This window comes from Silene latifolia, chromosome X (assembly GCF_048544455.1).
Source record: "Silene latifolia isolate original U9 population chromosome X, ASM4854445v1, whole genome shotgun sequence".
Lineage (NCBI taxonomy): Eukaryota > Viridiplantae > Streptophyta > Magnoliopsida > Caryophyllales > Caryophyllaceae > Silene > Silene latifolia.
In genome coordinates, this window is record NC_133537.1 from 278,276,382 (window position 1) to 278,348,470 (window position 72,089).

General features: G+C 38.9%; 4 protein-coding genes across 4 annotated transcripts; 1 reads left to right on the plus strand and 3 right to left on the minus strand.

Moving 5' to 3' along the window:
* Positions 1–23,128: 23,128 nt before the first annotated feature.
* Positions 23,129–24,958, minus strand: LOC141620172 (uncharacterized). Its single transcript, XM_074437110.1, has 4 exons — positions 24,848–24,958; positions 24,429–24,547; positions 24,230–24,336; positions 23,129–24,177 (listed from the first exon to the last, which is right to left on the minus strand). The coding sequence occupies exons 1-4, from the start codon at positions 24,956–24,958 to the stop codon at positions 23,129–23,131; spliced, it is 1,386 nt and encodes a 461-aa protein (XP_074293211.1).
* A 159-nt stretch (positions 24,959–25,117) lies between these two features.
* LOC141620173 (uncharacterized) lies at positions 25,118–26,110 on the minus strand. The gene has a single exon (XM_074437111.1). It carries the CDS (start codon positions 26,108–26,110, stop codon positions 25,118–25,120), a length of 993 nt encoding a protein of 330 aa, XP_074293212.1.
* A 4,261-nt stretch (positions 26,111–30,371) lies between these two features.
* Positions 30,372–43,952, minus strand: LOC141616800 (protein NCA1-like). Its single transcript, XM_074433948.1, has 8 exons — positions 43,649–43,952; positions 40,280–40,550; positions 39,952–40,183; positions 39,673–39,818; positions 34,791–34,878; positions 34,553–34,699; positions 32,114–32,263; positions 30,372–30,851 (listed from the first exon to the last, which is right to left on the minus strand). The coding sequence occupies exons 2-8, from the start codon at positions 40,537–40,539 to the stop codon at positions 30,786–30,788; spliced, it is 1,089 nt and encodes a 362-aa protein (XP_074290049.1). The 5' UTR covers positions 40,540–40,550; positions 43,649–43,952; the 3' UTR covers positions 30,372–30,785.
* A 7,825-nt stretch (positions 43,953–51,777) lies between these two features.
* LOC141620174 (uncharacterized) lies at positions 51,778–52,773 on the plus strand. The gene has a single exon (XM_074437112.1). The coding sequence runs from the start codon at positions 51,778–51,780 to the stop codon at positions 52,771–52,773; it is 996 nt and encodes a 331-aa protein (XP_074293213.1).
* Positions 52,774–72,089: the final 19,316 nt, after the last annotated feature.

The window sequence follows — 72,089 nt, forward strand, 5'->3', positions numbered from 1 at the left end:
TCGGCTCCGGGACCCAAACTTTCCTAGGATTGTAAGATATAACCCAACTCAATCCATCACAACAATAATTGCTTGCTTATAATTTGAGAAAATATTTGTATGGTCAATTCCCATGATTCCCCTATGACCCCATGACACCCTAGTGCTTTTTAATCAATTGTTTACAACCCTTTAATTCATCTTGCTTGTTTATTTCCATTGATATTTTAATTTAGTGACCTTCTACATCAACCCAATTTGTGACACCCCTAAGACACCACTAGTTGCAATAGAAATCTCATTTCAATACCCGTCCCTTGGGATCCGACCTTTACTTGCCTCTTTACTAATTGTAGAGTTGTTTGTGAAGCTATAAATTGTGTTTTGATTAGGACGTGGCCCAACGACCACACCTTAAATTGTGAACACGAGACGGACCGATCAAAAATGGCGCCGTTGCCGGGGACGGTGTTTACTTGATTTAGATTTCCATTTATTGTTATTAGTTGTGCTTTTCTTTGCCTTGGGGAAGTAAAACTCCTCAAGGTTTGTTCTAATCGTTTTCAAGTTGTTCGATATTTTGCGAGATGGATCTTATAGATTGTTTTGTAGAGGACCACTTAAGTATACCTTTCTTCAAAGATCCCATGCAAGCATTGGAGGCCTTGGAAGCAAGTGAGGCTAAAAATATGTATTGGGAATTGGAGGTGGATCTTTTTGAGGCCGCTCTAGCTAACAAAGAACTTACTCATGCACAATCCGAATTAGTGCATAACATCCTTGTGGAAGCATGTCAACCCATAGAAGATGAGCAATCCATCCTAGAAGATATTTTACAAGCTCAAGAGCAAGAGGAACCCATCATGGAATTTGAATATGATGAGGTTGATGAAAATGAAGTTGAGTATGCTATGAGAATGGAATGTCTAATGGAGATGGAGCAAATTCTCAATGAAACTCCAAAGGAGGAAAGTGAGGTACAAACTCCTACTTTAAAACCCCTTCCCCCAAATTTGAAATATGCTTACCTTGATGAATCAAAGACCAAACCCGTGATTGTTAATGATAGACTTGATGATGACCAATTGGGAAAATTGCTTGATGTGTTGAAACAACATGAGAAGGCTATAGGTTATAGTCTAGATGACCTTAAGGGGATAAGTCCCAACTTTTGCATGCATAGAATTCATCTAGAGGAAGACCATAGACCTACCATTCAACCCCAAAGAAGATTGAACCCCACATGCAAGAAGTTGTCAAAGGAGAAGTCATGAAATTACTTGATGCGGGAATCATATATCCCATATCGGATTCTTTGTGGGTTAGCCCCGTCCAAGTGGTACCTAAGAAAGGAGGCACCACGGTAGTGACAAATGAAAAGAATGAACTAATACCCACAAGAATGATCACCGGTTGGCGTATGTGTATTGACTATCGAAAATTAAACTCCGCAACAAGAAAGGATCATTTTCCCCTACCATTCATTGACCAAATGCTTGAGAGGTTAGCCTCCAACAAATTCTTTTGTTACCTTGACGGGTATTCGGGATTCTTCCAAATCCCTGTACACCCGGATGACCAACATAAGACCACCTTCACATGCCCCTATGGTACTTTTGCATATAGGAGGATGCCTTTTGGTTTATGTAATGCCCCCGCCACTTTCCAAAGATGCATGATGAGTGTCTTTTCCGATTACTTAGAGACCATAATGGAAGTTTTTATGGATGATTTTAGTGTTTATGGAAAGGACTTTGACTCATGTTTGCATAATCTTTCTCTTGTATTGCAAAAATGTGAAGATATTAGTCTTGTTTTAAATTGGGAAAAGTGTCACTTCATGGTCAATGAAGGAATTGTTTTGGGTCATTTGATTTCGGAAAAAGGCATCGAGGTCGATAAAGCTAAAGTTGAGGTGATAGAGAAACTCCCACCTCCCATGAATGTTAGAGGGGTGAGAAGTTTTCTCGGTCACGCGGGTTTTTATCGTCGTTTCATAAAGGATTTTTCAAAAATAGCGAAACCCCTCACTCAACTTTTGCTTAAAGATGCCCAATTCCAATTCACTGATGAGTGTGTTAAAGCTTTTAATAGAATCAAGGAACCATTAATCTCGGCACCAATCATCCAACCCCCGAATTGGGAGTTACCTTTCAAGATTATGTGTGACGCTAGCAACTACGCCGTTGGAGCGGTTCTTGGCCAACGGGTAGGGAGAGCTCTTCACGCCATCTATTACATAAGCAAGACCCTCGACCCCTCCCAAGTGAATTATGACACAACCGAAAAGGAGCTTCTTGCCATTGTCTATGCTTTGGATAAATTCCGTTCCTACTTGCTTGGATCCAAGGTGATTGTATTTTCGGATCATCGTGCTCTCCGACATCTCTTGATAAAGAAGGAGGCAAAACCAAGATTGTTGAGATGGATTTTGCTCCTTCAAGAATTTGACTTGGAAATAAGAGACAAGAAAGGAGCCGAGAATGTAGTGGCGGATCACTTGTCAAGAATCCGGTTTCATGATGAGAATGGAGAAACCCCGATCAATGACTCATTCCCCGACGATATTTTGATGGCCATTCAAACACAACTTGAAAGGCACATCACCCTATGGTTTGCCGATTATGCCAATTATATTGTTGGAAAGGTACTCCCTCCAAATTTGAACCACAACCAAAGGAAGAGATTCCTATTTGAAGTGAAGAGGTACTTTTGGGATGACCCAAACCTCTACAAGGAGTGTAGTGATGGGCTCTACCGGAGATGCATCCCTCAATGGGAAATCAAGGAATCTTGGAAGGATGTCATTCATCACCCTACGGTGGGCACCATGGAGCAAGGAGAACCGTTGCAAAAATTCTTCAATCGGGCTTCTATTGGCCTACAATGTTTCAAGATACAAGGGAATTCATCATTCATTGCGATGCTTGTCAAAGAACGGGGAATATCTCTTGGAGGAACAAAATGCCACAAAGGGGCATTGTAGAGGTGGAGATCTTCGATGTTTGGGGAATCGACTACCAAGATCCCTTTGTGACATCAAATGGGAATAAGTACATCCTTGTGGCCGTAGACTACGTCTCAAAGTGGGTGGAGGCAATTGTCACCCCAAATGATGATGCAAAAAGGGTCACCAAGCTCTTCAAGAAGATAATCTTCCCAAGATTTGGAGTTCCTAGAGCAATCATTAGTGATGGAGGAACGCATTTCCATGAGAAGAAACTTGCATCCCTTTTGACCAAATATGGTGTTCAACATAGAACCGGCTTGGGATATCATCCTCAAACAAGCGGTCAAGTTGAGATTTCAAATAGAGAGATCAAGCAAATCCTTGAGAAAGTTGTGAACAAGACTCGGAAAGATTGGAGCACAAAGCTTGATGATGCTCTTTGGGCTTATAGGACGGCCTATAAGACTCCCATAGAAGCCTCCCCTTACAAGCTTGTCTATGGAAAAGCATGTCATTTGCCAATCGAATTGGAGTACAAAGCTTATTGGGCAATCCGAGCACTTAATCTTGATCTCAAATTGAGCGGTCAAAGGAGGATGATCCAAATCCAAGAGTTGGAAGAATTCCGACTACAATCCTATGAGAATGCAAAGATTGACAAAGAAAGGACGAAATTGCTTCATGATAAGAGAATTAGACAAAAGGCCTTGCACAAAGGAGACAAAGTCCTTCTATTCAATTCCCGCTACCGACTCTTTCCGGGAAAATTGAACTCTAGATGGATGGGTCCCTATGTGATCACCGAAGTTGGAAAATATGGAGATTTTGAACTCAAGGCGGAAGATGGAAGCAAGTTCAAGGTAAATGGTCAAAGGTTGAAGCCATACTATGAAGGAGCGTTTATTGGAGAGGTCGAGGTCACCTACCTCGGGCCTTCTAATCCTTGAAAGAACTATCGAAGGGAGAGTTTGGTGGAGTCCTCCCTAAACCACCACTTGTAAATATACTAACCCTCTAACTTGTATTTATTGTTTTATTGCATTTCTTTCAATAATTAACATGAACTCTTTTCGTGAGCGTAAGTGAGGGAGGGTTACTAATGAATTTTGAATGAAGGAAGGAACCAATTTTCAAGTGTGGGGACGCATCTAAGAGAGGACATAAAGTCAAAGGATGAATTCACACCCTGAACACGTGCGTGTTCCCCGGAATCCGAGCGTTCTGAGGACAATCCGTCCGTCCCGCTACGCTGAGAAATTGAAGATTTTTTGGACTGAGGTTGAATCCGAGCGTCCCAGAGGGAGAAACGCCCGTCTTGAAGAATCCGGCCGGATTTGAAGAAAGACGCCCGTCTTTCTACCTGTGCATTTCAAGGAAAATCACTGTAAAGGAATCCGTCCGTCTTCAGAAGAAGACGCCCGTCCCGTTGAAAAAGAATCCGAACGTCTTATGCTCGGGACGCCCGTCTTTGAGGCGTCAAATTTTGGAAATTTCGCTGTGACAGAATCCGGGCGTATTGCCCAGAATCCGCCCGTCCCGAGGTGCACCAATCCGAGCGTCTTCAGCTCGAATCCGCTCGTCCTCCCACGGTGTTTTGACCCGACTTTTCCCTAATTAAATTACACCCCACCACACATATAGTGACACATCACTACTCCTTCCACTTGCACTATAAAACCCACCTCCTTATGACTCCCATACATATCCAAATCACTCTCTTAACCCACAAGATCAAAAAGCCCCAATTTTCTAGGGTTTCCAAAGGCAACACTCAATCAACAAGGAACATCCTTACCCTTTCACAAATCAAAAGAATCCAACTTAAGAATCAAGAATGGCACCAAGGAGATCCTCTTTTTGGAGTGGGAGAAGACCAAGGATGAGGGGAAGTTCTTCCACCTCCCATGTCAACACTTTAAGAAGGGAGCATGAAGAGATTGTGGATCTCACAAGGCTTGATGACTTCTCAAATGTGGAATTTTTCAATGATGTGCAAAGATTAGTCTTCCACCGGCTTCTAAGTAAGAATATTCTTCCCACTAAGTTTTTATGTCATGCTACCTTGAGGAAACTTGGGATTTATCACCAAGTGGAAGCTCTCTTTGAGGTCTTTGGTCTTTCAACCCTTTTTCGCATGTATGAACCAACCTATCGGTCTCTTGTGCTTGAATTTTTGAGCTTTTTGAAGATTACAACCTTGAACAAAGTGATATACATAGAGTTTAGGTTGGAGAATGTTTCTAAGATGATGACCCTTGTAGAATTCGCGAATGTGTTTGGACTCGATGTTTCGCCTACCCGAACATCGAAACCCAAAAAGTATAGTGTTGAACCTTTGTGGAGGGCCATGACGGGCCGGGATTTCATTCATACCAAGGAATGTCTTGCTTTTCATATCCAAAACCCGATCTTGAGGCTTACTTATCGATTTCTTTCGGGCACTATACTTGCCCGCCGAGATCCGGCCATAGTGAACCAATTAGACCTTGTGTTTATGGAATCCTACCTCAACATTCAAGGGAGAAATGCGTATCACTTCAATGCACCTCTAGTATTTCTAGAGAAATAGGCAAAGTTTAGAAATGGGGACGATGATGGAATGAAGCACATAGTAAATGGAGGACTCATTACTAGGCTTGCAAAGCACTTCAACCCGAGGTTCAATGAGAATAATGAGTACACTCCACTTACGGGAAACACGAGGATTAATGAAGATCTCCTTCTCGTCCATCACCATTGGATAACCCTTGAGGGGGTTGATAAGCGGATAAAGTGGTTGACAAAAGGAAGCGATCCGATTTATCTTCCAATGCTCGACCTACCACGTATCTCCCCAAGAAGAGGAAACTTGTCTCCAATGCCATCCTACCTCATCCCAAGTCAAACAAGGCAAGCACCACCACCTCCAAATCCACCACAACAACAACGAGAACAACAAACTCAAGATGAGAAGATAAAAGTGCCTCCCTACCCCTTTCCCTACCAACCGTATAACCATCCAAACCCCTTCATCCTCCCCCGTGACGACTTTGTCACGGGAATCTTACAAGATCTACACTACCGTCAATACGAAACCTCCGTGGACACTTACTATGCACTCTATCCTCAATATCACGAGATGGTTCGAAGAGGACGGATTAGTGAGGAAGGAGCTTTCCCCTCATGGGCTCAAATGGATTTGCTCTTCCCCAACTCGGAGAGAGCTAATGAAGGGGCGAACGGTAGACAAGAGGAGGGGAGTGGCAATTCTTGTGGAGGTGACACGGTGGAGCTTGAGAGTGAGGAAGACGAATTTATGGACCAGAGTTTGAGTTATGCTTCAAAGGAGATTTGGGATAGCGATGTAGAGGGAGATGATGCCGATGTCTAGAAGACTACTTCATCACTAGGTGGAGCGGGCGAGAGGCACCCACCCAAGTTTAAGTGAAGTTTTCTCATCTCTCCTCTTTATTTTTCAAAGTTTCATGAAAAGAAGTTTGTGTCTTGTTACCTTGTATTATTATTAATTTTGATCATTGTTGGAGTAGTCCTAGCACCATAGAGGACTCACACCTCGGTACCATTGAGGTGTTCTCATTTTATTGTTCCCACTTTCAAAATCCAAAATGACAAATTAGTTTCATGCATTGCATAGTTTGTGCATGAACTACACCCATCCTTGGACATTAGCAATAGTGTCTAACTCGGTTTGGGGAAGTCAATGCATACACAACGGGAGGTAATCTAAATTATCCTCTCCGTCATAACAAAAACCATGCATCATGTAGTGTAGACTAATGTAGATTGCATTTAGTATAGAAATCATGCATCATCTTTGCATAATTTCCCATCATTTTGGCCATTGAGGACAATGCCCATATTAGTGTGGGGATGGGGAATTCCAACTTAACTTTATATTCCAAAATGATAAAAATTGAAAAATTTTGAAAATCATAAAAATTTGAAAATTAAAAAGCCAAAAACATGTTTATTTCCTTTTGTAGTGTAGTCTTGTTTATATTATTGTATATATTGTGTTTGTTCTATCCTTGTTCACATTGATTGACTACGCCACATCCGAGACATGAGGATCATGAAGACCGCATGGTATGATCTTTCCAATCTCCTTTTTCCTCTTTATGTTAATGACTATGTGGCTTTATTTTGTTTGATGCGGTATAACAATGTGAACTTAGGACTTGCATTTAGTTTATATGTCATATTAGTTGATAGAATCACTTGCATTAGGATGTTTGTATTAGTTGCATCATAGCATATAGTTGCATTTAGATAAAAGTTTTGAAAAATGCCTAATTAGGAACTTTGACAAGAGCAACTAAGCCATTACAAATACTTGTTCAACTTAAGACTTTGCCTACTAGAATGGTTGTAAAACACTCTAGATAGTGTCATACTAGTGTCTTTTGACCCATGACCCAAAGCCTAGTCAAGGGTTTGCATGTGAGTCACCTATCCAACTGATGTATCACTTTCATATATACTTTTATAGCTCCCTTTACGTCATATTTCATACCGTTTCGTGCCTATTATATCATTTATATGCTTTATTTCAATGAATTGTCGATACTGCCGCTATTTTGTGTTTTGATGCAGAAATGACTCAATATGAGTGTGATCAAGCTGAGATTAGCATAGCGGAGACGGCACGGTAGAGTACACGAAGCATGGCACGGGAAACGAGGAATCATGAAGGCTAGAAGTAAAAGAAGAGAAGAAAGAACCTGTGAAGCAAGTTCCTCGATCGAGTCACTGCTGACTCGATCGAGTCACTGTCCTCGATCGAGTAACTTGCGACTCGATCGAGGATCCCTCTCGACGGGCTTTTTTAGAATTTCCTAAAACACTTATCTTTTATTATAAATTAGAAACTCGTGTTTTATTGTGGGATTACGTTATATTTTGCTAAGTATTGCTGGAAAACTCTCTTAAGAACCCTAATCTTCCTTTTGTATGGTACTAATCTTTCCCCATTAATTTAATCATTGTTTTATGTTCTTCAATTATTGTTTTCATCTTGCAATTATGTTTTCATCTTTAATTATATTTGTTGTTGTTGTTATAATCATGAGTAGCTAATCCCCTCATCTAGGATGAAGGGGATCTAGGTTAATTAAAAGGGAAAGTCAATTAATTGCTATTGATATCATTAAAGTTGTTGTTTGATTGTTGTAATTCTTCTAGTTAATCACTTGAGGCCTGAGTTATTAATTAGTGTAGCGAATCGATCCTATCGCCGACCGGGTTAGAATTGATATAGGCTGCGACAATCAAATAGAGAGTATCTAATCATAGCGACCGCATATTAGAATCGATCTAAAGGGCATAATGGAGTCGACCGATCTTATGACCTTAAACAACTTGATAGATTTAGTAATTGATTGATAATCCCGATCGATTGACCTAGTGAACCTAATTCCTAGACTTTTAATATTATTGTTATTCATCATTTAATTACATTGCAATTAGTTTGTTAGAATCAACTCAAAACAAAACCCCCGAAATTGGTTACTTCTAGACAGTTTAAATACTCTTAGACTAGCTTTCACCGCCTCCCTGTGGATTCGATACCTGTCTTATCACTAGCTATTCTTGTTAGTCCTGAGATAGTTTTACTTTGATTTGGTAATACGACTTTAGCCACATCAAATTTGGCGCCGTTGCCGGGGAGGCAACAATTGTTTAGTCTTTTTGTGTTTATTTTGTCTTTTTGTCTCAGGGAACCCAGTTCCTTGAGACCGTTCTTACACTTTCTTGTTAGTTCGTTTATGCCTGTGTCTAATAGGTCCGAGATTATTCCTTTTGATCCCGAACCCGAGAAGACTTTTCGCTCTGACGGAAATTTAATCAAGAAGTGAGTCAAGTAGAAGACTTGAGTATACTTGACGTCGAAACGGCGAGCCCTACGAGACAGTACCGATCGGTCCTACGAAGAGGAAGAGGAAGAAATTCCTATCTCTGATATTCCTATTCCTGAAACTCCTGTTCTCGAAAATATCATCATGTCTACCCTAGCCGGTCACTCCGAGCCAACCTTAGATTCTATTCCGCAAAGTTTCAAGCGCCCACTTCTACCAATGGAACATTCGAGATTCGGCCATCTTACATTAATTTGGTCGAACGAAACATGTTTGGAGGGACAGTGCGAGGACCCCGCAACGCATATGGAAAAGTTTGTCACTTATCATTGTTCAATCCCATTAACACAGTGGAGTGACACAAGATCAAGTTAGCGGTGCTCTTTCCTTTCTCTCCGAAAGATGGAGCCGCCGAGTGGTTAAGAGATATGGATATGGATACGTATGAGTTCAGATGGAATTCCTTGGCTCTTGCTTTCTACAAGAGGTACTTCCCGCCTCAGAAGACTAATGCTTTGAGGAATCAAATTACTAGTTTCAAGCAAGCGCCATGAAGATTTGAATGAAGCTTGGACTCGCCAAGCGTTTAGTTCGATCGTTCCCATCATGGTTTCCCAAAGTGGTTTCTTTGCAACCAGTTTTATAACGGGTTGTTTGACGATCATCGTGCCCTTTTGGATTCATCTGCTAATGGGAGGTTTCAAGATAACACACTAGACGGTGACGCGTGGAAGTTGATTGATCAGATCGCTACCCATACCGCGAGGTATGGAAATCCTAGGGGAAGCACGCGAGGTACTGGGGTTGATAGTGCTCTGGCGGCACGGTGGAGGCTATTTACGCCCGATTGCTGAGATGAAGACTACCCAATCATTGGGTAGTAAAGAGAGAGTTCATGCTATGAGTCAGCAAGTAGAGGAGACTTGTGCTAGATGCGGTTTGGATGGTCATGGTGCAGCTGATTGTATGAGCACATTTGAGCAGGTTGCTGCCTTTCAGGCTTACAGACAAGGTGCACAAGGTACACCTTTCTCCAACTTCTACAATGAAAGAACGAAGGAACACCCTTTCCTTCAATGGTCTAGCCAGAATGTGCAAAATCCGCAGATCACAACCGCAAAAGAATACTTATATCCCTCCCAATAATCGCGGTAATCAACAACAAGGGGGATATCAAAGGCAAAATCAAGGAGGCCAGCAGTTCAACAATCAATATCGCAGACCTCCTCAAAGCAAACTCCTCAACAAATTCCTCAACAAGCTCCGAATAATGATATGGCAGAGTTGCGCAATCTTTTGCAACAAACTTTGTCAATGCAAAGCAGGCGCACGCTCAGATTTTCGAGTTGATTGCCCATAACAAGATGCTAGATAATCAAGTGGCTCAGATGGCACTTCAAAACCCATCAAAACAGGCCGGAGGTCTTCCTCCTCAAGGCAAGCAAGCTCATGAGCAAGCTAATGTTATTCAAATTTGAGGAGCGGTACTTCTTATACGAATCCCGACCTCGCAAAGTCTTGAGAATGAAGTGCCCATTATCGTTGATGAAGTCCTTACATGCATCCCAAAGGATTGGGTAATTTGGAGCTTAGTGATGATGAGAAAGAGCCTGACGAAGTTGAAACACGAGCTGACGATAAAAGTAAAAAAGACGAGAAAGTGAACTGCCAATGTCAAGGTTCTCGACCGAAAGTCACAAAGCGACTCGATCGAGGATCCACCCAGCTCGATCGAGTCACCCCTGACTCGATCGAGGATCCAGTGTTGCCAGCAGACGGTGTTTCAAAAGTCGTTTCTAAGGATAAGCAAGCCGAGCCCATAACTATTTCTCTACCTTTTCCTCACCGACAACAAAAATCCAAGTGGATAAGCGATTCGGTAAGTTTATGGAGGTCGTGAAGAATCTACAGGTAAGTGTCCCTTTTACTGAATTGATTACTCAAGTGCCGGCTTATGCAAAGTTCATGAAGGAGATTTTGACAAGGAAGAGATCCTTTGACGCGGTGGAAACTATTGCTTACACTCAGAAGTGCAGTGCCATGTTGCCAATTAACTCACCACCGAAATTAAAGGACCCAGGAAGTTTTTCTATCCCTTGTCAAATTGGTCATCTTTCTATTAGTAAAGCTCTTTGTGATTTGGGAGCTAGTGTCGGTGTTATGCCGTATTCTATCTGTAAAAAGTTAAATATGGGTCCGTTGTGATTACTAATATGACACCGCAGATGGCCGATAGAATCGTTAAACACCCTCCGGGGGTGTTAGAGGATGTTCCCGTTCGAATAGGGAAGTTTTTCATCCCCGTTGATTTTGTTGTCATGGACATGGTTGAAGACAACCAAATCCCTATCATCTTGGGGAGACCGTTCTTACATCATGCGGGGCGGTCATAGATGTTAGGCAAGGAGATTGACCTTAGTGTGGGGGATGATATGATTATTTTCAACTTAGAAAAAGCATTGAAAAACCCCATGATAGAAGAGACTTGTCATAGTATAGATGTTGTTGATTTTACTATTGATGAGTGTCTTCCTATGTGTTTTGACAGGATCCTCCGGAGATTGCCCTGGTTTCGATCCGGTGATCGACGGGTTCATGGAGTCCGAAGTTCATCGAATTGAGAAGCTTCTAATCGGAGAGGAATGCCCGCATCGAAGGTATACTGTTTGGGTGTCACACCTAAGGTAATCGAGGTAAAGAAACCGAATTGAAACCCCTTCCCTCTCATCTCAAATATGAATTTCTTGATGATCGTGAGATGAACCAGTGATTGTCAATGCTAACCTAATCAAGGTCAACTATCTCGCTTTGTTGATGTTTTGAGAACTCATAAAAAGGCAATTGGGTATAGTATTGACGATCTCAAAGGTATTAGTCCCGACTTTTGTATGCATAGAATTCACTTGGAAGAAGGCCACAAGCCTAGTGCACAAGGTCAGAGACGACTAAATCCTCCTATGCAGGAGGTGGTAAGAAAAGAGGTACATAAATTACTTGATCTTTGGTATTATTTTCTCTATTTCGATTCTAAATGGGTCGATCTGTCCAAGTTGTACCTAAGAAGGGAGGTACTACAAAGTAGTAAAGAATGATAAAAATGAACCGATTGCTACCGGACTTGTCACGGGATGGAGGATGTGCATTGACTATAGGAAGTTGAACACGGCCACTAAAAAGGACCATTTCCCACTTCCTTACATTGACCAAATGTTAGAGAGATTAGCATGTCATAGTTATTTCTGTTACCTAGATGGCTACTCCGGTTTCTTTCAGATACCCATTCATCCTGAGGATCAGGAAAAGACCACTTTCACTTGTCCATATGGTGTATTTGCTTATAGGAGGATGCCCTTTGGTTTATGTAATGCTCCTGCTACCTTTCAGCGTTGTATGATGGCCATATTTTCTGATTACATAGAGTCTATCATGGAAGTCTTTATGGATGATTTCAGTGTATATGGTACTGATTTTGATGTTTGCTTGAGAAACTTGACTAAGGTTTTGCATTTGTGAGGAGAGCAACCTTGTTCTCAATCGGGAGAAGTGCCACTTCATGGTTCTTTGAAGGGGTGGTACTCGGTCATTTGGTGTCGAGGTAAGGGCATTCAAGTGGATAAAGCTAAGGTTGAGGTAATTGAGCAACTCCTGCATCCGGTTAATGTTAAAAGTGTGCGTAGTTTTCTTGGTCATGCAGGGTTCTATCGCCGCTTTATAAAGGATTTTTCTAAAATTGCTCAACCTCTAACTCAGCTTCTTCATAAAGATGTTCCTTTTGTGTTTCGACAAGTGTGTTCAAGCCTTTGACAGGATCAAACAAGCACTTATCTCAGCTCCTATTATCCGATCTCCGGATTGGAGCCTTCCTTTTGAGATTATGTGCGATGCCGTGACTATGCGATTAGAGCTGTTTTGGGGCAGCGAAAGGATAAGGTGTTACATGCCATTTACTATGCAAGCAAGACTCTCGACGATGCCCAAATCAACTATGCTACTACAGAGAAGGAGCTTCTTGCGCTTGTCTATTCTTTAGACAAATTTAGAGCTTATCTTGTTGGTTCTAAAGTTATTGTACACACCGACCATGCACTTTAAAGTACCTTTTAACCAAACAAGAGGCTAAACCTAGACTTATTAGATGGATTTTATTATTGCAAGAATTTGATTTGGAAACCGTGATGATAAGTCCGGTTAAAAAATGTTGTTGCAGATCATTTGTCAGATTGAGATTCTCGGGAAGAGAGATTTTGCCCATCGATGATTCTTTTCCAGACGACCATCTTCTAGCCGTAGTGCAAATACTCCGTGGTTTGCAGATTATGCCAATTATTTGGTAGGAGGAACACTTCCTCTTGACTTATCCTATCGAGAAGAAGAGGTTCATGCATGATGTGAAGAGGTACTTCTGGGACGATCCCTATCTGCTCCGAGAATGTCCGATGGTATATACAGACGATGTATCCGAGAGGGTGAGGTACGTGCCATCCTTTCTCATTGTCACTCTTCTTCATATGGTGGTCATCATGGTCCTTCTAGGACATTTGCTAAGGTAATGCAATCGGGTTTTTATTGGCCTACTATCCTTAAGGATGCTACTAACTTTGTCCGTTCTTGTGATGCTTGTCAAAGAGCGGCAATATCTCGCAAAGGCATGAGATGCCTCAAACCTGGAATCTCCGAAGTAGAGATTTTTGATGTTTGGGGCATTGATTACCAAGGGCCGTTCCCTACATCTTTTGGGAACCAATACATATTAGTAGCAAGAGATTATGTTTCTAAATGGGTGGAGGCAATTGCCACCCCCACTTGTGATGCTAAATCTGTTGTTAAGTTGTTTCAGAAGACTATCTTTCCACGGTTTGGAGTGCCTCGCGCAGTGATTAGTGATGGAGGCACGCACTTCAATGAGCGTCATCTCAATTCCCTCATGAAGAAGTATGGCGTTACACACCGAAGAGGACTGGCTTATCATCCTCAAACCAGTGGACAAGTAGAAGTTTCCAAACAGAGTGAAACAGATCTTGGAAAAGGTAGTAAGCAAGAATAGAAAGGATTGAGCGGAAGCTCGATGATACTTTGTGGGCTTACCGTCATGCGCTTCAAAACGCCGATTGGCACCTCACCTTACCGACTTGTCTATGGCAAGTCCTGTCATTTACCTGTGGAGCTTGAGTATAGGGCTATGTGGGCCATTAAGGAGCTGAATATGGATCCCTCACTGGCGGGTGAGAAACGACTGATGCAGTTGAATGAGCTAGATGAATTTCGACTGCATGCCTATGATAGTGCTCAAGTTTACAAGGAGCGAACGAAGAAGTGGCATGACAAGCATATCTTGCAAAGAGAATTTCATGTTGGTGAGAAAGTTCTCTTGTTTAACTCTCGTTTGCGCTTGTTTCCAGGTAAATTGAAGAGTAGATGGTCCGGACCGTTCATCACATTCGATGTGAACAAATTTGGGTCGGTTACATGCGATTTCGACACGGGAAAGACCTTCAAAGTGAATGGGCAACGCTTGAAAACGTACTATGAAGGTGCTTTCGTGGGGATCATAGAGGCTCTTGACCTCTTCCCCATTGATTCTTCTCACTGATGAAGAATTACGGTCGTGCGGGACCGCAAAAACCAGCGCTACCGAGAGGCATCTCGGATTTTGTAAATCATTAGTTTGTAATTAGGATTTAAATTCATGTTGCTTTTGTTTTTTTATGTTTCTTTGAACTTGGAGAGACGAGGAGAGGGTACTTGATATGCTTTCAAGTGTCTTTCGCAGGAAATTTGACGGGATTTGAAGTTATGAGTAACAAATGACGAAGAAAGGAGCCTGGACCTACTTCCTCGATCGAGTCAATGGCGACTCGATCGAGGAACCTATTGACTCGATCGAGTCACTTGCGACTCGATCGAGGAACCTGTGCTGAATTTAGAAAAGTTTAAAACGAGAGTTGGGTAGTCTGAATTGGATCCTCGACCGAGTCACATGCGACTCGATCGAGGAACCAAAATAAACCCGGTTCCGCGTTTTGTTTTTCACGGTTTTGTGTTTAATTGCTCTTATTTCCTTCACTTTTCTTCTTCCTTTTTCGACATACTTCCTGCATTCCTTCCTCCTCTACTACTCATTCTCTCTTTATTCATCATAATCATCATCAAAACTCACTAAAACTTTGTGCTTTCTTGCTTATTAATTGATTAAATCACTCTCTTGTGCTTATTTTCTCAATTCCATTGCTTGAATTACTCCGGTAAGTCACGAAATTGCTCTTATTTGTCTCGAAAATTCTGATTTTTGTTGCTTAAATCTTGAGTTTATTGTGTCAAATATTCCCTTGCTAGTATACAATTGCTATTTCCTTGCTTTCTAGCCCCTTATTTGTTGAAATTTATGCCTAATTTGCTAATTTGGGAATTAGGGTTCTTCAAAATCCGGGTAGAAATTTTGCATTAAATTGGTTAGAATTGTATTCTATTGCTTGGAATCTTCAATATTTGATATATACTCATGTTCCCCTAAGTTTTTGGATGCTTTCATTGTCATTTGGAGTCTTAAAAATTGATTTTTCGGACCCATAAGTGCCAAAACCGGGACTGTTTTTGTGACATTGTTGGAGTTTAATTTTCTACTTGCTTTTATGTAGATAATGTCGACTTCTAGGCAAGGGAATAAGCGGACTAGAGAAAGGAGAGCACCGGTTCAACAACCCGAAGTAATTCCTGAGGAGGTTGTGTCTTCGGAGGATGATTTGTCTCCCTTAGACGATTATCCATTTATTGAATTTTGTGACAAAGTGCAAAAGGACAGGTTTGTGTATCTGTTATCCAAGTCTATGAGTGCCACTCGATGTGTTGATCGGAAAATTTTGCGCACTCTTAAGATAGACGACATTATGTTTGGGATGTTTAATGAAATCGGGTTGCAGGGTCTCTTCACGCTTCACGAGTTGTCTTACCCTGCCCTGACTCTTGAATTTCTGAGTTCTTTTACTTATTTCCCAAGTGATCACCTAATTAGATTTCGTTTGCTTAATGTTGAACGGTCGTTAACCTTTGGCCGTATTTCTGAAATCTTGGAGTTGGATAAGCATACTGAAGGGGACTTGTATGGTGTTGGTGGGATGTCTGCCACTCGTTATTTTCCATTGTTTCTTGGTTACATGGATGCGGATGTCGTGCCATGGCTTTGTTAGATGTCCAACATGTTTGCCTTCGTATGTTTTTGAGATATTTGAGTTATCTGTTGTATGGTCGGAGCGATAAGAGCAAGACCTCCACTATTGAGGTCTTAATACTTGCTAGTTACTTGAATCCTTATAGGGAGGAGACATTCCAATTCTCTCCCCCTGCTCTTGTCTGCTCAGCATTTGATAGGGCGATTGGGCGGTACGGGAACCTTGACTGTGGTGCTCTTATCACCAAGATTGCTAGGGCTGTTTGTGACTTTGAGGGTGATGACCCATATGAGCCCATGGCTGACTATGAGCCACTTGTTGATGATGACCACCTTCGCTATGACATTTCCTATATTGATATTAAGAATGGGAAGGACCATTCTCGGAGGGTCCGAGGTGAGTCGTACATGCTTCTTCCTTGCGCCCGTTTGCCTCTGTTGACCCCTCGAGGAGAGTACGGGTGTGGTGCGGCCACCACCCGTTACTTATCGATTCCCGAGGATCTTTTGATTACTTTTCCTGGGTCTAGTACTACTACTACCACCGGCGGGCGCCGGAGACGTCGTGCACCTACTACCCATTTGCCAGGTTCCTACCAGCCCGCTCCTCCTCCACCTCCTTCAGCCTATCCCACTTCAGGCTATGCTCCCGGTTACCATTTTGATCCCGTCGTTGAACGGGAAGTGAGGATGCATACTGGCATCAACACTGCTTTGACAGAGAGGAGGATGTGGGAAGGATGGAGGCTATGACTTTAGCACGGGGGGATGTATGGCGGTGTGTCACCTTCTTACTACACTACTCCCGGTGACGACACCGTGTGTTTCATCTTTACGGAGTGACTCCTACGGAGTTTGGACATTTTAGCACCGAGTTTGGTGCATTAGGCCGTCCCTTCTACACTCCAGTCCCTCCCCCTCGGCCCTATACATTTTGGGGGAGGACACCCGCATCCCTTTTTCCCGAGAGGCCCATTCGGCCGTTCTTTGTCGCTTCTACTTCCACCGCTGCTGCATCGGAGGCACTCGTGGTCGAGGCCGTGTTCGGAGACCCACTCGTGGTAGAGGCCGTGGCCGCAGCGCCGTTCCTGATCCTGAGCTTATGTCCTTATATGCTGATATTGATGGTTTTGATGATGGTTCTGGAGCCCAGTAGTGACAGCTGGTCACTACATCCCTCTCTTTCCAGCTGGTTTGGGGGAGGCTACTGCATTACAGCTGGTATTATCTTTCTTGTTTTGTTTTATTGCATTTCCTTTTTACCCTCTTTCCTTTATTAGTAGTGTCCTATAGGTTACTGGTTTTTGTGTGACTGCTATGTTGTAGGCGTCACAATGAGGACACTGTGACATTTAGGTTTGGGGGAGTGTGTTTATTTCTGTTGTGTGCTTTTATTTATTGTTGTGTGAAAAAAAAAAAATCAAAAAATCAAAAAAATCAAAATTCCAAAAAAAATTAAAAATATAATAAAAATATAATAAATTCCAAAAAAAATTGAAAAATTATAAAATCCAAAAACATGTCTTTTGTTTATTTTTGTTTATTTTGAGTCGAGTCTTGGTGAATTGTATAGCAATGATGATAACTTGCTTTGTCTTTGCATTTGAGTCTCATCTAGTTGTCCATGTACGTTGTTTTGACCTGTTAGCTACGATGAACAAAGCTCTTTACTCAAGTCTTGACCGTCACAATATGCCTTATTCCGAGTAGACTTGACTTTATTTTGTTGGTAAACCACTTAAATTTCTGAGGTCTTTAGAGCTTCCTAGGCCGGGAACATTAATAAACCGGTCTCATTGTTATTTAGGCTGATGAGTGTGGTCTCCTTGTGGTATATGTAATATCAAACTGCATAAGTGTGACATTAGTTTCTTAGCTTTCGCGCGTTCATTTGATTAAGTACATGTGGATAGGCGATTCTTATCGTTCAAATAAGCCTTACATTACCCAGTTTTGTTAGCCCGTTTGAAACATGTAGCCATTTTATATCCTATTTCTTAGCTACATTCCAGAATTTGCCTACCTTTTTCGGGACAGTCGCAGTTGTTTGAGTCCTTATTGTTATAGCTACTTTGGTTGGGTTGGGACTTTATTTGTCATGTGGGTAGTAGCTATCTTTTTGTAACAATTGTGTGACCTCTTATGTTGAAAAAGAGAAGTATTATGAAGCAGCTAGAAAAAAAATGAAAGTCTCGAAAGAAAGAAAAGAAAAAAAAAAGAAAAAGGAAAAAAAAAAGAAAAAAAAGAAGAAAAAGTTTCGAAAAAAAAGAAAAGATTCAAAAGAGAAAAGAAGAGAAAAATGTATGCTTCATTCAGTTTTGTTAGGAGGTCGTGTGTGGTAATTACTGGAGTCTAATGCACATTTGGAGAGCCTTTACATTTCTCTCATATGTTGTCAAAGTTGAGATTATTTCTCCAGTTGGATGTTTGTTTTATTTATTAGATTTGGCTATTGGTCTAGAGCTGCGACTACCGTCTGAGCCTCACATATCCATACGTGCTTTTGCACAAGCCACTTCTATACCCATGCCACTTTACCACCATTCTGTCCTTGATACATGTACTTGGTCTGTTTTGTGAATGCGTATTAGCTGGAGGATCTCTTATCACATTAGATTGCATGCATATCTCATAAGTTGAGTGAGTGTCTTATTTCTTTCTATCTTACATAAATCACCCATTATGAGTGCATGAGTGAAACCGCGAGAATCCGACAAGATGGTCTTGCAAGGTTGAAAAGTGTTTGGTTGAGTTTCGGTATCATGTCACATCTTGAGTAAGAGCTGCGTGAGTCTATTACCCGTGCTTTTGAATTTGTTTTATTAGCACAACTTCGGTCATTACTTTGTTATAGATATGGACAGCTGAGTCTTGTATGTGCCTAGACATTTGCTCTGAGTTATTCATTCACCATATGTTTGTTGTCCTTTGTTTTGGTCTGATTGCTTTGCTTGAGGACAAGCAAAGGTTTGGTTTGGGGGAGTTTGATGTATCACTTTCATATATACTTTTATAGCTCCCTTTACGTCATATTTCATACCGTTTCGTGCCTATTATATCATTTATATGCTTTATTTCAATGAATTGTCGATACTGCCGCTATTTTGTGTTTTGATGCAGAAATGACTCAATATGAGTGTGATCAAGCTGAGATTAGCATAGCGGAGACGGCACGGTAGAGTACACGAAGCATGGCACGGGAAACGAGGAATCATGAAGGCTAGAAGTAAAAGAAGAGAAGAAAGAACCTGTGAAGCAAGTTCCTCGATCGAGTCACTGCTGACTCGATCGAGTCACTGTCCTCGATCGAGTCACTTGCGACTCGATCGAGGATCCTCTCTGACGGGCTTTTTTCCGGAATTTCCTAAAACACTTATCTTTTATTATAAATTAGAAACTCGTGTTTTATTGTGGGATTACGTTATATTTTGCTAAGTATTGCTGGAAAACTCTCTTAAGAACCCTAATCTTCCTTTTGTATGGTACTAATCTTTCCCCATTAATTTAATCATTGTTTTATGTTCTTCAATTATTGTTTTCATCTTGCAATTATGTTTTCATCTTTAATTATATTTGTTGTTGTTGTTATAATCATGAGTAGCTAATCCCCTCATCTAGGATGAAGGGGATCTAGGTTAATTAAAAGGGAAAGTCAATTAATTGCTATTGATATCATTAAAGTTGTTGTTTGATTGTTGTAATTCTTCTAGTTAATCAATTGAGGCCTGAGTTATTAATTAGTGTAGCGAATCGATCCTATCGCCGACCGGGTTAGAATTGATATAGGCTGCGACAATCAAATAGAGAGTATCTAATCATAGCGACCGCATATTAGAATCGATCTAAAGGGCATAATGGAGTCGACCGATCTTATGACCTTAAACAACTTGATAGATTTAGTAATTGATTGATAATCCCCGACTGATTGACCTAGTGAACCTAATTCCTAGACTTTTAATATTATTGTTATTCATCATTTAATTACATTGCAATTAGTTTGTTAGAATCAACTCAAAACAAAACCCCCGAAATTGGTTACTTCTAGACAGTTTAAATACTCTTAGACTAGCTTTCACCGCCTCCCTGTGGATTCGATACCTGTCTTATCACTAGCTATTCTTGTTAGTCCTGAGATAGTTTTACTTTGATTTGGTAATACGACTTTAGCCACATCACCAACCCCGTGATGCGATGTGGACTTGGTTAACTTGTCTAGGTGACCTTGATTGACCTTGTGGTAAGGCAACCCAAAAATATTTTCTATCAATAAGTTTGAAGTGCTCATTTCAAAGAATTTTGTCATGTGGAAGTAATTTAATGCCAAGGAAACCTCAAATGTTATGAATTGTTGAATGTTGAGAAATTTAATTTGTTTTGATGGAGGCGTACCACTTCGATGTGCTTTGGTGCGGGATCCATTGAATTGGGCCCCCACACGGTTGTGAATTCGGCCGCCTGCAGAGACGTGAGTGACTATCACCCCGAAAAGCTATTGTCTAGAGGTTAACCGGTTGCCTAATAAGCGATTGGCGAAAGCAAAGGACACTAGCCCGGAAGGGACAAACCTCATCTAAAGTTTTTGAAATGTGAAAGTGAAATGAGGACAATTTTGAATACTAGTCATATCCACTCGTTGTGTATAATGATTTGAGCATTTCATTCCCACAAAGCCTTTTTGTCAAGCCACTTTGTCGAGCTTGGGACGATCCATGACCTTTACTTTTGTAGAGAATTCGAGACTTGTCATGTCATATGCTACTAGCATCATAGGGATCATCATTCCACCACCATCCGATCGCTCTTGACGAAAGCATTTGGAAATTGAGGACGAAAGTAGTCTAGTTTAACACCATTTGGAGGTGATTTAGTGCCATCCTCTTAGCCTTAGTAATTTGTTAAACTAGTAGTTGTGAAGGATTACATGCTCTTAAATTTGTTCCTCTTTAGTGCCTCCGCCGCTTGATGAGGAAGTGGCTATTCTTTTGTAGATGCATCCATTATGTGATTTTGTGTGCTTAATGTTTGGATGTGTCGCCATTTTGGCAAGACCCACCTTGCCTTGCAAGAAGGCATCCTACCTCATGGTTGTCTTGTTGTGAGTTGAAGGGGCGGAGTGAGACCCGCTAATTGTCTCATATCGGCTATGTTATTAGGTTAGTTTAAATAATGGTCCTAGTCTTTCTCACCTCTTTACTCGGGACGAGCAAAGGTTCGGTTTGGGGATATTTGATGTGACCATAATTAGCGCATATTTAGCCCCCGAATTAGCCTTGTTCCCATGCTTTTTAGTGCATATTTGGGTCATTTCTTATCTTTAGTTCTTTGTTTTGCATATTCTTTGAGATTTTGATCCCTTGGTAGGAAAGGAGTAAGAATCTTGCATTTTCATGGCAAAACGAGACTAACTTGATCGAATCCAATGACCAAGCATCAAGGAGAGACAAGACTAGAAGGCCTTTGTACATATTATAGTAGATGAGCAATGTTGAGAAAGGATCCTTGAGTCCCCAAGGAAATCCCCAAGGAATTTATGAAGAAAAGGGAAGAAAAGAAGAAGAAATCTTGCTGAAGAACAATCCGTGCGGATTGACTACAATCCGGCCGTCCTCCACCTGCACAATCCGTGCGGTTTCATCACAAGACGCTCGGGTTAGCCCTGCCACAATCCGCCCGGATTCTCCTGAATCCGCTCGTGTTCCACCGCCAGAATCCGCCCGTCTCGACTCTAATCCGCTCGGATTCCAGCACAGCGCAATTTCGTCTTCTCCAAGCTACAAAGAAAGAAGCCCTTCCTTCGAAAAATACCGGCTCCTCCCTGCTCAATCTAAAAAGTGTAATTACTAGTTTAGCCCTTAGTTAACCCTAATGCATCCCCCTAATCTCCACTATAAATACCCCATTAGTCTAATTAGAAGAGCATGTTCTTCTTATCAATTATTAGAGTAGTTAATACCAATCAAATCTCTCTTTAGTTTTGTAATCAACAATTAATCAAGTTCTAATACAAGTTTTATTTCCTTAATCTCTCTTTTGTTCATCCTTTATTTTGGGTAATTGAAGATTATTTGGGTTATTATTGGGAGATTGACAACCTCTCAATCAAGCATCAAGTACTTCTTTTATCTTTGCTTTATTATTGGAATCATTAGTAGGTATAATTCTCTTAATCCCTTTTTAATTATTGTTGATTACTTTCATTTATTCATCATGTTTCATTTTGTTGGTATGATTGACAACCTTGCTAGCATGATCAACATGATAATGAGTGAGTAGTCTCTTAGCTAGGGTTAATGGGTGATTAGGGGAAACCAACATGGGGAATGATTCATGCTTAAATTAATATGCTTTCATGTTTTATTTGCTTGCTTGTTTTGATCTCAACTCATGCACATGTTATATTTGATGAAATGCTAAGCCTATGAATCCTTGCATTTACCACCATCTCCTATCTTTTCAATGAGACTTGTAAGACATAACCCAACTCGAGTCTCATTAGACCATGCATGTTGTTGAGTAGGGAAGACTAAGTCGACTTGTAGGTGTTGTACAATCTAATCGATTCGGCTCCGGGACCCAAACTTTCCTAGGATTGTAAGATATAACCCAACTCAATCCATCACAACAATAATTGCTTGCTTATAATTTGAGAACATGTTTGTATGATCAATTCCCATGATTCCCCTATGACCCCATGACACCCTAGTGCTTTTTAATCAATTGTTTACAACCCTTTAATTCATCTTGCTTGTTTATTTCCATTGATATTTTAGTTTAGTGACCTTCTACATCAACCCAATTTGTGACACCCCTAAGACACCACTAGTTGCAATAGAAATCTCATTTCAATACCCGTCCCTTGGGATCCGACCTTTACTTGCCTCTTTACTAATTATAGAGTTGTTTGTGAAGCTATAAATTGTGTTTTGATTCGAACGTGACCCAACGACCACACCTTAAATTGTGAACACGAGACGGAGCAATCAACCTCGTTTTATTCTTTCATAGAGGGAAAAAAAGAGGTAAAAGACTTACAAGCATAACCCCTAAGGAGTAGGAAACCTACTCCTCAAAAAGAAACATCCATCCAAACTACCACTAAGATAAGAGTTGACTAGCTATGCCAAAAGAGCTGTGATGACGCAAAAAATGAAGCATACGAGTCCTTATGTCCGTCCTTAGCTAGTGGAGGACATGCTGCACAGTCCTTCTCCTTCCACTAAAAATTCGATAGTTCCTCTCTTGCCATATGTAGTAGACAGCTGCTATACAACATTTCGCCCAGCTACACTTCCAATGTTTTTTCCTTGATCTTCTGTTAAGCCAACAAAGCTCAGTCCAGTAATCAAAGCTGCGTCCAGAAAGTTTCATCCATTCTAAAAGATATTGCCAAACAATCCTGGAGAATTGACAATGAAAGAAAAGATGTTTATGGGATTCAGACTGTTCTTCACAGAGGCAGCAATGGTTAATGATGATGAGCCCTCGGCCTGAAATAGGGTCAATAGTAGCGAGCTTCTTTTGGATAGCAATCATAGCAATGACTTGATGTGCAGGGATAATTGCTCTATTGACCAAAGACTGAGAGGGAAGATGCATGGGATTCTTCATTCTAAACCATTCATATAGCTGAACTTGAAACTTCCCTTTTCGAATCCAGCTGTTCAGAGTTACAGCTCCTGGGGCTTGAGCTCCAGTGATTTGAAGTAGCTCATCCCGTACCTTCAGTATTCTACAAAAACTGTCAGAGTGATAGTCCTTGGGTTGAACAGTCCAGATTGATTCATTAGGGAAAAGGTAGCTCTTTGTCCAAACTGCCCAAAGGCCAGTTTGTTGATTATCCAAAACCCAAATCCATTTGGCTAACAGTGCCCTATTCCAGGAAATAAGCTCTTTTATGTTAAAGCCTCTCTCATGCCGAGGAGAACAAACGGCTTTCCAACTCTTGAACATCATTTTAATGACCCCTTGCTCAACATGCCAGAAATAATCCTTACAAAGTTTATTAATCAGTTTGATTATGGTCTTTGGAAGGAGAACACTTGCACACCAGAAGTTTGTAATACCAAAGATGATGGTATTGAGGATTTGGAGCCTGCCAGCATAGGTCAAAAAAATATTTTCTCTAACCTGAAGTGAATGCTGAATCTTAGAGATTAAAGTCCCATAAATTTTAGTACTATTCTTTAGGGTGTTAAGAGGAAGCCCCAAATATCTGAAAGGGAAAGATCCTTCATTGAAACCAGTCCCATTTAGAATTTAAGCTTTAACAGAAGCTGAAACTCCCCCATAGGTATATGTCAGTTTTGTTAATATTGGCATGTAATCCTGAGCATTTGTCAAACTCATGTAAGATATCCACAGCAGCCATGACAGAGGGAAGGTCTCCTCTGGTAAAAATCATTAAGTCATCAGTAAAGACCAAATGGGTTAATTTCATTTTGAGCATTTAGGGTGGAAAGAAACTAGAGGTTTTGAGCACATCTCTCTAAGATGTGTAGACAGTATTTCCATACTCAACACAAAAAGATAAGGTGACAGTGCGTCACCTTGTCTAAGCCCACTTTCCCCTTTGAAGAACCCATGAATAGATCCATTGATCTTTAAAGAAAACCATGACCCAGTTATACAACCCATAATCCACTTAGTAAAGATGTCAGGGAACTTAAGCACTTTGAACATTTCAGCTATGAAACCTCATTGCAGGGAATCAAAGGCTTTTTGAATGTCTATCTTTATTAAACATCTGGGAGTCAAATATTTTCGAGTGTAGTTCTTCACTAGAGCCTGGGAAAGCATTATGTTCTCAAATATGTTTCTATCTTGAACAAATGCTGCTTGCTCAGGTCCAATGAGGTGAGGCAACACTTTCTTTAATCTGTTTGCAAGGATCTTACTTACAGTTTTGTAGAAGATTGTACAGCATGAAATGGGCCTGAAATCAGTGACAGAAGAGCTAACCTTATTTTTAGGAATGAGAGTAAGCAGGGTAGTATTAGCAAGCTTGCTCATTTTCCCAGTTGTAAAAAAATTGAGAACAACACTGCAAAAATCCTTCTATATTAGAGGCCAGGATGTTTTGAAAAAAGCAGATGAAAAACCATCAATCCCAGGGCTTTTGTCATTCCCTATGCTCATGAGAGCATTTTTTATTTCATTAGATGACACAGACTAAGTTAAAGAACTATGATCCTCCTGCCTCACACAAGATCCTTTCTGAATGAACGTTGCATCCATAGGAGTAATATCCTGAGTTATCCCCAACAGTTTATGGTAGTATTGAATAAAACCTGCAGCAACATCTTGCATCCCTTTCCTTTCTCTTCCATTATGGTCTTTAATTTTCCCAATAATATTGTAATATTTTCTCTCCTTCATTTTAGCAAAGAAATACTTGGATGCACTGTCCCCATCAATAATATTCTCAGCTTTTGCTCTTTGTTTTAAAATGCTAAGCTCATGTTTTTTGAGACTGTAGTACTGATCAGACATCATCTTTTCCTTCTTAATTAAAGCCTCTGAAAGAGGATCTTGCTGCAACTCCAGTTGACAGGAAAAGAGATGTTGTTGAGCATGTTTAATTCTTTGTTCCATATTAGAGTAATCTTGCCTATGCAAATGAATAAGGGCTTGCTTAACTCTTTTTAGCTTACTGAAGAGCCTGTGGATGGCAGTTCCAGGCTCATAGTGATGCCAGGCCTCTTTTATTATAGAGTGATAATTGGGGTGAGATATCCAGCAGTTCAGAAAACTAAATCTAGCTTTAGCTTTAATTTCCTCAAAAAGTGTAACCAGAACAGGTGAATAGTCAGATAGGCCAGCAGGAAGAAAATCCACATAGGTATTAGGGAAATGAGTGAGCCAATTAGAGTTCACCAAGGCTCTATCTAGTTTAGACCAGACCCTTGTGCCATCAGCTTGTTTATTTGTCCAAGTGAAATCACAACCTGAACCTCTGAGATCATCTAATTGGCAGTAACATAGGCAATCATTGAAAGCAGTAATATCAGCAAGGACTGGAGGGATATTACTGATCTTTTCAGTGGCATCTCGAATGATATTAAAATCCTCTAGAACGATCCATTTTGTAACAGAAGCACTAAGAGTACATAGAGAGGACCAAAGGTTCTCACTTCCATGAGCATCATTGTATCCATAAACCATGATCATGTGAAATTGACAAGAAGAGGAATGGTGAGTAACCTGACAATGAATGTATTGAGCAGTTGTGAAAAGGACTGTAACATGGACTGTTACTGGATTCCATATCACCCATATCCTTCCATTATAGTGGCTACCATAATTACATATCACACTATAGCTTCTGAAGTTTTTATGAATAATTTTTGAAGCTTTTTTTCCTTGATCCTAGTCTCCAGTACCCCTAAGATGTCCACCTTATTTAGCAGCAGGAACTCTCTAATTTCTTGCTGCTTAAAAGGATCATTACATCCCCTTATATTCCAGGAACAGACTATCATTATCATTATCTTTATCATTATCATTATCATTGTTATTATTATTGTTATTGTTATTGCTATTGTTACTATTACAACTTATTATTATTACTATTTTATTATTATTATTCTGTCTCATACGTAACTCGTAGAAATATAATATAATATATATAATTATAAATACGGGGTATTACAACCATTTAAGGTATAAATTAAGTATATTATTTGAAGTCACAAAATAGAATATGAGCTTATTTTATTTGGTATTTTACCGCTTTTCATTTTTAACAATGTTTAAGACGGTTTTAATTACTAATTCGAGAAATAATCCCAAATGACCACCAAATATTACCAACTTTTCATGAAACTTTTTGTGGGGTTTCCTCACTGTCTAAATAGTCCCCAAAACATATTTTATCCAAAAATACATTTTTTAAGTCGGTTTTAAATTTCCGGGTTCGTTTTTCAATAATAAATACATTTTTAATGTTCTATAACTCCTATAAAGCTAATTTTTTATATTAAGGCTCATTATATTAAATTCAAATAGTGTGTAAAATGTCATAATTAGTCGTGATCTACAACTCCAGAAATTAAATTTTTAGTGAATCGTTTATGTCCCGAAAATCTATTTTAGTGTTTTAATATTTGTTTTGACCAAAATTTTACAAAAATTTCGAACCATAATCAATTTTCCAAAATACTAATATTATTTTTATCAATCCAAATTTAGTCTCATTATTATTTTTGAGATGCATGGAAGGATCTATATTTGATACTCTAAATAAACTACATTTAGTGCATAATTAATTATTTTGAAGTACTAGTCTTATAATTCATAACCATATACAACAAAATAAAGATCTTTAAGCTCATAAACTAACATGCAACATAATATTCACATTCTTATCTCAAAAAATTTGCTAGTAATAATTTTTCTTTATAATAAAATCAAACATTCACCCAACATATCATGCATGCAATAATTTTAAACAATACAATGAAAATCTTATTTTTGCAAATAAAATCTTCAAGGGTTAGTCATCATTCACTTACATTAGCTAATGCAAATCATCATATTCCCATTCTTGAGTGTCCAAAATGTTGTCACCGCCTTCTCCTTTCACTTCCACTCTTTCGCACAAAGGATCAAAATAAAGGAAATATAGATTTTACACCCTTAGAAATATATTTAAGATTTTCTTAGTGAAATTAGTTTTAAAGTGGTAAAATATATATATATTTGTGAGTAGTAAAATTTATAATCAAATTGAAAGTAATAAGATTTGAATTTAATTTAAGAGGAAAAGATTAGTAAAAATTACCTTTAATAATATGCATAATAATGTATTTGATTAAGTTTAATGAGTAATTATTTCATCAATTAATGAACATTGAAGAGCCATTTTTTTTTTGTGGTGGATGTGTTCCACGGCAAAGAGAAGCAAAGGGGGTCAAATTTTTGATCAATTTTATTTAAGGGAAATAATGAGGGGTGTAATGCATGTGTTTTAATTGGTGGAAGGCTTTAATGGACACTTGTCCATATGCATGCAACTCCACACATACATAGTGACATGTGTTTTATGGTGGAGCGTGATCCAATCGAAAATTTTTGAGTCGGGAAACTAACTCGATTTTTAATAAACGCATTTGAGAATAACGGTTTTGAGTCGTTTAAATATAAAACGGCAAATATTAAATAATTTGAAATTGAAGACGGAAAACAAAAATAAAGTTATATTTTAAAAGTTTTGGGTGGTGAAATTTACATTAACAGGTCATCTCCCTTAACCAAATATTCTAAGTTCGGGTTCGGGTTTCATTTAATGGTTACACATACATTATTATTATCTACCAACCTAATAATACTACTACTACAAATAATAATAAACATAAAAATAATACTAACGACGACACTGATATTACATAAATTTAACTCGGATTATTAGACAATGTTAGAACGTATTATACATAAATTACTTAAACAACGTACTTAGAAAGTTACGTATTATCAACCGTTAAATAAAATATTACGTTTTAAAATAATATATTTGAAGATTTAGTTTGATACAAAAAATATTATTTTATAAGTTAGATCGACTTATTATAGCCGTACTAACAATCTAACATTGGGTTAGAAATGCGCGCGATTATAATAGATAGTAAGATAATTATGTCCGTATTAAATTGAGCTGCAGAATATTATGGCTAAAATAATTAATCAAAAATGACATGTTTGAATTTAAAAGAGGGTTAAAATACGATGATTTTTGCGAAATAAAAATGTGAAATTTTTGTCCTTCCCGCGGAAAGGGGTCTGGAAGTTTCAAAATTCCATTAGAATATAACGTAAAATAGAACGAAATTGTAAAGAATTGTTAAAATTTCGGGTGTTACAAATTTTACATAATATCCTATTTACCAAACAGAGCCTAAATCTATTTGCTTACTTTCTCTAAGTTCGCTCCAATATTTCTTCTCTATTTCATTTATTCTAGGGTTTTTTGTCAAACACAACCTTTAAAAAAAATTTTTTTTCCAAACACCACCTTTAAAAAAAAGTTTGTAAAACACAACCTTTAATAAATTTTTTGTTGTCAAACACGACTTTTTGGCTGAAGGACTTAACATTTTGCAATGGGGTAACTTTCAATCGATGTTTGGGATAGCAAACGATGTCGGTTTGAGGTGTTCTTGGACTCGTTGGAAAGGTGGAAATACAAGATTTCCATGGGTTATCAACACGATGGTCAAAAGTGGCCTTATGTGGGGTCTATTGTTGTGTAAAGTAAGGCTCGTCGGAGAGATTAGCGAGTGGTCGGGGATTTTTAGTGCGTCTTTTAAAGAGGTTATGATGCTTTGTTTGGTCTGAAAATTGGTATGTAGGTAGCGGGGAGTGTAAGGTAGGCCGTAGTTGTGTTGTTTTTTGTGGTTGTTGGTTACAAATGGTAGTTCGAGGGGAGTTAATTTGAAGGTAAAAAACATTCAAAAGAATGTCAAAGTAGGATTTCTTTTTTGTGGGTCAATTTACTCACCTCAAACCAGCACTTACAACAAACAACCACAAAAAACAACACAACTACGGCCTATCTTACACTCCCCGCTACCTACATACCAATTTTCAGACCAAACAAAGCATCATAACCTCTTTAAAAGACCCACTAAAAATTCACGACCACTCACAAATCTCTCCGACCAGCCTTACTTTACACAACAATAGACCCCACATAAGGCCGCCTTTGACCGTCGTATTGATAACCCCTGGAAAGCTTGTATTTTCACCTTTCCAACGAGTCCAAAAACGCCTCAAACCGACATCATTTGCTATCTCAAACATCGACTGAAAGTTACCCCATTACAAAATGTTAAGTTCTTCGGCCAAAAAGTCGTGTTTGACAACAAAAAATTTATTAAAGGTTGTGTTTTACAAATTTTTTTTTTAAAGGTAGTGTTTGGAAGAATTTTTTTTAAAAGGTTGTGTTTGACAAAAAAACCCTTTATTCTATAACATAACAGAGGGCTTTTTCAATCTTTCCATTTTGTCAATTATCTAAATTCATTAAAAGTTACACCCATCTTTTCTCCTCAATTTACATTTCTTCCAAATATTACTTTTTTTGAGAGAATTTCCTCCAAATATTACTGAATTTCCTTCATATATCCAAGTAAAATTCGACAAAAAACATACTACAAAAATACTCTTAAAATTATTAAAAAATTGCTCCGTTTACTTACAAAATGATGAATATGAATGTAAAGTCGTCAATGGATTATTGAGATGGGGGCTTATCATTGACAATAGGGTAATTGCTTAAAAATAAAAATGATCCAAAGAAATGTAGAATATGTTGTTTACTGCTGTTTACCAACTTCACGGTTGGAGAAAAGTATTACCATAGGTGTGAGTTAAAACGCCCCAGTTTCGCTGTTCCATCTTTCTAGAGCTGAACATAGTTCCAAATTACTAAATCGGAACAAATAATTTCAGCATTAAGAAAAAATCTATCAACTTTAGCATCTTACAATCTTACATACAGTCTTATGGTTCTCTTTACAGATGATTCATATTCCGAGAAATTGCTTTTTTTCCCTTTTTCTTCCAATAGATACATACTCACAAAAGAAGCATAACAATATATGTCATCATTATCTAAGGGACGACAAGAGAAATAAATCATCCACATTGCACAGAAAACATTGGATATATAATGCTAAGGAAGCATCTTCAACCCGGAATTTCAACCGCTGTTAAAACCCAAGGGCACATAACGTCTGTGAGTTTCAGTTTCTCAATCTCCATACACCAAACATGAGCTTATTATAGTTACATTTGCCCAAGCATATTTGGATAAGTCCCCACCTCCAACCGGAGGTGATTTCTAAATAGCTTGATCTGCTTCTTTTTCTGCAATCTGGCTGTTGAGGAACTTGAGCACTGACTGACGCTGTAACGCAAATTTTGTGTAAGCCTTATTTGATATCTTTATGTATTTCTACTTGTATGATAACAAAAAACTAGACAAGGGTCAGAGTTAATGGTTGTACGAATAGACATGATAAATGGGTCACTCGGGTCAGTCATTTAACTCATTAGGAGTTGGGTTGTTACGAGTGTGATGTTCAATTATAAGGTCATTTTGTGTTCCAGATGTTCCAGGTTCGATATTTTCATATCAAATTATAAAGGTTTTTGTTTCAAATTTTTCAAGCTAGGTTGTTTCAGACCAGGTCCATCCTGATCCAGGTCTACTTCATATTATACTTTTCTGGTTAAGTTTATAAACTAAAACCACGTCAAATATCCATGTTCCTTGAGGTCGGGTGAGATAATGCATGTTTTTTTCACAGGTAGCAAGGTTATGGAGATTAGAACGGTAAAACTGGTGGTTAAGCATTTGGCAAGTTTAGAAATGGATTAGTATGAAGGGCAGTGCATGGTAAGGGGTCTTCATAATGCAATGAATTTATTATTGACATGGTCAGAACAAATGTTTAAAAACCTTCAGTTATAAATGGTGACAACAGTAATCCGGAGTACTCCGTACAATATAGTTCTTAGTGACAACAAGATATTTTTCAACAATAACAAGATGTTAGATACAATTTCGGACAATGGACATACAGCGCTATAATCTATCTTCCTGAGAACATAAAAAACTGCCCAACTACCAAATCATCTACCAATCTACCAATTTTAGTCATGGTAAGCACTAAATTTTATTTTATTATACTTGCATATTTTTTAGTTTATGGTTAAGAAACTCTTCTTTATAAATGAGTTTTCTTCCCGTCTATTGGTGTGTTTCATCTCTCTATGTGAGATATTCAAGAACTATATGAAAGACCAATGCTCCTCAGACTCTTCACATTGTGTTGGGTGTAATGAATGTCATCGAATAAAATTAGCCCTTTTCAAACCTATGCCAGGCTTATAGACACAGACCCAATCACAGAAGAGTGAAGACTACAGTGCCAGGCTTATAGACACAGACCCATTCACAGAAGACTACATGAATAGACAAGCATATTAGAACATATGCATGGAGAAGTGTCATATACTAATAGTGAGCTTTGTTTTAGAGAAGTTTTTTTTTTTTAAATTGAATTTTAGAACTGTATAGTTGTCGTAATAGCTTATTATGATTGATAAATAAACTCTCACTAAAAAAGTTTGATAGAACCGAAGAATATGGCAAGGAAGCCTTACCCGCTGCTCAAGTGCCACATCGTCAGCGTTAATTTTCAAAGATTCCAGTAGAGTTACCGCTTCACGGAAGCCAGCAATAGCCTCCTCCTCATCTCCGAGCCCTTTATCGACATCAGCAACTTTTGCTAAAGAAACGGCAACATCTAAGGTCTGTGATGAAAGAAAGCAACCAAATCAACAAGAGAAAAACCACAAATCTTCCCAGTAGTGCTTTCAAGTATTAACACTCGGGTTTTTATTATACCTATAGTTTATGACAATGCCTTAATATGCTTTTATCAAAAGAAGAATAGAAAACTATTACTCTGTCCCCGTTAATTTTGAACGATGAGTCACTTTTTATTGAAATAAATCACAGCAAAACAAAAACCATTATGATTGATACAAGTACTGTCCTCACCTACGTTGGACGTGTCCAATTTTTCTTTTGATTGCCAAAGGTGGAAACATAAAATTTAATACTTCATAAAATTTACAAAAATTCTTACTTGTGACTGTCACAAGCTTGTGACGACTCACACCCGATTTAAATAATGTTAAAAAGGGAAAGGGGGTTGTGAGACTTCTCAAGCTTGTGACAATCACAAGCAAGACTTGCCGTAAAATTTATCGTCCCATTTGACTTTTGTCGTAAACTGATGCTAATTCTGACTATTAATTCTCCAAACATTCTTGAGATAAAATGTAAAGCTTTTCATATTTTATTTAGCAAGACCAACTATTTTCATATTCTCATTTTTGAAAAAGTTGTCACATTGTATATTGTAATATCCGTGAAAGTCAACATATTTTAACCACCAAACTCAAATGGGGACAATAAAATCGGGGTGGAGGATGCCATTTAAAGCTACCACGTACGGTAAGTAATCAATCATTATGGGACAACCCAAAATGTAAAGGTGATGGAAAAACAAAAGATCGAAAATACACGAATGGACCTCTCTATTTCCTTACAAGGATGTGGAAGTACATTTTCCATCTAGGTGTCCACATGAGAGTAGAGGAGTGATATAATAGTCCTTAAAATATCAACAAAAACTAAAGGAAGAAAGAAAATAGAGGGAGGAAGATAATTAATTTTGTGGGTAATTCAAAGACCTTTAAATCACCCTTTTTCCTCCGACCATTAGATGAGAAATGGAGGAGGACCATCTCAGATAAGCATGGTATTAGATACAACTGATATGTAAAGAATTTTCAACGTAGTGTGCTGCCGTGCTGGTATATATAGTCAATATGCCGATGTTTGACCAATAGAAACACAGACCAACATAGCTGATAACAATCGACACTACACCAATATGATACCACACAAACTGGCGTACTATAACTGTGCCATAATGTGCACAAAGTGCTGCATAACATGTTTTTCACAATCATCATCAATATGAGCCATAGCACAATTAAATCATAAGTTACAAACTAAGAAACATCAGCACTCCACATTTCCACTGAAACCTCATTTTCTTCGTTTCAACTCATCTTAAACGGAGTAAAATGAGACCCAACTTCACTGCTTGAAAAGCACACAGACCAGAGGCACATTTACACGTAGGGTGCAGGGTAAGGGGGACTTTATTTAAGGAATAAATATTTTTTAGACCTAAGAGAATCGGTTAGAAGACGGTCGTTTAGTGGGTCGGCAGGCAAATTGGAGGTAGGAAATGTCCCTGTTAGTCCCCAGGTTTGATTCCAGCACCTGACTCTTTTTTTCAACACCTTCCCCTACATAGCTTTGACTTCTTCCCTTCAAAAATAAAGACTTCCTTACTTCTCAGCTTCCTTTGCATACCTTCCTTAGCGTATCTACCATTCAACTAAAACACCATTCAGTACTACATAAAGCAGAGTATTAAGATTCTTTAATCATGTTGTATGTCTTCATTCACACCCCCATGCCCGAAAGCCTAGATCTTCTGCCACTGCATCCGGCACACTTCAAGTAAAACGAACATTAGGTCTAGAACTTTGAAGCATATAATGAGTATTGTTTCTCTCTAAATTACAACAAAAATCTCACAACTTAAGCGGTCTTCCATGTTCCATTCATACTCGTAACTTGCAAGAGAGCCCATCCGTTTATTTAGTGCCCGCATAATGGACTTGCCATAAAATGCCTGAAGTATCAGTCATCCCCAATAATGATGGTGCTTACTCCTAAGCTGGACCTCTCTTTAGAAATTAACCAAAGGTCATATATCATCCTAGTTTAATGTAAACCACAAAAGTACAAGTGTATAACAACTAGAATGTGACACCCTGGTCAAAATTACCATCAAAACCTTACATCACCATAACACACTGGTTTCACAGAGCAGAAGGGGAAAGAGTCACACTTTTTCTACCCTATCAGTTTGGGTGTAATGATTTGCGGAGAAAAAGGTGGCTGGGGGGCAACAATGATACATCATCAGGAACGAAGTGGAAGCAAACACTAACCAGAGATGGAGAGTCAGAATGACTTTTCATGGCATTATGACGATATTCCAAAGATCGAGAATAGTAAGATTTAGAAGCTTGCAGATCTCCATCATAGTATTTCAGGTCACCAATTTTGTTTAGAGAAACACAAAGGGTGTGTATTATCTGTAAAGGATACATTTAAATTTATCAGTTAACAAACTCAAATTTACAATCTACGGAGTAACATCCAGTACACCACAAGTCTCTACATCACCTCCATATCCTGAGAAGGCAATCTTGACAAAGCATCAACACTTTCTTGAAAGTAGGTTATGGCAGATCCACCATCTCCCATTGCACGACTGCAATAAAATTGATCAGTCAAGGAATATGTTAATTATTTTTCTTGAAACCTGACAAATAAATCTAGCTCATATTTAGAACAGCAGTGATACTGAATATAACATTAAATGTGCAATTTGTTAACATTAAATGAAGAAGACAGTAAGAAAAATGTAATTATGGAAGTAATAAATTAGTTATGTAGTACAATTTTATGAGCAACTCTGTATAATAATTTTAAATGCGAAACCCGCCAAGATTGAATAAGGATGTTAGGACTTACTCTGGCAATCAGAAAGCATTTCTGAAAAGATTATCAGGAAAAAAAAAAATTCTACAACAGAAGATCAAATGATTACATGGGAACAGAACAGCGGAAGGAACTATGAATCAATGATTTAGGGGGTAAAAGCAAAGCCTGAGCCCCAAGTTGTACGATTCCACATTCAAAGATGAATCAGAATCTTATTTACTTCTTGTTGCCCTCATCCCAAACAAGTTTGAAATTTCCTTTTAAAATAAATACTACTTCCATCCCTTTTTTTATTGTCCGCACTCATTTAACTTCGTAGGACAATAGATGCCAACTTCGACCATTACTCTAAGCATATGTAAAGATATGATGCAGAACTCGTCATGTTTGATTAACCAAAACTACTATTTTTATTATATCATGTCATAAAAATTGTAGTTACTTATACCATGGAATATATTGGTCAAATTCAACGCCAGCTAACCCCAAAGTCAATTGAGGACATCATTAATGGAATGGAAGGAGTACATTTTCGACATACTTTTTCACCCTTCGGTTAAAAAAGTAGACACATCAATATAAATACATTTCACAACATTATGAAATGAAGCAATAATAACAAAACAGTATGTTTTTCAAAAGAACTCCCTCCATCCAATTAAATTGCCCCCATTTAACTTTGTGGTACAAAAATGTTTTAACTATATTTCACTACATACATTAGCATCAAAATAATTCAAATTTTAAAATCTTAATACAGAAATACAATAGGGTGCGCATTGGTCCAAGCCCAAAGACCGGAAAAATAAATTTGGCGGACCGAAAAACGGAGCTAAAATTCTTGATCCTGGACCATCCAAACCTGAATAGTTCAGTTCGGTCCAGTCTTAGACCGAAAACCAAGATTTGTCGCTGTTTAGTATACGATTATTAAATAATAAAAATCATAAAATCAAATAAACTACTTGTTTGAACTATCTTTTATTTAAAATAATTACTAGAAGTTTATAAAAAAAATGTAAAATATTTGATTCCTTTACAAAGTTTCGAAGATTAGTTTTGAAAATCATAAAATTACGGTCCATTCTGTTTCGACCTAAATTAACTAATCTTCGACTAGACCAGACCGAAGACCGGAACTTCAAAGCATAAGGACAAGGACTGAGGACCAGACCTAAAAGAATTTGGTCCGGATTAGACCAAATTGTCAGGTCCATCCATTTTCCCATTTTCCAGGTCCGGGCCTAAACTTGTTCAGCCTCAAAATACATGTTTTCTGATATTTAAAGCTAGACAAAATGACGATACATCTCTACATATAATTGGAGAAAGTGGAAACTAATGCTCAATTGAAAACTCTTAGCAGAAAAGTCAAGACTTAGTTTAAAGAGGACCAAGGCGCTAAGAGGCCAAGGCGACGATGCGCAAAGCGCAAGGCGAAGGCGAAGGCCTTTTAGACACAAGGCGCCCTATTTTTAGTAACAAATTTGCATTTCCCAATAAAATTTTGGGCAGCAGTACCTTTTTTAGAAGTTTCATGTTGGCTAAGATGTATAGGAGTAAAAGTTGGGAATAATTGGGAAGAGAAATGACATGAATAAAGAGCTAGATGAAAAAGATATAGAAACTGCGTACTACCAAGTCTTGCTAGGTGAGCCTTGTCTAAAAGGCGCACCTAAAACACACCGAGGCGTTTTGGCTGGTGCCTCATCCAAGCCTCCAAGGCGTGCCTTAGGCACACTCGAGGAGCGCTTTTTTAAACAAAGGGTCAAGAAGGGCAAAAATATGTAGCAGTATCATCAAGTGTGTTGTGCACTTGTACGTTCTACACCAAGAAACTGGTTTTGTGATAGTGCTTATTGTAACAAACTATTCAACATGTTTTACTACACTTAATAATTAAAACAAAAGAGAAGGTTATGGTTATGCAGTTCCAATTAAAAGAGAAATGAATAGGCATATGAAAAACTACATACGTGATAGCCAAACATTAACATCAATCACTTTAACAATTTTACGATCTCAATAGTCCCATGCCATGATATTAAAATTTTAATATGTCTTTTACCCACACCACCGAAATTTTTGGCGTCAACGTCAGCATATTAGTAAGCCAATTGTGGTCGTAGTGGTACTAAGGTGGTTTAGCAGTACTATATTAAGTAGCATATGCATAATTGGTGATTCACTCGATGATGGGGTGACTACTCATATGTGGACTATTTGATTGCTAAATGTTAAATGGCCAGGATGTCAGAACACTACCCCCTAAAGTCTCTAATAACTCTACATGAGCCCAACACATGAAACATTGGCACCATTCAGATATCAAATTTGCTAAAGACTTCCAGTTTACCACTTCTCTTTCTAGTTAATTCTCATCATATGACAAGCTACCTCTATATCACCTGTCCTTTACAACGAAGCAAATAAATAAGGAGAAGATTGCAATTTAAGGCTCAGAATAATACTTGCAGAAGAGAAAAGACACGACCAAAAAAAAGCTCGTCTATTTCCATGCAGAGTTAAAAGGCATCATAGACAAAGAAGGCGAAGGTCAAAAGAAAACAGGATATTTATTTCTCTCCTAAACTCAATTACAGTGATAATGAAGCCTAACTTTTGGACTTTCTACGTCTATAAGTCTCAGATATTTCTATGCAAAGTTTGTACAAAGGACTATACTTGTGTGCCCTATCATAAATCTCCGTGATAAAGTGTGCAGCTTACATCTGGAATCAAGTAATGATTTTGCATGAAATCTATTAAAGGCTCCTTCACTAATCAAAAGACTCAGCCAGCCTTCTCATAGATCAATATTATCACTGAGGTCTGAGGGACAGAGGGTAGATAAGATCAAACATTCTTATCTCAGCAGGAATGGCAGTTGAAAATCAACTACTGAAAATTTTTCCAAAAATTGTTTTGGCGGCTAGAACCTACGAAATGTATGGATGAAGTATATAATAGTAAATATAAAAAGGACAATAGATAGAGATTCTATCCTATGTTACTTTGACTCTCCAACACGGCGTCATAGTGTCGTGTCTCGCACGTGTTCGGTTGTCAAAACACTCCATTTCCAAAATAATACTACACTCGACTACAGTCAAGAGCATGTCTTGACAGCAACCATCGAGAAGGATGCGACACGCCAAAATGGAATATTGTATAACACTAGAATTAAAATTCTATCTCAATTCTACCTTCCATTGAAGCCAATATTTATAGTAAATATAATGAAAGTAGAGAAATGAAGTGATTTAAAGTGAAAAGAAAGAAGATAAATTAGTTTCCAAAAAAATGGAAGTAAGAATATTATACGGTGATAACTCAAAAAGGAAAGTGGGAAGATTACAGTGGGATGGAGGGAGTATTTAAAATAAATACTTAAAAATTTGAAGGTTTATAATGGAAAAGCAGAATAAACAACTATATTAAACATCTAAATAGTAGAAACAGGTTAACAACGGAGTAATTTATCAATGCTCCTTGAATAAACAATAAACAACTTATTGTCAAAAAAGCATTTAACAAAATCTAGAACAACTAAAATCAAACAAAGGCTAATCAAACAATTTTCAAGATTTAGATCTTTTTCCACCAATTTGAGAATGATATCAATTATTGCACTTTCATATTGTATAGAAGGAAATAAATATGATGTTGATGTCAATATTAATGACTTCTCTACCAACGATCCAAAGCTTGAAAGAGTTATCTATAATTTAGGAGATACATACTGCTATTGTTATAGGGGTTTTAGACACATAAATGTTTGTCATTGACATTTTCCAATTTTTGATTGGATTTCATATTGTTGTATATTTATTTAGGCATTCGTTCATTTGTTGTTTCGGAGTTTTAAGACAATAGCTTATTTAGTTGTTATCTCTTTGGACACTTAATATAGTTTATTCTATTGCTTTCATCAATTCTATAGTGTTTTCCCGTTTTTACAAATTATATAAGGGGGATTTTGAGAAGGGAAAAATATAAAGACATGGAAGGACACACTTAATATAGTTGGCGTGTCGCGTCAGTGTCGAAGTAACATAGATGCCCCATACAATCTTTAACACAAAATCTTGACAACTGCAATTCAAATAAACATGTATTATCACTTCTTCAACCCATTATCAGCGTTTGGTTCACTTTTCCAAACCTGTTTCCCAATTTACCTAAAGGGTTAACCTCCAAAGATATTACAGCTCAACTGTTTTCGACTTTTCAGTATCACCTTGGACTCGCTTAGTTATATACTGAATAGCGAGACAAGGGTTACCAGACTACTAATTATGAATCTGAATTATAGACTTATGGTTTACTGAAGTATGCTCTATTTTGGGCGAATCGCGAATTCGCATTACAAAATTGAATCGGTGGTATTAGTAGTCTGGTAACCCTTGTCTCGCTAACTACCTTAACAGCTTATCCACACCAGATCAAATTACGAGATTTGGGGAATCCAATAGAACCATGACTTACAAACTACCCAACACTTTGCCTCAATCCCAACCAAAATCCATACATGTCGCACTAAAAAATGGGGAGAGCATACCAACAATCTCCCAGTGTTCCAAGCACTGCACCTAGTTGTGAGCACAACTCTGGATTATTAGGAGATGCCTCTAACTGTTCCCTGATATCCGTCACACACAGTGAGAGTCTTGATTTGGCACTCTCAATATTGCGGGCCCGAAATGCCTATACAAGATAAAATAAATATCAAACTGAGTTTTTTTTTTCCAAATGTCAATGAATGTGTTTAATTGATTAGTTAGGCACCTTCATCTCCACATTTTACTTAAAAAAGATGTCAATATCAACCAACACTTACCCTCATGGCATGATGCAGCAGAAAAGCGCCTCTATCTAGAGAAACATCCTCATAGATCACAGGTTTATTGTCACTAACAGCTGCCTCAGCATCTGTACTAGCATGTGACCTCTTAATTCTGGCATGACCGTCAATGAATCGGTCAACAACCTTCTGAAGATCATTATCTGCTTCAATCTTCTCAATATCAGCTCCACATAAAGGGCAGTCATTAAAGCGTGTTATGCATCCCCTAGATGCACACAATAGAAGGAAATTGATCAGAAAAAGGTAACATACAACACAGTCGGTTAGATTTTTAAAATACTTGTAAACAAACGCAACTTACTTGCAAAATACATGCGAGCAAGGTACACATTTACTACTTTCAAACAGAAGCGCCTGGCAGATCACACAGCTGAGAGGACCTAGTTTAAATGAACGAGAATCATATCCCAAAGGACACTTGGCCTCAATGATGGAAGAATCTACAGTCTCATTTTTAGCTTTGCCCTCGTGCTCTCCGGTGTGTTTGCTTTGGTTTTCACTACGTTTTGAAGAGGCATCGTCGGGACGAGCAACTTTCACAAACGGACACACTGGAGTCATCTTAATCAACACTGCCATTAACATATATTAAAGCTGTAAGCTTCAGAATATGAAATAACAGAACTCTTTGATTCACAACTTCTGCAGCACTTTCTCAGTATACCACATACATTTCCGTTTAATTAGCCAATTTCATTTGGGCAACATCCAAATTACAGCAAATATAGATCATCCACCAGGTTCGTTAAGAGGAAAATGAAATCCCCTCTTGTCCCATTGTGACCCAAAATATTCAAGGATACAATAGATGAGAAAATTTCCAGTTAAGACATCGATCCGCCACGATTTCCGGGTTACAAAAATAAATCACCAAGAAAAATCACCAACAGTTATGCAGCAAGTCACTGGCATTCAGTACTAGGGAATTCTATCCGAAGGACCCAACAAAACCATATAACTGTGTCCACATTTTAGTATGTATATCATATATGCGGAATAGTGGATATTGCACAAATATAACAGCAGAAGGGAAAATTCTTGTAAAGTATCTATACAGATCAATTGACTATTGTTTCCTGCTTATGCTACCCCTCTGAGGCCACAATGTCGTGTGAACTAGCAGCCAACCATTGATTTTCATTTTCACTGCTTTTCAGCCAATGCAAGATACCCTATTTATCAATGTGAAAACATCTGCAGAGGTCCACGTCTCATAGCGAAACCAAGCTCTTGGTTGAAAGAGGTTGAGAATGGAAATGAAGCAAAGAGAGGAACTAGACATATCTATAATCTTGGGGTACTATCAGACAGGGAATGTTAATGGTCAAAAGGTATAGTCAAATTACCTAGTCAAAGATCCCCTAACTGCCTTTATATTATATATGATATTTCACAAGAACATATACTCTTCAATGTTGGAGAATTTTGCATGAACTAAGCATCTTCTAAAGCAAAATAATAGTAGTATACAACAATAGTAGCACAATACAAGAAGTATAGAACAATGCACCAACATTATATTGGCGCATCAAGGGCTCACAAATGGCAAGGTAAGGTCAGGTGTACAACACCACTATAACAGTGCATCAAGGGCTCAGAATGGCGAGGTCAGGAGGGTCGGCTGTACACAGAGAGACTGCTTTAGATGACCACTAGTGAACATTGCATGGGGAATTGCATGAATGACTCCTACTTCATAATAAAAATAAAAATAAAGAAAAAAGTGGATCCAGTTCAATGAGTTATTTCGCTTTATTCCATCATAATCTAGTACAAAAGAAAAAAGTATTCGACTTCATAGGAAATAGAAAAACAATAGCACTATAAAACTACTAAAATCTGAAATCCATGTTTGGAGAAAATTAATAAGGCCATTAATCAAACTAAAAACAATTCTGTTTTTGTTTAGGCATTATAAGTTACTTCACAAATGTAGTACAAACGAGATCATCTTGGCTAAGTGATACACATATGACTAGTAAATACTCCCTCCACTGAAGTAAATAAGTCCAATTTGACCTTTTTGCTACAACAGTTTTCTTCCACAACAGGATACCCTGATAATAAGGACAAGAGAGTCGTTTCACAAACTCGGATGCATAATCAAGAATTTGATTTATTTACAGGGTAATAGATCATATACAGACGTAGATGAATACCAGGATTAAGGCGTTAAGCCCACTATGTCTATCACGTGCCTAGAAACAGCACGATAGACCGTTGTTTACTTCATTCTACAAGAAAGATAATTTATAATCTCAAACTAACATCGGGCCCACACCTTCACAATGATCTTATCAAATCCTTTGTGGCCAAAACTACTCTCTCCGTCACGTTGAATTGTTATCTATTCCATTTTACACAACGACTAACAAAAGAAAAAAAAAACTATGTGAAGTACACCAATAAAATATATAGAAAGTATGTCCACTTGCAAAATCACCTCACTTGATCAATACTTACACAAAATAGAGATAGATAACAAAATGAATAATACAGCTCAAAATGTAAATAGATAACAATTCACCTGGAAGGAGAGAGTATTAATTAAAAATTTAAATTGATACAGACTTTCATAACTACCAATGCAAATATGCACAAGGCACTACTAAATTAGTAACTAGTAAAGCTAATAAGCATGGAATTGAATACAGAAATTAGAATTAACATTGTAGGAGTTGATCTTTTTTCTCTTGATTTTGTACCTTTTACGAACATGCTCAATGAGTCATTTCTCAACTATAATGTCTAACCGCCAATGGCCCTTACAAACACCAATTCACGACGACACACTGGTTTATAAATTTTTCTTCATAAAGGAAACTCACCAAGAAAGGGTCGGCTCTACAATGTGAGACATTGTTCTTATAGCAATACTACACAAAGAATCAATCCAGAACAAAAACAAATGCCAAAAAACGTACTCACTCATGTATAAACTATCTTTTGTTTCACTAGTCCTTTAACAAACATCCCTCCTCATTGTGGTTCTTTGCGCTCTATGACCTGGACTGATCCCCGAATAGAGATAATTAGATAAAGAGCCGATTGGTCTCCTATATGACAAAGGAAAGTGAACTTGCCACAACCAACACTCACCTCACAGGTACGAAAAATAAACTATGTCAAGTCTTCTTACATTACTTCACCAATGTGCTTCCCTAAGACGATCATAAAGCAGAAATCCATACATAATTATGGTACTATAGTTCAGCATCCAGCTTCCTACAAGCCATACTTGCAAACAATGAATAACCTTCAAACCAATCTATTTTGGTTGCAACCACAACGCTAGTGGCGAGACGAGGGGCTAGAAAGGGTGGTTGCCCACACACCCCTAGCAATGAAATAATTAAAAAATTGAGTTGAAATTGATCTTATTGCGTTACTTGTTGGCCTCCTTATAATTTACCCCTCGCCCTCCCTAACTTCAAATACTGATTCCGCCACTGAACAAGCCACAATATAATCCCATTTTCAATTCAAAATACCATATACTATCGTCGTTGATTTCTTAATTCGGTTTCGCATTTCCAAATCGAGCAATTCTAAATAGATAATTCGTAAAACATAAATCAACAAACATAGACAAAACCCTAATATAGAATACACGATTGAAACATAATAATTAGGAAAAAGTAGAGAAATGATTTAAGAAAAGAAAACATACATGAAGAAGAGCGAATTGCAGAAATTCAATTCTATCTATTTATGAGTTAATTAATCAATAGTGTTGGTTGTATTATTGATTATTAATTGTATTAATTATTATTATTGGGTTGTGTTGTGTTGTTGGAGAACGGAGACGCGATGTTATTTCTGAATTCGTTGATAGCTTTCTTACTTGCGGAAATGGGAAGTGGGACCGGCTGTACCTGCAACAACTAACACATTTGATGAGTATGGGGGAGATTATTTTATGGCAAATTAAGAAAAAATAACTCACTTTCTCTTTGGGGTATTTAATCCAACTTGAAAAGTAACCCAAGATATGACACGTCATATAATGTCACAAAGTTAAACTAATAATCTTATCTTATCTTATATATATATATAAAACTGGGTTGAAACGCTGTGGATGCGTCACGTGTCAACTCAGCCTTAAATACACGTATTAATTACAGCTGAATTAAATACAAACATAATAAATGCTGTATAAATCTCAGCAAAATATTAATTATAGTTTAATAATTTTTATTATAAAATTATATTAAATAATTACGGTGATTCAATTCTAAATTTACTAAAAAGTTATTTTGATACAAATTCTAAAATGTAAATAATTACGTTCATTGTGAAAAATGCTTTCAATTGAGTATAATTTTCATTATATTTATTAAAATATTTATTTTGATATGTAGAGATGATTAAAGTAAGTGTCTCACAATGTTTTACATTTACGTAAAAAAACATTTTGAGAAAGTTATAAAACTTAGACTATTAAATCCATTAAGAAAAATATATTTGGAAGAGTCATTGTATATATTAAAAACACCTCTTTAAAAAAAGGGTTATTTAATGGGAATACTCCAAATTATTGAGGTCCTTCTCAAAATACTTTAAACTGTAATTTAACTAACAATATAACCAATTATTACACCCTTTCGCTTTTAATAGAATTGACCCTATATTAACCTATAATAGCAGGTAAAAAGGTCACACATTTCTCATTATAGAAGATCTTCATCTCCTTCCTCTTCCATTTCATAAAAAATTCAGAAGAACCGAAAAAAAACCACTTCAAATTACCAAAGAAGAGAAACAGGAAAACTAAAATACCCTGATCCTTGACAATACGGAGAATCTTACTGCTAAAGACACTCTTTACCTGAGCAATTTTAATTAATTTTTTATTAAAAAATATAATCATCTCTTTTCATTCATTTCACCCAAAATTACCTTCCTCACAACTCCAGTCATCAACACCAAGCTTCCATGGATGACCAACCAATTTTTCTATCACTTAACTTAATTTCGCCACTTTATCCCAAAGTATGACCCTCAACAATTAATACTTAGCCAAAAATATCATAACTTCAGCAAATATAGTTCATCAAATCGAAAGCAATCGAAAGTTTAGTACACAAATCGAAAACAATCGGAAGTTTAGTACATAAATCGAAAGTAAATTAAAACAAATTAGTACAATGATTTACCCTATAAGAAATCAAGACACAAACCCTAAAAAGAGTAATGAATTAAGAAGTTATCTTTATTAAAATTGATAGGGGGAAGAAAGAATAAGTTGGTCGTTGGTGCCCCGAGCTATAAATCGAGGTTTTGTTAGGTTAGATCTAGAAATTTAGAGTGAGAGGTTACAGGTGGACCGAGACAAAGAGATAAGGAAAAGGTAAGGCTATGATTCGGTATGGAGTAGTTTATCATCAATGGCGTTGGTCACTTGGTGTGTTGGAGAAGAGATGAGGTATTAATGGAGTTGATGGAATACAGATGACAATAGAAAAGAAAAAGAGAGGTTAGGAAGGGTTAAAACATTTTTAGTGGCTTAGCAGGTAGTCGGTCTACCTATTCTAATATGAGGGAAATGGTATGAAAGTTAGGTATATTAGTAGTTAAAATGAAATCCGGAGTATTTTAAGAAAGACCCTAATAGTTTGGAGTATTGCTATTAAATAACCCTTAAAAAAACTACTAAGAGATCAGTTTTTATAGTCTGGGAATGAAAAAAATTATATTGGATAAATTGAATACATATGAGATTTTGATAGGTTTCAATACTGTGATAACGAGTATGTCTACGAGTGTGTATGTACATAGTGATCGCGAGTGCATTAGAATAATCAAAACAAAAGTAATGATTATTAAGTAATATAGTATTATAAACGACATGAAAAAGTAAAAAACACGTTACATTTTTCTTTAATATCTTTAATTAAATATGTGTAAGTCAAATATAAAATATTGATTATGACTAACCAAATACTCCGTATTACTTTTAGTTAAATATTTTATATGTTATCTTTTAAATACTTTGAAGTTAAACATCAAAAATTATAAAATAATATTTGAGAAAGTTCAACCTATTATATTTACAGGTAATAAACTCTTAAACATCATTATATATAATTGTTTAAAAAATAAAAGGTGCAAATTTCTCATAGATATGTTTGACACATATCACATGCAAGACACAATAATCAAAACATTTAAATAAGTTGAGTTTGAATTCTATATGTTTGATAGATAAATGTCACATGTTATACCTAAAAAAAATTACATAAAATTATGTTCACATCATTTTGAATAAATATTAATTGATGTGAGACATAAAGTATCGTGAAATGATATAATTTGATAACTTATTGTTGATTGTTGTATTACTCGAATAAATTTTATTTTGATTAGTATGATATTTCACCAGTCACAAATTTATTTATAAAACGTCGATAGATCATGCATAATTAATTATCACTTATTAGTTTTATTAAAACTCTTATGTATTTTATTTTAAAACATTGAAGTTAAACCTAAAAATATTAAATTTGAGAAAAAATTATTTATATGAGAAAATATTGAAGGTTATATATGAATTATATAATCAATACTATATATTAATTCCAGAAACCAAGGGACTTCAATGTAATTAAAGAAATTTATACAAATTAATTATACTATATAGTTTTAAATCGCTAGCACCGTGTGATGGACCTGATAAAGGGATCTCAATGTAAATATTATATAGTTTTGGTTAAAAGTATAATATAAAGATGCCTTGATGAAGAATATTTATGGAAATTACATTAAATTAAAGTAATTAAATTTAGAAAACACAAGATTATAGTGATTTTCCTTAAAATTAACATGCCCGCTTATGGAATTAATTGGTATCATCATAGAATTATACATTAAATTAAATGTAGTAAAAGTAATAGTAACGGCAACGAGATTAATAAAATTAACGGTATTAATGTGGGAGTAATGACAGTTATAATAATGATTGTGGGAGTAGTGAAATTAACTACGAATGTAGTGAAAGTAACAATGGTAACAATGAGAAAAAGTATGAACAATTAAGTAACCAATCGACTGAAGAAAATATTTTATTTATTAAATATAGGCCGGATAAAATTAACGGGAATAATGAATTTAACTGGAAAAAAATAGAGGAATTAGTAAAAGAAACAATATTAACCACGGGAGTAGTGAACGTAATGATATTAAGAAAGAATGTCGTGAAAGTAATAATATTAATAGCGGGGTAGTGAATGTCTCATAATTTGAAAATAAATTTTACATTTCATCATAATTAGAAGATATGCCGTAGAAAAATATATTACAAATAGTAAACGTGTGAGTTAGACAACTCCAACATAGTTTATTTCATTGAAAATAAAATATAACGGTAAATAGAGGTAGCCCGGGCAAAGCCGGACACCAAACCTAGTTCTTCATAAATTATAATCATAAAATATTAAAACAGGTCGCGCGAAGCGCGGGATACTACCTAGTTTACTTTTATAACTAGAATGATGATAATTTACTTTCATATTATTCTAAGTTTTCACATACTAGTTGCGGTATTGCGCCCAATATTATAAGACCACGGCTTTACTTAATTTTTTTTTCATTTGTGGTGTAGTTCATTGTGTTTAGTTTTCTTAGGTTGTTTTAAAGTGAACGCATGCTTTTAAATTTGTAGTGATTAGGTGGATATGCAATTGAGATACAAATATACGTAAGTACAACTGCTTTATAGCACGCATTCGTAAAATGCATTAAATGGAATAAACATAGATAAAGAGTATAGCCAACCAAAATCCTTTATTTGCTTTGATAATGCATCTAATCAATTGGAAAGTAACAACTCTATTTGGAAAGTCTTAGATCATTAGGTTTTATAAAAGAATTTACAACCACAAATCAATATCTTTGGCAATGATATTGAGTATTAGACGACTTAAAATTAATAAACCATAGGTATTAATTCGAAGCATTTGAAACTGTCATTTGGAGGTTCATGGGCAGCTTATTTGTCTCCAAAAAGTAAGGGGGACCGATCACACCACTTGAGGTAATCTCCATCTCTCCATAGATGTCAGTTATATATGTCATTCAAAGTTACATCTTGTGCTATTCAGGCGCGCATGCTTGCATATGCGTCTTATATGACCATGTATTTGGTGACATTACAGCAGTTGAAGAACCCGGTCATCGCCATACATGTCTAAGACTCTATAAAAAGGTGTATATAAAATGGATTTTTTTTGATAATTTACTTTATAAATAATGAATCAAAAAGTTGAATAATAATTACCCTTCATAAAATGCACCCATGATATATTATTTTCCATCTTGAATCTTCAAGACATGTGATATATAATCTTCACACTGTCGCGGATTTTCAATGTAGTCCAAAAGTTTTACAGGACAAATGTCATTAGTAGAATTATACTCTACAGTGGTGGTTGTAATAACCCAATATTGGAGATTTTTTGACGACATGATTGCTAGGGTCATATTATTTTTTTGTCGATTGTAAAACCGCCACTATAAGATAACCTATGGTGTCGGTTGTGATTCTGAAACCGCCACTGTAAGGTTACTTATGGTGTCGGTTTAAAGAAAGAATCGACATTTTTAAGAGTAGACTATAATGTCGGTTCCAATTTAAGAATAGTCACTATACATATATCTTTTTTGAAAAATAAAAATTAGCTAGCTGAACTCCCTATAAAATTGATGATAACCAAATATAAACTAGGTTTGTGACCCGTGAAATTCACGGGTTTATCTGTTATAGTTTTGTTATTTTTATCGTATTGTTTCTATTTGTCTGAGCAATTAGTTGATCCATCTCAAAAATATATTCTTGAAATACATAAAAGTTAGTTGGTAAATGCCTTATTTTTTTTGACTTTGGTTTATTTTCAAAACTATATATTGTACTTTAGTTGTTATTTTGATTAATATACTAATAACATGTGGTTTTAAAAAAATTACCTTCAATGAGTCCAGTCATTCATGACATCCATGTTAAAAAAATTTAAATGCTTAAGGTTGTCTTTTAATTAGATTGTATAGATTTTGTACTAAATTTTCTATGTGAAAGCTTGAACGTCTCTTTGTGATCTAGGCAAATAAAGTTAGTAAGTGCAAAAAGAAAAGGCAAATTAATGCATAATTTTGAATTATTTCTTCTTCTTTTTTAGAATGAAAAATCTCACAATGTAAGGAGCTTAAAATATATAGAATTATAGGGCTTTTTATCTTCTCAATATTTTAATTCTCATAAATCATTTTTTTTTTATAGTAGCATAGTTATGAAGTTTAATAAATGCTAATTTTAGTATATCATCCATATCAATTTGTCAAATATCCTAAATTTTTAATTTTTGCATAAATGATAAAATGAGTTAAATAGTAGCCTACTACAAATCTCATTACAATCTCATTATGTGTTATAAGACATATGCATTAGATAATATGACATGTACGCATAAATATTAGATAATAATTTACATTTAACCATTTTCCATGTCAATATGATTTTTTTGTCCAACTTGTTAATAAGATTGAGATCCTCGCAACTCCAATTTCATTATTTGAGAGCTATTTTTCAAAGGAAAAATGATGAATACAAAAAATAACACATACCCAAATAAAACATACATTTGCAAGATTTGATAGTATATCATTATAGAGAGATTAGTAATCAATTAAAGTTAGCAGGGATTAATAATTTTTGGACAATGGATGAAGTATGAAACTTCAAAACTCAAAACTATTTAAATCAATCCCAACATTTTACTTGATTGGTTTTTAATTTGTACTTCATAATGACTTACTCATACTTTCTAATTACGAAAATGGGAACATCATGAGTCCATTATTGAGTCGAGATTAATTGTTGTTCACGAATTTAACAATTTCTACAAGTTTAATCACAATTTTCACGAAAAGAACAATGGTAAAATGATTGAAATCACAGGGCTTCAAGTTAAAAGCCTCAACAAATCTTAGTAAGAAAGGTGCGAGGAACAAACACTGGTTAGATCAACAAATCAATGTAAAAATGAAGATTAACACAATAAAAAAGGCAAAAACATGAAAATTAAGATATAAAAGAAATTAATTTTAGTATACAACCTTCTCCAACAAAAAGATCATTTTTAGTGTTCCTTTTCAAATATTGAGCCTGCATCATCCTCTTAGCCTACAAACTAATCAAATTGATAATAATTAGTAATCTATCATATAAAAGCATGGTCAAATTAATGAACTCTAAAACCAAATACATATAAAAACAATTTTCAATAAGTAATCAACAAATATATACAATATGCTTCATATATGATATCAATATCGAACGAATTTACAAATAACATTACATAAAATTTAAAAAATTATACTCATATAACAACACATAAGCTAAGTTACACTCTTATTGATGGTAAGGAAACATCGACGTAAGCTATTATCGTGAAATATTTTCATGACAGACTCAAAAACGGGATTTGGAGAGCAAATGTTTACTACGGGTGTGGACGTTGGCCCACCTGCGTATGCCCAGCCGATCTGTGGACAACGGCAGCGGTCTTTTTGAAAGCCACGCTCGGCGGCGTAAAGGTGCTTTTGACCGGATCGTTTTAGATCGGTCGGTTTCGTCTCGGTAAGGGTCTCGAAACGATTAGAGATGTTCGGAGTCGCCACCAAGCATTTGTGGGATGCCTGGAACCCGTTCGAATTCCACTCTATACCTCGGTCAAATCGAAGCACAAAGCAGCGTTTTGACATAGGTACTAAAGATAAGGAAATCGTCCCTCTTTAGCATCCTATCTCTAGAATGACTCTCGTACGCCCTGGATAAGGTCGTCCACTATCCAAAGTTTCTGAGTAAGAGGTGAAGGTACGTATTGGGAAGCCCTTTAATCAGACACCCAATCCCGCCCGCGTTTAGCGGCCTCTACTAATCGATCTTGGTTGGTTGAATGCAAAAGTTGATAAAACGGTTTAAATGCATGAATGCGCATCCAATGATTTAAACCTAACATGTGAGCTTTCTAAGTCGGTTGATTTAATCCAAGTATCAAGTACTCCCTCCCATTCATAATAAACCTCCCTATTGAGGGAGGGCACAAGATTTAAGGAATTGAATAAAAAATTGATAAAGTATTGTTGTAGGGGTAGATGATAGGAGAGAGGGTGTTGTAATTAAAGAAATTAAGAGGATAGATTAAGGAGTTAATTTTTCCCACCTTTTCTATAGTTCATAATGATTCCCTCCATATTTCAAACAAATGTTTCTGGTTTTTTTGTCCTTAAAACCGGATAGATCACATTGCAAGAAAAGTGTGCAAAGTTCATTACAATAGGTTTTAGATTACACATAATTAAAGTCTATTATGGAGACAGGCCTCCAATTAAACATAAATAAAATTACATTAAGTACTTATAATTACATTAGCTTCACCTCAAAATGAAAATGTTAAAAAACTGAAGCTGTTAGATCAAAATGAAGAAGAAAGGAAAAGATGGACTTCAGATTTTTCTTGATTTCTTTCTAGCTTTCTTGATTAGCCCATATGAGTTGTCCTTTATGCCAAAAATCAGCCAAACTGTCAAGTGAATAATGCATAATCCAACTTGCCAATATTTGAAAATTGGCACCAAAATTTCACCATTCTCATTTTTGCGCCAAAACCAAAAATTATAAAGCGTGCAAAGTTCATTGTTCTATAAATAGAATGATGTGTAGTTAATAGGGTTCATTTATAAACTAGCATCCAAAAAACAACTTTCACACCCAAAACAAACTATAAAACAAGAATCATAAACAAAATGTGCCTAACCAACTTAGAAAGATCAAAAATTATTGAATCAATTTTACAAAACAGCAAAAATGGAAAACCAGGGTATGGAGTAATGAAGAAATTGGCTGCACAGTTTTCAGTTGGTAGGAAAACTATCACTGATTTGTGGAATATAGCAAAGGAACAGAGGAAAAATTCCATACCAGTTAATGTCAACAACAAGAAGAAAGGTTCACATAAAAAGAGAAGAGTGTTGTTAGATGAAGAAAAGCTTGTATCCATTGATCTACTACAAAGGAGCACACAAGAGACACTAGCAGAGAACTTGGGGGTGAGTCAGGCTACTGTAAGTAGATGGGTGGCAGCCAAGGAAATCAATTCACATACTAATGCACTCAAACCAGGTTTGACAGACAAAAACAAACTTGCTAGAAAACTTTTCAGTCTTTCTCATTTACAATATCATGAACTAACCAAACGAGTCATTTTCAAAGATCAGAGTAATATTGTTCACATAGATGAAAAATGGTTTTATATTTCCAAACCTACTACAAGGTTTTACTTGGGAAAAAATGAAGTTCCACCTCATAGAACTGTGCAGTCTAAACATTTCATACAAAAGGTCATGTTTATGTGTGCTGTAACAAGGCCTAAGTATGGGCCAAATGGTGAAGTTGTCTTTGATGGAAAGTTAGGCATTTGGCCATTTGTTCAAACTGTACCAGCAAAGAGAAACTCAAAAAACAGAGTAGCAGGCACATTAGAAACCAAAAACATTGAGTCAATAAACAAACAAGTAACCAAAGATATGGTAATTAATTGTGTGTTGCCTGCTATAAAGGCTAAGTGGCCTTCAGATTTGAGAAAGCATGTAATTATTCAACAAGACAATGCTCGTCCACATTTTACTAATAATGATCCAGATTTCAAAAAAGCAGCTACAACAGATGGTTGGAACATTGAAATGACATATCAACCACCAAATTCACCAGACTTGAATGTCTTAGATTTGGGGTTTTTTTAGGTCTATTCAATCTCTCCAACAAAAAAAAAAAATCTTTGAAATTGGATGAACTTATACACAACACAATCACTGCATATGAAGAACAAGATGTTCTAAAGCTTAATTATGTTTGGATAACTTTAAAAGCATGTATGCTTGAAATAATGAAAAAGAAAGGTGGTATAGATTATCCTATCCCACATATGCACAAGTCAAAACTAGCAGCAGCTGGTTTATTGCCTGAGTATCTCAATGCTGATATTGATTTAGTCATCAAAAGCATAAGGTATATTCAGAATGTTGGTGATGCAAACTCACTTAGCAGTATATTAAAAACAGATAATGGAGCAAGTGGCAGTGGATGCAGTAATGAACCAACAGGGGAAATTGACCCTGTTGGCAATATTACTGCACAGGCAGGCTATGGTGATGTTTTTGTAGACATGTGTGCAGGTTATGAAGACCAATATTACAGGTAGAAAATGAAGTACATGTAGTTGATCAACTTATAGCTATGGATGTCAACATTATGCAATCGAAAGACAGAAACATTTTGCAAAGCAAGTAAAAGATCAGGAAACATTTTGAATACTAACATTTCAAGTTGTTAATGATGTAGACACAGTTGATCAACTTTTTGCAACTCAAAGATTTGAAGCATTTTGAAGCAACTAAAAGATCAGGAAACATTTTGATGCATCTAAAGGACAGGAAACATTTTGCAGTAACAAAAAGATCAAATCTTTGTAATTTCAATACCAGTATGAACTTTGCACTACTTTCTAATTTCGTATCGGTTAATGGCATGGTGGATTTTAGCATTAAACTTGAGGTTTTCAGTTTTCAGCATAATAAACATTACTCCGACTATTGTTATCCATACATAGCCTCTTCACAATGAAAAGTGGTGGCGTTATGCGTGTATAACAATATTGGTAGGCAATCAAATCCCCTCAATTTAAAAAATCATTGGGGTAGTTCAAATATATTGAGCAGAAATCAAAGTGTAAAAATTTATCATCACAAGTCCATTTAAACGCAACTAAAAGTAAATCAAAGGATAAGAAATCAACCTCTATTAAGCATCGCAATTATCATCATCATGAGATGATGCAGCATCAGAAGGATCATCATCATCAAAATACCCCTTATACCCGACACCCTGATCATCAACCTTCACACCCTGATTATCCTCATCTTCTAGTAAAACCCCAAAGGCAGGCCAATATTTACAAAGCTCCTTAATAAACCACCGTTTATACCCTGGGGTTTCACGCATCCTACCCCATCTCTCCACCTTCTTCTCAGATTCTTCCTTAATATACAGAGCCATCTTCCTCCTTTCCTCCTCAATATCTTCTTCAACCATTAAATCCTCCATGCAAGAATCAGGTACAACAGTATCTAAATCTCCAAGTGAATCAGGGACAATATAAGCAGAACATGCATAATCAACTGAGCTAATATCGCATGACTCATCAACAACATCAGATCTATTCGGCCTCTCACCAAGATCAACATCACCATCAGCAGAAATGGAACACAAATCGTTGTCTTTACCTTCATCGGACAAATACTCCATTAATGGTGATTGATGCGAGGATGAGAAATATGAAGATGAAGCCGATTAAATTGATGGAAGATTTGTTTTGAGAGAAGATAAGAAGAGGTTAAGAGGAGAAGATGGTTCTGGAAGAAAGAGAGAGATCAATGGCGGAAGAGAGAGAAGAAAGAGAGAGATCAATGGCGGAAGAGAGAGACAGAACGGTTTTGAGGAGATCAATGGCGGAAGAGAGAGAGATAGGTCTAGGGTTTTTAGATGGGAATTGGGTATATAAGGCGGGAGGGATTAGGGTTAATCAGGGGTTGGGCTGGGTTAATTTAATGTGTGGGGTAATTATGGGCTGGGTTAGTATTCTAATTGTATTGGGTAAGTATGTATTGGGTTGTAATAAGAAACATTTTATAAGGGTCATTTGGTCATTTTGTCAATGAAAACATTACCAAATAAGGAAATAGGGAGGTTATTGTGAATAGACGAAAATGGAAATAGGGAGGTTTATTATGAATGAGAGGGAGTATAAGATGTCGAGTTGGATTAATGATTGATTTGCATGCAAGACGGAAATTAAACATCCATTTACCGTATTAGGTTTAGGGTGCATAACATGATCCATTTGTCTTAGTAAGGCATTTGGCAAATATGGTTCGAATAGCCATCTGATCCGTCCTATATCCGGGTTAACCGGAGTCGGGATCGTCCTGGACTAATGCTGGAAGGGAACAGCCCTGTACACTGCACGGCTATAAGAGGCGCGAGTCAGCCGGCGGTGTAAGGGGCCTCCCTCTGGTTTTGAAAATGAGAAAGAAAAGGCCTGCTTGAAGCGCGGGTTAGCCAACGGCTGTATGCCGTGTTCTGACTGTTTAGAAAACGTTGTAAAACGTGTTGAAAGTGGGTATTTGAACCCGGTTTAATCTTGAAAGGGCCGTTTAGACCGCATTTGTTGATTTGAAGAACTAGACTCGAATAATCATCATTGTTTGATAATATTCGGTGTCGGGTTCGGTTTGACAAGCTTGAAATGAATAGTTTTGAAAATGATTATGGACTAATTGTTTTAAGTCCATTTTGAATGTAATTAGTCGTTACTCATCATCGCACCCGGGTTAAAATCCAACATGGTATATGGAACCAAGGATGATTTCGTGTTGGTGACTAATATGCATGTTTTGCAAATGTAAAGAAATGAAATAAAAGGTTTTAAAATACCTCTTAAATGTCATTAACCAAATATTATCACCGAAACACGGATTTTAACCGTCATGGTATGAAGAACCAAGGGTGAAAAATGCTTTATGGCTAAAACATGTAAAATGAAACAAAAAGGTTTCGAAAATACTTGAAATGGTAAAAACCGATTACAAATATGAAAAATGAATTAAGGGAAATGACGAGAACAAACACGGTTGATCTCTGGTCTGAACACCCCATTTAGGCGCGAGCCGAGGCGACCTAAGGGGCTTCGCCTCGGACAAAAATCGATTTTGGCTCGTTTATTCCATGTTTTGGTTCATGTCATGCATGTTTTAGCATGTTAAAGTCATGAAACAAATGAAAACATAATAAAAGAGGATTTTTACACCCTCATACTTACATGTTTGGTTGTGGCGAGTGACCGACGTAAGTGTAACAACTTGTTTGATCGGAAAAAACTCGGTTTAAAACCGTTTTGGTAAGTAAAAGAGTGTTTTAAATGTTTAGTGATGGTGTAGTGGTCAAATTGGTCGGACAAGTAGTTTAATGCACGATGACGGTACCAAACAATGTGTAAGGCTCGTGTTTACGATCGGTAGGTCGTAAACACGCGTCGGATTGTGACTTTAGAAGTCGAGTCGAGAATTTTAAGGGAGAAAAGAGGGGGCGGACACTCGCGTCACTCTCAAATGGGCGACATTTGAGGGGTATTTATAGGAGAATGAGTGGTTGTGTGAGTTTTGAGCGACGTGGCCACCTGGGCTGGTCAAAGAGGCGCGAGCCAAATCGCGGCACTTCGAGTTGTGTTGTCACTATCACAACAAACGCAATCATGATTTGTTCAATCCTAGGTTTTGTAGTCACATGTTTGGTACTTGACCATTCATGAATCCGGGAAAACTTAGTATAGAAGGCTTGAAGATATTTTGTTTTTGTGGTTGACTCGGTTTGACTCGTTGTTGGAGTCGGGATTTGAATTCTCGAGTCGGTTTTTGGTCCGGTGTCGGTTTTGACTCTAGTTAGTGTCATCGCAACCCCGTCGTTGTGCATTAAACACTCCAGGTATTTTTGAAATGTTTTGAAATGTTTTGTTTTCGAAATCGTTTTAAGTTTTCCGACGTAAAGTTGTACACAAACTGTCGATCAAACGCTGCGATCCAAAACATGTTGTAGTCCGATAATCATCGGGTGTTTGTTGGAGTCTCCGCAGATCGGGTATCTCTGAGCCCCCACTTTGACCGAGGCTTGGACAGGGCGAAAGTCAAAGTAGAGTCCCCAGATCAATCGAAGATTACAACCTGAAGACCCAAGCGACGTCGAGGCGGCTCGAAAGGATTCGGGCCAAGGACCTGCCGTCGGGAAGGGCGACGCCAAGGCGACTCGAGGGTGCGAGTCAAGGACCTGTCGTCGGGAACAGTTTAGAGTCTATCGACTGTCCGTGCGGGTCATTTAAAGTCCGTTAGACTACGTGCAAAGGCTCGCCAGCCATAAGAAGGAGTTTTACCTGAGGCATCTTCGGATATGTCCTTGCATGTTTGCGGATAAATGCTCGCCAGCTGCGGTGCGTATATGAGGTGGGCTCGCCAGCCGCGGTGCGTTGTAAGGCTCGCCAGCCGCGGTGCGTTGTAAGGCTCGCCAGCTGCGGTGCGTTGTAAGGCTCGCCAGCCGCAGTGCGTTGTAAGGCTCGCCAGCCGCGGTGCGTTGTAAGGCTCGCCAGCCGAGACAAGGAAATGTACCCGAGGCATCTTCGGGATGTATCCTTGAAAAGGTAAGGAAATGTACCCGAGGCATCTTCGGGATGTATCCTTGAAAAGGTAAGGAAATGTACCCGAGGCTTCTTCGGGATGTATCCTTGAAAAGGTAAGGAAATGTACCCGAGGCATCTTCGGGATGTATCCTTGAAAAGGTCGGACAAAGGCTCGCCAGCCGGGGTAAAGGTCGGTTAATGGACCATGGGAATAGCCGCGTCGAATGGGCTTGCTTTGAAAGTAGCGAACTCATGATGTCGCTGTGGAAATAGCGAGTATGGATTCTCACTATCACTGTTTTTGGAATGAGCGGGTTCCGTGAGGAAGCCCCCTGCAGGCATTTGAAGGAATAGTGAATTTGGAATTTTCACCATTCGTTTTGAATTTGTAGTGGCGGTTTTGATCGCCGTTTGTCTTAATTTTGAAAGGAAATAACAAATTTCAAATCTGCTATTATATTTGAAATGACGGTTTATGCGCCGCCGTTGACATTTGAAAGAAATAGTGAATTTGGAATCTTCACTATTGATTGAAGTGACGGTTTATGTGCCGCCGTTGACATTTGAAAGAAATAGTGAATTTGGAATCTTCACTATTAATTGAAGTGACGGTTTATGTGCCGCCGTTGACATTTGAAAGAAATAGTGAATTTGGAATCTTCACTATTAATTGAAGTGACGGTTTATGTGCCGCCGTTGACATTTGAAAGAAATAGTGAATTTGGAATCTTCACTATTAATTGAAGTGATGGTTTATGTGCCGCCGTTGACATTTGAAAGAAATAGTGAATTTGGAATCTTCACTATTAATCGAAGTGACGGTTTATGTGCCGCCGTTGACATTTGAAAGAAATAGTGAATTTGGAATCTTCACTATTGATTGAAGTGACGGTTTATGTGCCGCCGTTTGCTTGAAAGAAATAGTGAATTTGGAATCTTCACTATTGATTGAAGTGACGGTTTATGTGCCGCCGTTGACATTTGAAAGAAATAGTGAATTTGGAATCTTCACTATTAATTGAAGTGACGGTTTATGTGCCGCCGTTGACATTTGAAAGAAATAGTGAATTTGGAATCTTCACTATTAATTGAAGTGACGGTTTATGTGCCGCCGTTGACATTTGAAAGAAATAGTGAATTTGGAATCTTCACTATTAATTGAAGTGACGGTTTATGTGCCGCCGTTTGCTTGAAAATAGCGAGTTTTGAATTTTCACTATTATTTTGAAATTGGCGGTTTTGATCGCCGTCTGCTTGAAAATAGCGAGTTTTGAATTTTCACTATTATTTTGAAATTGGCGGTTTTGATCGCCGTCTGCTTGAAAATAGCGAGTTTTGAATTTTCACTATTTGTTTTTGTTGGTTTTCGAGGAAATGACAATATTTGAATATTGTCAATGAAAATTTTGAAGTTTTGTTGTGGGAAATTGGGCCAAAGCCCAAATTTCGCTAAAAAAGAAAGGGGAGGCCTGGTTTAGGCGCGAGCCATCTGGCGATACAAGCCGGCTTCCCTATTTTTTGTTAAAAAGACGCGAGGTTGAGTTGCGGATGAACATTCATCTTCAACCTCGAAAATTCGCCCAAAATCGCCATTGACGGTCCTTCAAGCTTGCTTTCATCCGCGCCATTGTCAACAAATGTCATCTCAAGGTAAGTATTTCCTCTTGAATCCTTTCATATTTGTTGGTTGTTAGCTAGATTGAATTAGGGCGGATTTTGCCCTAAAAATCGAATTGGGCGTTTTTGCTTGGGCCAATTTCGAGTGAAATTGATGTTTGCATTAAGTTAGAAACCTGTTTAGGAGTATAGGGGTGCTTTTAGTTTGCATTTTGGTCCCCGTTCCCGCTCCCTATGCTCGAAAAACGCGAATGAGGCGAGAAACCGTCTCATTTCATAATGCCAAGTTTATTATCTTGGGTAGTGGGCCCCACTAGGTTGCATTGTAGTTGGGAAAGCCCGTGTTTGCCATTTAAGGACCTTCATTGGATGTTTGTGGGCAAAATTGAATTTTTGCCTTTTGCGACGGTCTTACGTCTGACAAAATAAGCGCTTGTCTGGGCTTGAATTGAGTTAGTCCGCCTTGAAATGGACCTTATTGGTATTTTAGGTCACCTTGAGGTGTGATAAAATCACGTTTGCCTTTTTGCGGTCGTTTTCGAATTTTTGACCGGCTCGGGCTCAAATTAGCGTATGAATTGCCTTTTGAACCGTAGAAAAATCCCCATTGTGTCGGGAATGTATTTTGGGTTGTTGGCAGACCTTGTACGGGTCTTGAAATGCCGTTTTTGTAGTTTTGACTCGTCTTTTGCTTGAAAAGAGGGGCGAGTCATTTTTGTGTTGTTGTTTTTTGTGAATGGTTCGGGGCGGGATTGCCCCTTGTTTTTTTGTATTGCAGGTTGTTTTTTTTTGTTGTTTTTGGGTTCGTCCATTTTATGCCGTCGTAATGCCGAAATTTCGGCTGACGTTTTTTGTTTCTTGTTGTTTTTTTGATTGCAGGATATCATTTGGGACCGATGGGGTCCGTTGTTGAGGCTTTGGAGGAGGAAGTCGATCCCGGAGGGGAAGAGTCGACTGTTTTTTGTTACAGGCTTGGTTGTGTTTCTCCCTGGCGGCCTTTGTCCGGCCAACGATCGGGTATCGATCGTTGGTCGTTGTCTGTAGAGATTCGGATAGGCGGCCAATATGGCTGGTTTGTCCTTTTCGTCGTGGCTCATGGGCAGGATGGCTGATGAGTGGGGTTCAGTACTGGAATGGTGCATCGCATCATGGTTCTGGGTCGCCCCATCGTCCAAAATCTGCCAGACACTGTCTTCCTTTTTGTCATGGAGCAGGAGTGAGGGGTTATCGCCGTGGTAACCTCCTCTGCTTTCACTGTTGCTCCTCTGTTTCCTGTTGCTCCCTTTCTTTTCCGATCAGAAGGGTTGGGAGTGCTTAGTTCGGTAGGTGGCGGATAGCCCCTAGTTCGTTGTCTTAGGCCAGTGTCTGTATGATAGACGTTTGTTTTAGGCCAGTGTCTGTATGATAGACGTTTGTTTTAGGCCAGTGTCTGTATGATAGACGTTTGTTTTAGGCCAATGTCTGTATGATAGACGTTTGTTGATGTATTTTGCGTAAGGCGGTTTGTATATATATGTGTTTTTGGACTGTGGCTTGTTTTGTGATTTTGGCTTTTTTGTGTTGTGTTTCGGAGGAGCGTTGTTGGCTGTTGACTCTCCTTTTGTTTTGCACCAGTTCCTGCATCGTTAGTGTAGAAAAACAGGCAACAGATAGCATGTAAACACGTAAAAGCAATTGATTGAAAATCACGTAAAGTATTTGTTTGAAAATCAAAATTAACCAAGATGACTTGAAGTTAAAATTTGAAATTTTGAAAATGAATTTTTGAAAATTCCGTGGCAAAATCGTCACGTTTGGAATTCAAAAGGAAATTGATTTGAAAATTTGAGCAATTAACTCGTGTCGTGAATTAAATTGCACCGAAATCATTGAAATTGACTCGAAAAAATAATAAAACTCAAACCGTCAGGAAAGAATTTTAGAAAAGGATTTTTGCGAGTATATTTGGCTTTTGATGTCAAGACTCGAATTTGTGAGTGCTTGAATTTTGGAGGAAAATTGATGTCGTGTTATCAATTTTCGATTCTGATTTTTGATTTGCGAAAAAGCGAAAAATTTTCGGAATTTCGACTGACATGGAAACGATCCGTCGCGGATCGGGGCGACTAGCCCTTCCCTCCTTAAAAAAAGAAAGAAAAATCCGTATGTTTAAAGCTACGTCATGGAAACCGTGTCGGATTTCGTAAAACGCGAAAACAAGGAAATGCGAGTGTGAAGAAACACAAAATTTCCCGGATCATCCCGAAGAGGCGCGAGGTTCCTGGCGGGAGGTTTGAGGTGTCAGGAGAAAACACATGTTGAAAGAGACAAGTCAACAGCGGGAATCCTGGGGAAGCCTCAAAGAGGCGCGAGCGTCTTGGCGATGGAAGCCGCCGACTCTCCTCTTTTACGAAAAATGCGCTGATCATTTTGTATAAATAGAGACATTTGCGCTTCATTGTTTCAACATCCGAAACACAAAAACATCTCTACAAAACCTCCTCTTCTTCCACAAAAATATTTCATGGATGCTTTGGAGAATGCATTGCGACAGTGGTGCCGGGATTTGTCGCCTCCCGAGAAGTATCAACTCGATTGCATGGGAGTTGGTCAATTGTTGGTGCTTCGTCAAGTCAAGGTGCAACCCTCGTTTCTTGAAGCATGTTCTCTGTTTTGGGATTCGAAACATCATGTTTTCGTTTTCCCGAAGGGCGAGATTTGTCCTCTTGCCGAAGAAGTTGGAGTCATTGGTGGGTGGCCGGGTTGTGCTCCGGTGCTTCCTCCGACTCGGTTGTGCTACAAGGAGAAATTCCGTTCCATGTTGGGCTTGTCAACAAGCCAAGTCAACTTTCTTCTTGCTCCACATGGTGTGGATATGTTGGCTCTTATTAACATCTTCTCGAACCGATTAGATGCTAATGTCTCGGAGGTTGTTAGGTGTAGACACCTCGTTTCTGCACCCCTCGCAAACCACCCGGTGATGATTGGGCCGCATGTTTGATACGCGGAACGATTTGTGACAGTTCGTAAGTTTATCGTCAAGTGATTGCTCAAACATTAATGTCTACCTCATGGTCGTCATCTAGGTGTCATTACGGTCGTTTTGGCAGTAATTAGAGTTCATTTGGAGTCCGGGTCAAAAACCGTCTTCATTTCCTAAAACCGTCAAATCCTGAGTCAAAAGCAATGTGCTTGTCTACCTAAGGTTAGGATGTCATAAAATGTTGAGATTATATCTCATTTTGAGTCTCATATCACTTCATTAGGCTAAACATAAAGTTTACATTACAAAATGTGCATTTCATTTAGTTAAAATGATAACCCGACATTTAGGCCCGTTTTACGAGGTGATAACCACTTTTTTGGGTCAGGCCTATTTCACAGAAAGTTCTAGATCTCTTTCTTAGCTTTCCAACGCCGCCGAAATCACCTTAATCAGAGTCTTGTAGAGAAAGTTATGCCTAAAATACGACAGGCTGTCAAACGCGTTTTCTACGCGCAGAGGAACCTACCCGGAAAGGACGCAGCAAGTCTTTGCGCCTCTTCCAAGGGACGCAGCACCTCTTTGCGCCTTTTCCAGGGCTTTCTTTTTGTCCAAGTTTTCGTGTTTTAACCTAAGTCGGTTATTTCCGGATCTTTCCTTCCGTATCCTAGTCTTACCATATTTCCGTCGTGTGATTAGTATAAATAGGAGCCTTCGCTCCTCATATTTCTCACGCGAGTGTCCGCCCTTCTCTTCTCTCTTTGCATTCTAGACTTTGTTCTTACTTTTTGGCGTCTACGTGCTTGAACTTTCGACCACGTAAGCTCGGATCCTTCTGAGTACCAGCCTCCCCGTTTGCATGACCGACCAATTTGACCAACTACACCAATAATCAACTTAATTAATTAATCGTTTTCCTCTTACGAGGGCACTTTCTTTGCATTCGCGTCGAGCATCACTAATCGATATCTTAGTCCTTCTCGTTTCGTCAACATGTAAGTCTGAGGGTGTAATCCTTCTTTCATTTATTGTATTTATTTATTGTATAATCAATTGTAAGGTTTACGTCGAAAATACCATTAAAACCGATTTCTAAAACCATGTTTTAAAACCTCTTTTTTACGGATTTCCAGTAGATAACCGTCGAGAAAGGACGCAGCAACTGCTGCGCCTCTTCGAAGGAGCGCAGTTCCTACTGCGCCTCTTCGTGAGGCTGCCGCAGTTCCTGCTTCCTTTCTTCTTCGTTCGTCCTTTGTTATTCGTCAAAATCCTTTTGTTTGTTTTGTTTGTTTGTCAATTCATCATCACGACAGTATATAATTCACATGTATATTTTAATCATCATCATCATTAATATGTTTTTGTTATTCAAATCCGACTTAAATCCCAAGTAATCTCATATTTGCGGGTTTTCGTCATTAAATTCAATTCCGGGTTGTAGAGATTCAATTCATCAATATTGGGTTTCTGGAATTCGTCTTTGATATAGTTTTTGTCTGTCTTTTGTCATATCTATCGCATATTCATCATTAATCTATCGTATCTAACCTAGTTAATTGAATTAATTTGTTTGACTCATTAATATTTTTCACTTCTGTCATTATTCCATCATGTTAATTCGTAATAATCCGTCTTATCCATGTTTTATTGCTTTCATGACCCTTAATCACATGTAAATAACGTGTTAATCACTTTCATCCGAGTAAATAATTTTAATCGATCATTAAATTCACCAATTAACATTAACGGCTTGCAATTACGGCTTCACAGCCAGAACTGAGCCAAGGAACAGACGCAGCGTCTGCTGCGCCTATTCCAAAAGACGCAGCTCTGCTGCGCCTGTTCCTGGCTGAGTTCTGTCCCTGAACTCCGTTTCTGCCTTGATGTAGTTTAATTAGCCTACATATTAACTAACTATTATCCGTAATATCACGCTAATTCCTGTTCGTTAGTTTATTTTATTCTTTTATTCTTTTTCTCAAATTATCCGTTTTAAAGGTATTTTCGACATAAATCGCCTATTCCGTTGTAATTAATGTAATTTTCATTATTGTAATTCATAATTATTGTATTTCTTTTCATCATTTGTATGTTTTCACGTGTAAATGAGCATTAAATCATACTTTGACCTAATTGTTTGCTAAATTATGTGTTCACCGACTTAGCCTAATCTTCACATGTTAGGATTAAAACTTGGATGTTGCATTGCATGCATATAATCGACGATATATCAAGTACGAATAACTTCCCTAATCATTAGTAGAGGCCGCTATCGAGGCGGGCGGGATTAGGTGTTCGATCAAAAGAGCTTCCTAATACGTATCCGTGAGCACCCGTGTTCATTGGCATCCACGAGAGTCATTCTAGACATAGAATGCTAAGGGTAACGATTGCTTAGTGTTCATGTCTCTACTTTGTGTCTTGACATGACGCGAGGTACTCGAACGGTTCCAATTTCCCATAAAAATTGGTGGCGACTCCATACAAATGCAAACGCTTGTTTCCCAAGCGCCCCCGTGGCCCCCGCTGTCCACACTAGGAGAAGGGCTCTTGCATTTTGCCTTGTCCATGTGTACCTCTTTGTTGATGTCTTGAAGAAGGAGGGGCCGAGATGCCATGGTAGCATGACCCTTATCCATGTGATTGAGCAAATGGAGCATGGTAGAGATCCATCATGGTTGGTGCTTGGAGAGATTATCCAAGCTTTGGACAAGGAAGGCTCTTGTGGAGAAGCTCCCTCTTTTGGATCGCCAAGGATCCTCCAAGTGTGGCTATTGAAGAGGCTAAGGTATGTAGAGCCTCCGGTTAATCCTTCTTCTTACTCCTTCCGTCACCTTACCATGAGGAAGAAGTTGTATCCGGATAGTTTTGCTTCCACCGAGGCCTATTGGGCCGCAAGGTTGGCGGAGGAGGGTGGTCCTCATATCCGTTGGGTGGTGCCGTGGTGGCACTTGAGGTCCTTCACGGGGTTGCCCGCTTCGGGTGCTAGTCCTCGTTCTTTGATGGTGGTGGGTTTGAAGGTTGTTTCCTTCATTTATCCCGAAAGGCTCATGAGGCAAATGAGGCGTCAACAAAAGGTGCCCGCTCAAGATACTCTTGTCCAAGAGAATGTTTTTCGGAACTCCGAGCTTGTGGAATTCTTTGAAAGGTGGTGGGCCACTCGGTCGCTTTGGGAGGTGTCAAACCCCGCTGCCACGACATGGGTGACTCCCGCTTATGTCAAGTGGTCACGTGCTCCGTCCTTGGAAGAGAGATCCAAATTCTGTAAGGACGAGGTTGTCGACTTGAAGTACCGAGAGGTTGGCAAGGCCAACCGTGCCTTCTTTGAAGAGTATGTTGAGGGAGCTACTCCCGATGTGATGAGACCACCGAAAAGGAGGAACTCCGGCCCCAAGAGTATGGTGGGCCGTGCATTGGCTCGTCTTGGATCAAACATGGGGTCTTGTGCTAGACCGGAGGCCGTCGCCGTCTTAGATCCGTTTAGGATCCGTTCCGAGGAGGAAGTCCATGCTAGGCGGGCCAACAAGAAGAACAAGGGGAAGATGTACCCCGAGGGAAAAGGCAAGGGTAGAATGGAAGAGTGAAGACCTCCATTACCCACTTCATTATTATGTTGTATATTGTTGTAGGTTTTTATTATGTTGTACTAGCTAGTTGTTTTGTGTTTTGTGCTAGTTTTACTATGTGAGGTGTGTTTGTTGACACCTTAGCTTTGACAAGTTGTAGACTTGTCGAGCTTTATTTGTTGTTGAAATTGTAATCCCTACCATTATTAATTAAATAAGAGGGTTGCTCGTGTCGAAAATTGTGAACACTTGTTTCTTCCATCCGTTTTGTGAAGGCAATTCGATTTGAATCGTCCTCAGCATTTGCACTTGGGAAAATGGTATTTTGTGGAAAGGGAGAAAGGCTCATTTTTGTATGTTTGTGGGAAAGGGAATGGTTTTCCCTTTCTTTTTTGATGGGGTTTTTTTTGTATGTGGGGATGGTTGTATTCTTCTTGTGTAAGAAAGGACTGCCTACGTATCCACCTGAAGAGGTGAAATCAAACCATGATCGTAGTTCGAAATGTTTTGTGAATTTGAATTGGGTTTTGTGGTTGTATCCCTCAAGCGTAAGAGGGACTGCCTACGTATTCACCTGAAGAGGTGAAATCAAACCATGCTCGTAGTTCAGGAGGTTTGGTTTTTGTAGTGCGAATGGACGTTGCCTTTGACGGATCAAAGGACATTCGAAATGGGCAAGGTGCCGCAGCTTAGACTCGATAAAACATGCAATTTCAAATCAGAACATATTGAGGAACTTGACTTGAAAAGGGTTGAGGTTGGTGCCAGTTGTAAAACTAGGCTAGGCTGTTTGTTGATAGGGTTCAAGGGTAGTATTTCTTGAGTTGGTCTAGGTTGGTCGGGTTTGTAAAGTCCTCCCCATCTAGGTCACTCAGTCTCACTGCGCCCCCCGAAAGTATTTTCTTGACCAGGTATGGCCCGGCCCAGTTGGGTTTGAATTTTCCCCTCAGATCGACGGGTAATGGTGCCCGGACTGACTTGAGAACCAAGTCGCCCTCCCGGATGTTTCGGGGTTTGACCTTCTTGTTGAATGCCCGCTGTATACGTCGTTGGTATAGCTGGACGTTGTGCAGGGCGTTTAGTCGCCGTTCATCTAGAAGAGTGAGCTGTTCGTACCTTCGACGGGTCCATTCCGCCTCAGGGACTTGACTCTCCAGTAGAATGCATAGAGATGGGACCTCTAACTCTACCGGTTGAACCGCCTCCATACCGTATGCTAGGTAGAAGGGTGTGGTGCCTGTCGGTGTTTGAATGGAGGTTCGGTATCCCCAGAGTGCGAATGGGAGTTTGCTCGGCCAATCGCGGTAGTTGTCTTGCATTTTCTTGATGATGGTAACAAGAGTTTTGTTCGCTGCCTCCACCGCTCCGTTGGTTTGGGGACGGTAGGGGGATGATCGATGTCGTTTAATCTTGTATTTGTCCAGCAAGGCTTGAGTTTCCGCCCGGAAGTGAGAGCCTTGATCGCTGATGATTTCATGGGGTACCCCATATCGGCAGATGATGTTGTTTTGGATGAACTTGGCCACTTGTTTGGCGGTCAAGACTGCATATGACTGCACTTCCACCCATTTGGTGAAGTAGTCGATGGCGACGAGCACGAAGCAACGGCCCTTGGTGCCTATCGGGTTGACTTTCCCGATGATGTCGATGCCCCAGGTTGAGAAAGGCCAGGGTGATGTCATGGTGTATAAAAGGGATGGTGGTATATGTTGTATGTTGGCGAAGATTTGGCAATTGTGGCAATGTTTGACGTAGTTACGGCAATCGGCTTCCATGGTTGTCCAGTAGTAACCTAGCCGCATGATTTTCCGTGTAAGCATCATTGCACTCATGTGAGGGCCACATTCTCCGTCGTGGACTTCTCCCATGACTTTCTTGGCTTTGTGATGGTCAATGCAAAGGAGGAGAATTCCTTGGGGTGTTCTTTTGTAGATTTGATTTTGGTTTATCACGAATTGTGATGCAAGTAAACGGATGGCTCTTTGTCCTCTTTGATCAGAGTTGGGAGGGAATTCGTTTTTGGTTTTGTAATTGAGGATGGCTTGGTACCAAGGTTCATCATGGCTTTCCTCGTCGTCGATAATGGCACAAATGTGGGCTGGCTCGCTCCGTCTCTCGACACATAAGGGCATCGACGCCATGTCGTCAGGTATGTTGACGAGCGCGGCAAGTTTTGCCAGGGCATCAGCAAATTGATTTTCCTCTCGCGGCAAGTGGAAGTAGTCGATTTGGTCGAAGAACTCGGCCTCTTGACCGATCTTTGCTTGGTAGGGAGCTAAGGCGTCGGATCGGATTTTCCATGATCCGGATACCGATTGATGATGAGTGAGGAATCGCCATGGACCCTCGGTCTCTTGATGCCAAGTGTGATGGCGCTTGTAAGCGATGAGACATGCTTCATATTCGGCGGCATTGTTGGTGACGGCGAAGTCTAGCTTGACCGAGATTGGAACGTGTTCTCCTTTCGGTGATATTAGAAGGATTCCTACCCCGAAACCTCTCAGATTAGATCCACCATCAAAGTATAGGTCCCATGCGTCGGAGTCGGCACAAAGGATGTCTTCGTCAGGAAGTGACCATGTGTCGGTCGTTGGATCCTCGTTGACGGGATTTTACGCTAGGAAATCGGCGACTGCTCTTCCCTTGATAACCTTGAGGGGTATAAACTTGAGATCAAATTCGGATGACATGAGTGTCCACCTAGAAACGACCTTCCGTTTAGTACGGGTTTTCGAAGATGTATTTAACCGGGTCCATCTTGGAGTAGATGTGGACCGAGTAGCCGAGCATGTAATGCCGCAGCTTCTTTGTTGACCATACTAGGGCAAGGCATGTCTTTTCAATTTGGGTGTACCTTGTCTCGTACTCACCGAACTTTTTCTTTGATGTAGTAGATGGCTCGCTCCTCGTTGCCAACTGTTTGTGCTAGCATTGCTCCCATGGATGTGTTGGTTACGATCGGGTATAGGGATAGAGGAATCCCGGTTGAGGTGGCATGAGGACAGGAGGTTTGGATAGGATTTCCTTTATCCTGTCGAATGCCTTCTGACAGTCGTCGTCCCAATCGGTGTGATCGGAGGCGCGAAGCTTCTTGAATATCGGCTCACAAATCATAGTGAGCTTGGCGATGAACCGGCTGATGTACTGGACCTGACCGAGAAATCCCCGAATCTCCTTCTCGTTCTTAGGCCGAGGACCGAGAAATCCCCGAATCTCCTTCTCGTTCTTAGGCCGAGGCATTTGTTGAAGGGCTTTGATTTTGGTTGGATCAATCTCAATGCCTCTTTTGCTGACGACATGTCCCAAGAGTTTTCCGGAGGTGACCCCGAATGCACACTTCTGAGGATTTAGTCTCATGTTATATTTCCGCAGACGAGCGAAGAATTTTCGGAGGGCATTGATGTGGCCGTCCCGTTCTTTTGATTTGACGATCATGTCATCGACATATACCTCTACCTCCTTGTGCATCATGTCGTGTAGGAGAGTGGTAGCGGTTCTTTGATAGGTTGCTCCGGCGTTGATGAGGCCGAAAGGCATGACCATGTAGCAATATGTCCCCCACTGTGGAGTGAACGCTGTTTTGTGCATGTCTTCCTCAGCCATTTTAATCTGGTTGTACCCGGCATACCCGTCCATGAATGATAGGAGAGCATGCTCGGCGGTGTTGTCTACCAGAATGTCAACATGCGGCAAAGGGAAGTCGTCTTTTGGACTTGCCTTGTTCAGATCCCTGAAGTCGAAGCAAACCCGAATTCGTCCGTCTTTCTTTGGTACCGGCACAATGTTGGCCACCCAATCCGAGTATTCAGACACTTTGATGAACCCAGCCTTGAACTGTTTGTCCACCTCTTCTTTGATTTTTAAGGCCCACTCAGGACGCATCCGGCGTAGCTCATTTCACTGAGTTTAGCCGGGTTTGATGGGTATCCGGTGCTCTGCAATTTCTCTGTCAATCCCAGGCATATCTCTGTAAGACCAGGCGAACACGTCCTTGTATTCGTGGAGGAGGTAAATGAACTGTTGTCTTTCCGAGGGGTCCAGGGTTGTCCCTATCCTAAGTTCTTGAGGTGTATTGTCGGTTCCTACGTTAATAGGCTCGGTTTCCTCAATGATGGGGGTTCTGGTTTCCCGTTTGTCAAGTTCTTTGGCTAAGTGAGGTGGGTAGTCACTCAAGTCAAATTCCTCATAATCATTCGTAAGTGCATTGCGAGGTTAAAATGAGACGAGTCATAAGCAAACTTAGCGTTCATTAAGTTGACACGAGCGAAAAGCTCGGAAAGGACAGACATCTCGTGGTCAGTCAGAGGCGACACAACAGAGGAAGTGGCCCCTGGAACAGGCTCCAGGTTGTCACCTTTCATTGGAGTGGAGGTGACCTTAGCAGACTCAGCCTCTGAATCAGCCACGACTTTGTGATAAAACAGTGGGAAGGGGACCTTCACTGGGGCTTCTGGAGTGTTAGGAGCTATAACAGACTCTGACTCCGACTCAGACTCAGATCCTTCATCACTTTCCTTCTTGAACATAGGGCCTTCTCCAGTTGTTATTTTGAGAATGCGGCCTTGGCGATCGGTCCACTTGATGGTTTTCCTCCAGCCCTGGGTGGCTTTCTCCGGGTCAGTATCGGAGATCAAGGCAGTTGAATCAAACTGATTGTCTTTCAGGGCAATGTTGATGATGTCCTCATAGTCGAGGCGTTTGATGTTATCTTCCCCAAATAGTAGTGTGACAGCTTGTCCGTCGAGGCATGGTGACGGTTTAGACTCAGTTGATGCAGCTTCGGTGTTGTCGGGAATAAAGTAGCAGTCCTGGAAGACTTCCACTCCCGGGTATCTAGCCTTTGCCACATAGTCATAGATAGGCTCCGGAAAGCCGTGGTAGAGTTCGGACTCTCCCTCGGGGACAAAGTATTCGTTGAGAGTCAGGTGGTAGGGACGGAGGATGACTCCGTGCTTCTTGCGTTTTCGGATTAGGAGGTTCATCTCCTGGATATCTTCATTGGTAGGTTCGTATCCCAGCCCAAAGGGAATGTTGGGGACCTTAGCCTGTTTCAGGGGAGGCAATGGGTCCTTTAGCGGATTGAGCGGCAAACCCGGGAAATAACCCTGGCGCATCATGATACGGTTGATCGTGAGGTTGGCGAACGGGCCACATTCAGAGGTTGTTAGCTCATCGGTTATGGCGTTCACGGCTTGGAAACCCCACATTTCATTGTCGTCCTCCTCAATGGCTTGGGAGGCTACCCCTCTTCTCATGACTACTTTGATTGGGGAAGCGGGGATCGTGATCGTTTTCCCGTTGAAGGGGACCCTGATCTTTTGGTGAAGCGTTGATGTGACTGCCTTGACGGTGTAAATACAGGGACGCCCCAGGAGCATATTGAAGGATGCGTCGATGTCGACCACTTGGAAACTGGTTTGTCTTTCTAGTGGCCCAGTTGCGACGGCTATAGTGATAAGCCCAGCGACCTTGCGACGAGTGCCATCGTAGGCGCGTACTCCTTGATTCGTTGGGATTAAATCAGATTCCTTGATACCTAGCCTGTGGGCATTTTTGAGAGGAATGACATTCATGGCGGAACCGTCATCCACAAGGACCATTGGTATGTTCTTCTGGAGGCATTGCACAGTGATGTACAGGGCCAGGTTATGGTTGGCACCGAACAGGGGGATATCCTCGTTGGAGAAGACGACCGGATTGCTCAGATCAGGGGCGTCTCTTGTCATGTGTGCCACTATTTCTTCTGGAGAAGAGGTGGAGGGCACGGTTAATTTTCCCAAGGCCCGTAGCAAGGCTTGTCGATGCTTAAAAGACGTTGCGATCAGTTGCCAGATAGAGATCTCGGCTTTTGTTTTCTGGAGCTGTTTCAGGATCGAGTTATCGGGAGCCTTTGGTTGAGTGTCCACCTCTGGGACGATTTGGTCATTCGTTGTTGGAACGACCGCTGGGTTGCTCGGATTCTGATAGGGACGTCCGGATCGGGCGAGATGTCCGATTTCCTTCGTCCGCTTCTCCTTTCCTGGGACGACATAGACATCCTCAACATCATCCTGCCATATGCCGTTAATTTCAGGGTCTCGAGGATACCTTGGAGGGGTATTCCTCGGTGGGTAGTTCTTGTGGGGAATATTTTTGTGAGGGCGATTTTTGTGAGGGTAGTTATTTTGAGGGTAGTTATTTTGAGGGTAATTCTCGTGAATGTGGTTATTTTGAAGGTGGTTTTCATGGGGTCTATGCCAGAATGGTCGCGGGAGCAATCCATCCTGGGGTGGGTAGTTTTGAATGCTTGGGGAATTCTCCCGCGGACGTGGTGCCGTGGGATTGAAGATGAGTCGACGGTAGGCGTCGTCGAGTCGGGTGATTCTCTCTGAAAGGCTGGCAATGGCCTCTTCAACTTGCTGAAACATAGTGAGCATAGTGGCAAAGATCGAACACGAACACTCCGTCTCGAAGGGTCCTTTTCCGAACATTCACCTCATCGTCAATTGGCAAGATGAGATGAGAGCAGTCTAGGGTCGGCTCATCGTCAGAGATGGCGTGAATTCCCAGAGGATTCGTCTTGTTGTTTGGCTTAGTTGGTGGGGGTATAGGCAAGTCTCCCTTCTCAATCATGTCTTGAATGAGGTGCTTGAGTTTGAAGCAATTTTCGGTATCATGCCCTTTCCTCGATGATCGGCGAGGGCGTTGGGA

Excerpts from the sequence above, each read along its gene's own strand:
- LOC141620172 (XM_074437110.1), bottom strand. The coding sequence starts at position 24,958 with ATGAGCAAGCTTGCTAATACTACCCTGCTTACTCTCATTCCTAAAAAT. Across the intron at positions 24,548-24,847 it reads GTACAATCTTCTACAAAACT|ATCAATGGATCTATTCATGG; the intron begins GTAAGTAAGATC and ends TTTTCTTTAAAG. Across the intron at positions 24,337-24,428 it reads TCTACACATCTTAGAGAGAT|AGGAGACCTTCCCTCTGTCA; the intron begins GTGCTCAAAACC and ends GATTTTTACCAG.
- LOC141620173 (XM_074437111.1), bottom strand. The coding sequence starts at position 26,110 with ATGGTTTATGGATACAATGATGCTCATGGAAGTGAGAACCTTTGGTCC.
- LOC141616800 (XM_074433948.1), bottom strand. The coding sequence starts at position 40,539 with ATGACTCCAGTGTGTCCGTTTGTGAAAGTTGCTCGTCCCGACGATGCC. Across the intron at positions 39,819-39,951 it reads TGCTGCATCATGCCATGAGG|GCATTTCGGGCCCGCAATAT; the intron begins GTAAGTGTTGGT and ends TATCTTGTATAG. Across the intron at positions 34,700-34,790 it reads TGCCTTCTCAGGATATGGAG|ATAATACACACCCTTTGTGT; the intron begins GTGATGTAGAGA and ends TATCCTTTACAG.
- LOC141620174 (XM_074437112.1), top strand. The coding sequence starts at position 51,778 with ATGTGCCTAACCAACTTAGAAAGATCAAAAATTATTGAATCAATTTTA.